This window comes from Muntiacus reevesi, chromosome 22 (assembly GCF_963930625.1).
Source record: "Muntiacus reevesi chromosome 22, mMunRee1.1, whole genome shotgun sequence".
Lineage (NCBI taxonomy): Eukaryota > Metazoa > Chordata > Mammalia > Artiodactyla > Cervidae > Muntiacus > Muntiacus reevesi.
The window spans coordinates 43,812,489-43,884,577 of record NC_089270.1 but is presented as its reverse complement, the minus strand read 5'-3'; the positions used below and the strand labels follow the sequence as shown (position 1 = coordinate 43,884,577).

Genomic DNA, 72,089 nt, shown 5'->3' with positions numbered 1-72,089 from the left:
TAAATAAATGTAGATGATCATCTAGCTGGGTTGCTTTTCACCATGTGCATATATGGAGAATCTACTCTTGGCAAACACCTACTGTAGAACATGGGTGGGTGTGTGTCTGTGTGTGTGTCTGTGTGTGTGTGTGTGTCTGTGTGTGTGCGTGCGCAATGACTGCCTAAACAATTAAAAGAAGGAAGGAAGCACATCCTCCCTGGCCTTTGGCCTCTCCCTTCCTCACCCTCTAGTAAATATAAATCTGTCCAAACCAGAAAGCTTTTCCTAACTCTAGTAGAAATAGTTGTCCTAGCATTATTATTCTCCACCCAACACAGCTTTTTAAGTTTTTTTTAAATATCTTTTCTCATGAAAGGATGCTCCTGGGGGTTTGTTGTGTCCTCGTGCCCTCAGTGGACACTCCAGAGCTCTGTTCCTCTCTCCAGTGAGGATCTGTTTGAACACTGAACAAGAATATCACACATACGGGGACGCAGGAACCATCGACCTGGGGAAGAACTCACACTGCAGAGAATCAAGTCGTACTTAAATTTTGTCTTCGGTGAAATCCACCACTCCTGGTCAGGGGTCACAAAGAGTCAAACACAACTAAGTGACTAACACGCACACACCACATAGAAAATAATGTACGAAAGAAGGAATTGAAAACAGAAGAAATGAATGCATAAAGCAGTAAACAAAAAGTTGATAATGTTATTAAATCTAAAAATAATACTGAGCAGATGCAAATGAGAAAAGGATACTTATGACTGGTTCTTATAGCCAAAGTCTGTTTATATAAAGTCCCAAGACAGGCAAACTAAAATTATATTGTTTTACAACATATACATACTTATTAAAACTGTAAAAAATGAGAAACTATTAAAAATAGTTTTTATTGGCACATAGTTGATTCACAATGTTGTGTTAGTTTCAACTGTACAGCAAAATAAATCAATTATATATATACATATGCCTACATTTTTTTAGATTCTTTTTCCATATAGGCCTTTACAGACTACTGAGTAGAGTTCTCTGTGCTATATAGTAGGTCCTTACTAGTTATCTATTTTGTATATAGTAGTATGTATTTATACTTCAACAGTACATGAACTGTGAACTTCCAGATGTTCAAGCTGGATTTAGAAAAGGCAGAGGAACCAGAGATCAAGTTGCCAACATCCACTGGACCATCAAAAAAGCAAGAGAGTTCCAGAAAAACATCTATTTCTGCTTTATTGACTACGCCAAAACCTTCGACTGTGTGGATCACAACAAACTGTGGAAAATTCTGAAAGAGATGGGAATACCAGACCACCTGTCCTGTCTCCTGAGAAATCTGTATGCAGGTCAAGAAGCAACAGTTAGAACTGGACATGGAACAACAGACTGGTTCCAAATCGGGAAAGGAGTATGTTAAGGCTGTATATTGTCACCCTGCTTATTTAACTTATATGCAGAGTACATCATGAGAAATGCTGGGCTGGAAGAAGCACAAGCTGAAATTAAGACTGCCAGGAGAAATATCAATAATCTCAGATATGCAGATGACATCACCCTTATGGCAGAAAGGGAAGAGGAACTAAAGACCCTCTTGATGAAAGTGAAAGAGGAGAGTGGAAAAGTTGGCTTAAAACTCAACATTCAGAAAACTAAGGATCATGGCATCTGGTCCCGTCACTTCATAGCAAATAGATGGAGAAACAATGGAAACAGGGACACACTTTATTCTTGGGGGCTCCAAAATCATTGCAGATGATGACTGTAGCCATGAAATTAAAAGAGGCTTACCCCTTGGAAGAAAATTTATGACCAACCTAGACAGCATATTAAAAAGCAGAGACATTACTTTGCTAACAAAGATCCGTCTAGTCAAAGCTATGATTTTTCCAGTAGTCATGTATGGATGTGAGAGTTAGACTATAAAGTAAGCTGAGTGCTAAAGAATTGATACTTCTGAGCTGTGATCTTGGAGAAGAATCGAGTCCCTTGGACTGCAAGGAGATCCAACCAGTCCATCCTAAAGGAGATCAGTCCTGAATATTCATTGGAAGGACTGATGCTGAAGCTGTAATTTCAATACTTTGGCCACCTGATGCAAAGAACTGACTCATTTGAAAAAACTCTGATGCTGGGAAAGATTGAAGGCGGGAGGAGAAGGGGAGGACAGAGGATGAGATGGTTGGATGGCATCACCGACTCAATGGACATGGGTTTGAGTAAGCTCTGGGAGTTGGTGATGCATAGGGAGGCCTGGCGTGCTGCGAATCATGGGGTCGCCAATAGAACAAGACTGAGGGACTGAACTGACTGATTGAGTGTCTATGTATCAATCTGAAGCTTCCAGTTTAACTCTCCTCACCCTTACATCCTGATAACAATAAATTTGTTTTCTGCGTCTGTAACTCTAAGAGATTTTTTTGTTACTGAAACTTAGATAGTGACTAATTCTGATGAGGGAGTAGGGGGACTTGATTTGGGAGGGTTGTGAAATGGTTTCTGGAACACTGGTTTAAAAATTCAATTTCTTGAATTAACTCATTGTTCTCAGAAGTGAATCTCTTTTGGAATTTGGTTATCAAGATGGATAGTGACATTATAATTATTATTTTAACTTTACATATAAATCTTTTGCACTATTCTGAACTATGATTTATCTCATGTTAAAAATACTAATTTTAGAGAATTTAAGTTCTAATTAATATGAAGATGGAAACTGGGACAGTATAAAATTAGTGCATTCTAAATTCCTGTGTTATTTAAGAAGAAACTAGAAATATGGATTAAGTTTTGCTTTGTTCAAAACAGGTAGATTTTCTTACAGAACACTGTTTTTAAATATATCTTTTACATTAAAAATATTTTAATGTTTTCTAATTTTAAAAATAATATTACCTTTTAAGCAGTGTACAATAAAGCTCAGGTAGGATATATAGCTTTCTCAATGCTTTAAAATCTGATGAGATTTTACATTTGTAAAATTAGTTTATTTTGCATATTTCATAATGTAATTTATATTATATTTTGGAAACTTTATTTCCCCCAAAAGAGATTAAATCATTAAGGGCTGAGTATTCATTATGAATAAAGTTTAATATTTTGAAAAAATAAGTGAATTGAAGTGTAATGGCTCAGTCATGTCCAACTCTGCAACCTCATGGACTGTAGCCCACCAGATTCCTCTGTCCATGGAATTCTTCTGGCAAGAAGACTGGAGTGGGTAGCCATTCCCTTCCCCAGTGGATCTTGTCAACCCAGGGATCGAACTCAGGTCTCCTGCATTGCAGGCAGATTCTTTTTTTATTTTTTTTATTAGTTGGAGGCTAACTACTTTACAATATGTAGTGGCCCCTGTCACACATCGACATGAATCAGCCATGGATTTACATGTATTCCTCATCCCGATCCCCCCTCCCACCTCCCTCTCTACCCGATCCCTCTGGGTCTTCCCAGTACACTAGGCCCGAGCACTTGTCTCATGCGTTGCAGGCAGATTCTTCACGCTATAAATTAAGCTTTTATAAGTCTCCTGCTATGGAACGGGAGTCAGAATACCCCAGCTTTCTGTGTGATCTTAAGGAAGTTACTTTAACTCTCTGGATGCTAGTTTCCCACGTGTGAAAAGGAAAAGATGATCTCCAGAACACTTCCAGTAATGTGTTTCTAAAGCATTTAGTTGTTTCCGAAAGTTTACTGTTACAAAGGAGGCTGCCAGTAACATTTTTGTGCAAATAACCTTCTACTTTTGTTTAGTTCAGATTAATTCCTCAGTATAAATCCCCAGGAACAGGATTAGTACATATAAATATGTTTAAAACTTTTGATACAACAGACCAGATACATTCTCTAAGTTGCTTTCCTAAGGCATTGTACCACTCATAGCAGTTGATAAATTGGCAGTAGTTAATAAAGGCTTTAAAAATGTTCTTAATCTTAAATCTACCACTCCACCTCTAGGAATAGATCTCTAAGAGAAAGAAAAGACAGTTATGTTTATTAAACTAATACTTATGATTTTAAAAACTTGAGAAAAAACGAAACTCAAGAACAGAATACTGAATTTTATACATTTAACAATGGAAGACTGTGACTATCAAAAATCAAGATTTAGAAGAGTATTTACTAACATGGGGAAATGTTCATAGTATATATTTAGTGAAAAAGCAGACTTACAAATGCCATGCATATTTTTATACAATTATATACTTACATATCTAGTGTAAGTATGACAATAAGTATGTCAATGTATGACATACATTGTTATCTAAAATATACACACACACATAAATATAAAATATGTTTTTGTGTTACTATTTGGTTTCTAATCATATATATTCTAAATATACACATATATGCTAAATATATATAACATATATTTAAAACGTGTTTGTATGTGTTTACTTGCTCAGTTGTGTGCAACACTGTGACCCCATGGACTGTAGGCCGCCAGGCTTCTCTGACCATGAGATTTTCCAGGCAAGAATACTGGAGTGGGTTGCCGTTTTCTTCTCCAGGGGATCTGCCCAACCCAGGGATTGAACTTGCATCTCCTGTGTCTCCTCACTGCCACCAGGGAAGCTCATATTTAAAACATATGATTAAAACCAAATTATAATAATGTTATTAGGTAGAGAGTAATGTGATTTTAATTTCCTGAATTTTAAAAATTTTGTATAGAAAACATATATTAGTTTTGTGACTTGAAGAAAAAAGAAAAGTAGTAAGAGACTTCATGTTGGCCCAGTGGTTAAGAATCTGCCTTCCAATGCAGGGGATGCAGGTTTGATTCCTGGTTGAGGAACTAAGATCTCACAAGCTGAAACAAAGACGCAGTGTAGCCAAATAAATAAATATTTTTTTAAAGCAGTAAGATGTAAAATGAAACCAAACAAGTCACTGCAGTTCACCTCATCATTCACAGTGAATGGTCTCCTTCATCCAGACTTTATTTTTCTTCATAACAGTTTATTCAGGCACATGGTCTTGTGCTTTATGGCAAAGCCATGGGTGTTGGCCATCTTACTTTTGGTTCCCAGGGCTTCCTGATAGATCTAAAGGAGAGCCCCAACCTCCTTGCCAGTGACTGACTCAGAAATGACTGACTCTGACAAATGAGCCATCAGGTGAAGTCCAAGGTGTGAGTAGGGATCATTTGCTTGCTTCTGAGAGAGAGCCCAAGGAGGAGATGGTTTTTCCTTTACTTCTCTCACTGTGGTCTAGACCAACCACAGCCATCTTGCAGATCTTTGCAACTTCGGCCAAAGATCAGAAACCAGAGAGATGGAAATAACCTGGGTGTCAGGTGGCAGCGCAGAGCTGCTGAAGCCAGTTCTACATCCAGGCTTGCTGTTACGTAAGCTAATACATTTTATTATTGTTTAAATCAGTGTTTCTTAATTTTCACTGTGTAACAGAATCTCTAGGGAGTTTAGAAACTACTGATCCCCAGGTTATTCCAAGGTTAAGTCAAGGTCTTCAGGGGCAAACCCATCTGAGTCAGGGTTTTCTATTCATTACACCTGAAAGCATTTTGATGGATGAAGACACCTCTGCAGACACCTCCACTGCTGTTTTCCTTAAACCTTCAAGTCAGGGATTTGCTTTGGTATTTTCTCACATCAGTTCCTCCTGGCTGGGCTGAGCTTTTTGCCTCTAAAGTGCCCCATGACTAACGTCTATTTCTTGCGGACCTACCAAACCCATCCAACGCCTGTTCCATGTGACTTTCCATATTTGTAACATGTTAAGGATCAAGGATGTAGATTAATCTACTCAGGCATTCCATAAAAGTGTTTATGTTTTCAAAAAATATTTTGTGAAGACTGGGCTTCCCATGTGGCACTAGTGGTAAAGAACCTGCCTGCCAAAGCAGCAGACGTAAAAGACACAGTTTTGATCCCTGGATGGAGAAGATCCCACGGAGAAGGGCATGGCAACCCACTCCAGTATTCTTGCCTGGAGAATCCCATGGACAGAGGAGCCTGGTGGGCCACAGCCTGTGGGGTCACAAACAGTCAGACATGACTGAAACAACAGCCCGCACACACCTTTAACACGGTAGTTACATGACATTTTACCAAATGTTGAGTTTAACTATCAAGTGAATATGATATTTGAATATCTTCTGTTTTGGTACATTGGTTGGTTCCACAATGGTTGGTACATTGTGGAAGGTATAGGATGCTAGAATCTTCATATATTCTATTTTTATAAATTGCCAGTAAGCCTCAAAAATACTTTTCATGCAAGTACATTCATAAAATCAATCTTAGCAAGAAAACTGTTATAAATAGTACCTGCTTAAACAAGGTCTTAAAGATGAAGTCTTTCAGAGCATCAATTCTCAATGCGGACCATCAAAAGCACCGTGTCTGAACAGTTGGTGGGTTCAATGGAGAGGGTATGTATCATGACATACATCGTGGAAAAAAAAAAAATCAGAGAGTCATAAATAAGAATGACAACTTTCAAACCGACCGACTAGGCAAACTCGTCTCAGGAGGGCCAACCCTGCACCTTTCAGGGACTAACACTTCATAGGGATGGCTGTACAGTCAACACAAGCTGTGGGCTGCCAATGGGCTTCCCAGGTGGTGCAGAGGTAACGACTCTGCCTGACAATGCAGAAGACGCGGGAGACGTGGGTTTCATTTCTGGTTTGGGAAGATCCCCTGGACTAGGAAATGGCCACCCACTCCAGTATTCTTGCCTGAAGGATTCCATGGACAGAGGAACGCGACAGACTGCAGTCCACGGGGTCGACGCGTCGGACACAACTGAGCATGCGCGGCTGCGCACGCACGGCTACGCACGGCTGCGCACGCACGGACGCCTGTGGGCTGCCAATAAAACATGGCACGCTTGCCCCACAAGATGGCGGGAGCCCTGTGGGGCCCAGGCCGACCCACCACGCTACTGATGGTTTTCATGCCGTTAAACAGCAAGGAAGTTAATAATTGTAGTGGGTTATCTCAACACTCCCTGCTGCTTTTAGTGCTTAACTCAAATGTGATGTTCATCAGCCTTTGCTAGTAGCAAGAGGCAAAGCTTTATCAGAAAATGTGAAGATCACTTTGCTATTATTATTTCGCCCTGGGGCAAGGCTACCCTAAATGCCCCCACATGGCTCCTGGTGGGATGTTATCTCCTGAAACCTCTGGAAATGAGTACGACGGCATTTAGATTTCCGTCCATGCCTGCTCCACTCCACCCCCACACACTCTTTTTAAAAAAATTAATACTGGGCTTACTGAAGTCACACAAATGGCAATTGATAAGATATGGAGTAGTAGTGTTTGTGTTTCCGCATAGCCTGGCTGACCTGGTCACTCCACTCCAGTCCCACCTGGTTCTTGCGGACCACAGAGCCACTTACTTTCTTGTCATCCTAAGTCTCTTGCACAAACTCCTGTCATCTGGTGCATTAAATGCTCAAAGCAGTCATACTGTCCTCCTCTGTGGACTTAGCATTTTACATACGGTGCAGAGTTTGAGGGAGACCATGGCTTAAGAACCCCAGCAGCTTGGGAAGGTCGGTCGTGAGTGGAGACTTTTAATTAAGTGCCTGGTGGGAGACTCTCTCGTCATTTAAGAGAGATTGACAAAGCTTCCACTTAGAGTGAATCAGTTTCTAGGAATCTGCCATCACAAGTTAGTGGACAGAAGATCCAGCCAGCATCTTAAAGAGAGCAGTGACATCAATAAGCCATCACATCACAACCTGCTTTACAGGGAATGCACATTGGATTCTCAGATCAGACATCATCAGTATTCAAATATTTCTGACTGGAAGCTGCATAGAGGAGACCAGAAGAGAAACAGAATGTCACTTCAGAAATTGTCATCTGCCACCCAGCCAACCCTTAAACATCTTATCCTGCCCAGGCACACAGACTCTGGAGAGCCTGACAGTTGGAGTGCTAGTTAGCTAATTCAAAGGAAAGAGGCTTTCCTAGATTCTGCTTAAATATCCAAAATCTTAACTTGCAATGATTTCCCCAGCATCCCACCTGAAAAACAGCTTATTTGCAAAAAAAAAAAAACCAAAAAAAAAAAAAAAACCCTGTAGCTATAAAATATGAAGCTACTCAAAGAAATAATTACCAGTGTTTTCACTGATTGCTTTGTTCTTACATCGTCTTAAAAAGTTCCCAAATAACATAAACTATGACTTTTTTTGAGCCCCAAATGAGTTTCTGAAGATCAGGCTAAATCAGGCTGACAAAGCAGGGAGTGGAGAAGAGGATACTGTTATGGGCTCCACAACATATTTTTTTTTAATTTATTTATTTTAATTGGAGGCTAATTACTTTACAATATTGTGGTGGTTTTTGCCATACATTCCGGAGAAGGCAGTGGCACCCCACTCCAGTACTCTTGCCTGGAAAATCCCATGGACGGAGGAGCCTGGTGGGCTGCAGTCCATGGGGTCGCTAAGAGTCGGACACGACTGAGCGACTTCACTTTCATTTTTCACTTTCATGCATTGGAGAAGGAAATGGCAACCCACTCCAGTGTTCTTGCCTGGAGAATCCCAGGGACAGGGGAGCCTGGTGGGCTGCCGTCTATGGGGTCGCACAGAGTCAGACACGACTGAAGCGACTTAGCAGCAGCAGCAGCAGTTGCCGTACATTCACATGAGTCAGCCATGGGTGTACACGTGTTCCCCATCCTGAACCCCCTCCCACCTCCCTTCCCATCCTATCCCTCAGGGTCATCCCAGTGCACCAGCCCCAAGCACCCTGTCTCATGTATGGAACCTGGACCGGCGATCTGTTTCATATATGATAATACACATGTTTCAATGCTATTCTCTCAAATCATCCCACCCTCGCCTTCTCCCACAGAGTCCAAAAGTCTGTTCTTTACATCTGTGTCTCTTTTGCTGTCTTGCATATAGGGTCATCGTTACCATCTTTCTAAATTCCATATATATGCGTTAGTATACTGTATTGGTGTTTTTCTTTCTGACTTACTTCACTCTGTATAATAGGCTCCAGTTTCATCCAAAAATATGGATTGCTTCATGAATTTGAATGTCATCCTTGTGCAGGGGCCATACTCATCTTCTCTGTATCCTTCCAATTTTAGTATATGTGTATATGTGCTGCTGAAGTGAGCACTCTACAACATATTTTTGTAATACATCTTATTTTGGGTTGGTCTTGATACCAACTGGAGTCTGAGGAATGGCAAATTTCTCCACAAGCCTAGTGGAAGATGTTTCTAATGTGTCCTAAAATATTTACTATGAGTTTCCACACTTGAATCAGCTTCTGAGATTAAAACCCAAACCCACTGTTTCTTCCTAACTGTACAGTTCTGTACAAATCTGTGAACCTGCCAAAACTTCTATTTCCTCATCTGTGAACTGGTGATAATAGGCTCATAGGCTTGTCATGAAAACTATATTTTTATAAACTGCTTTTTACCCAGCCTAGCACAAACTAAGTTCCTAATAATTTACTGATTAATATTGTTTCTGTTATTTCCATGAAATCAATGGAGGCCATGAGGAGGTGCCATTGGTATTTGAGGGGAGGGCCATTTAGTAGCTACTTGCCCAGAAATGAGACTTTGAATCTCCTTCCGACAGATGCAGCTTTATTTCTTTAGCAGAAGGGAATTTATTTTTTTTTAACATTTATTTTTGTTTATTTATTTGACTGTGGCAGGTCTTGGTTGTGATACATGAACCTTTAGTTACAGCGTGTGGGATCTAGTTCCCTGACCAGGGATGGACTCTGGGCCCCCTGCCTTGGGAGCATGGAGTCTTAGCCATTGGACCACCAAGAAGCGCCCAGATTCAGCTTTAATGGCCTTGCCAGGCATCCACAGCGGCCATGCTGGAGGGCACTCAAACTTCACCAAGATCACCTGGCAACCTCATGCCACAGTACCGAAGGCTGTGTTAGCGGGAGACGCTGAGTGAGCTGGCTGCCACACGGGACAGGGATGGGACTTCAAAGCCTCTCTCAAAGACTCTCACCCTGCCAATATTAGGGAAACAAATTGGTCCTTGGTGGCCGTGGCTTCCCAACATCCTTCCTCCTCAGGGGCTTTGTGGTTGCTGAAGCTGCGGAAACCTCGGCCTCTTGACCCATTATCTGTCACCATTCTAATGATCCCACAGGGAAAGATACCTGCCCTCAGTCCCCCGGGACAGACTCACATTCATTTATGAGCCAGCAGAGCACCCCTTCCTCACAACTTAATATGTTTAACAGCTAATTGCATCTGTGTAGATTTACACTTTATATTGTGCAGCTTTATGGAAACGAACCCCGGGCTTCCTCAGATTCCCCTAAACAGCTCCTTATCTTGGAGAGTGAGATCCTTATCAGGGCCATATGTTAGAGGGCCTGGGCTGCTTCCAAATGACCCCAAGAGAGTCTGGGGCCTCATCAGGCTCCAGAGGCCTGAACAGAGTTGCAACCTGAACCGGCTCAGAGCCCCAAGCCAAGCGAGGAGCTTCTTCCCTGCCTTCTGCCCCCCATAAACCTGTCGAAGGCCAGTCAGGGCCGGGGTGGCCCCCATCAGCTCCTCTCCGCAGGTGATTTCCTGTGTGAGCACCTCATGCGCAATCACAGTGAAGCCTCTGGCCGTCCCGGGGTGCTGTGGAAGCAGTAACACATGGCGTTTTAACTCACTCAGGAGCTAACCCCTCTAACCCGTGAGAAAACCAGGTAACACTAATGGCTTCCTTTTGCCAACATGGCAAGATGGGCTCCAGCTGGAGAACCGACTTGTTTCACACACAGTTATCACAAGTCTTGGGAGATTCCTGGCCTTGGCAGACACTAAAAACGCTCCTTCCCCTGGGTTATAACAATTCAGTGAGAGATCTCGTCTTAAGGAACTCCTGCGGGAGGGGGGTCGGCAGAGCGCAAAGAGCAGGAAATGTCTCCCAGTGAGAGGAGCCTGGAGCCAGAGAGGCCCTGCTGGAGTTTTCCAGCCTGTGACTCATGGGGCTGCTTCCCTACTTGACCTGGCCTGGACTCCTGCTCCTCGGCCACTGTGTCTCAGTGCCTCTTCCTGTCTCCATTCCGCCCAGGCCCTCGAACAAAGCAGAAGTCTGGAATCCACAGCAAGGACTGAAGTGTTGTGTATACAGTTGGGCGTCATCTGTGGAAGTAGCTCTTTTGAAAACAGAAAATAACTTCCCTACCCTGAGAAGAACTTACTGAGCTCTTAGAAGTGTCTACTTTAACAATTGGAGACTGAAACCTTGATTATCATCTCTTGAAAAAAGAAGACCTAGTACATTCTTTTTCATTGATTCATAGTAATAAGGAAGGCACTTGTCAAGTACTTAGGTGCCAGACACTGTACTAAATGCTTTACATCTATTACTTAATACTCACCACAACCTTTTGAGGTCTGTACTATTGTTATCTCCATTGCACAATTGAGGAAATGGAGGCTCAGAGAGCCTTGTACATGTACTTTGTACATGATCACTTAGCTGCTACATGGTGGAGCCGGGATCCAAACACGGGTCTGTCTTAATCAAGCACTCAGCTTCTTTGTCTCTAATATTCTGGGCAGAAAGGGAACTTGGGGACCAGCTGAGTCCACTGGAACTCTGATCTCAACTCTTGTAACTCCTTAACTGCTCTCCAACAACCTCACAGAACAGTCTCTACTTACTACAGGGACGGCAGACCCTGGGATGCACAAAGGAAAGAGCATTGGGCATCAGATGACCCAGGGTCTGCCTTTCTCGTGGTTTGTATCCATTGGTCTAATCACCATTTGGAAACACAGAAGAAAGTCAGAATATTCTCCATGGATACCTCTTCATGTATGAAAAGAGGGCCCTTGCTTAGTCCCTTACATCTTCCCCAGTCTAACTAGTTCCAGTTTGCCAACCATTCTGTGTGTAAGGCTGTAGCGGGCACCCTCCTCTGGGTATCAGGCAACCTGTTAACTCTTAAGTGTGGTTACAAGAATGGAGAGTTAGAATTAAGTTGGTCTAATCAGCTTGGAGACAGTGGGAACCCTCCCTTCTTTATCTCCCCACACTCACCTAGTTATACAACTTAAAATTTCCTCACCTCTTTGGAAACCCCAATATACCCTGAAAATGAAGTCAGCAAAAGTCCTTAAGGTGTTTTGCCCTTGCTGATGCCTAGGAAAGCGAGCTAAAATGCCAAAAGTCAATTTGCAGAGAGCCAGTTGACTAAAATTCTATGTACCAAATGATAGACTGTATCAGTGTATTCCACAGATACTGAGTACCTACCACTGTCTGGACATCTTTCTAAACACTGGAGAGGAAGCAATGAACAAAATAGAAATTCTTGTCTTGATGAAGCTAACATTTTTAATATAATGGAATTGCTCCAGCCACTTTTGAGTTCTTCTGATTGCTTTGAATGCCATTTCACAATGCCTCAATGGGCATATGAGCCTTCATCTAGTATTTCTAGCAGTCAGAAAGAAAAATTGAGCATTTCATATCAGTGTGATTAGTTTGGGTCCCTTTACAGAATTTACATATAAATGGCAAATAAATATTATAATTTTATGCTAAAATGGATGAATTTGAATGAATCATTGAAAATGATTAAATGTATTCATGGGAAATGTAAGCCTATGTCCATCAATTTCTGAAAAATTGAAGTTTCCATAAAATTCTCTTATGAAGACAGAGTGAAAACCAATCCATTACAACTTCACAGAAATTTTCAATGCAAATTAATGTAAACTTTATAGATAATTCTTTAAATTTTGAGGCTTATTGATCATTTCTTTTCACTTTTTTAAGATTTTATTTTTTAGAACAGCTTTAGATTTACAGAAACACTGCATAGAAAGAACAGAGTTCTTTAATACCCCATCCCCCAGTGCTGTTTCTTCCAGTATTTTTAAATAATTTTTTTACTTTTTAATTCAGTATAACTGATTAACAATGTTGTGATAGTTTCAAGTGAAGAGTGAAGGGACTCAGTCATACATATAGATAGAATTTGATGAGTTAATTATTAGGCAAACCAAGTATCTGACAAACTAATTCTTAGTAAATTGGTCACTGGCTAGCTGATTTGGGGCAAACTATTTGTAAACCAATGTAAATTTATTGCTAAACTATGGTGCCCCATCCCAAAATATGTGCAGAAAAATCAAATGAATTTATTTGAGTCTCTGACCAGTGAGTTTTTCTGAATTCTGACTCTGTCACACTTCGGTCTTCCCAGGCAGTTGTCATCCAGGAATTTGTTTCTCATGCTGAGTCCTTATGCCAGTCTTCAAATCCAGGGATGGCAGGAAATTCCACTGGAGGCTTCCATCCAGTTTGTCAATGGCAAGTTAATTAGTAATCTTTGAATCATTCAACACTCTATAAACTTAACTTCCCTATCCCCAGCATCATCATAGGAAAATAATTACCTTTATTGAATACTTTCCACTTATCAGTATGGTGGATGTTTTATGTACATACATCATTTAATCCTCATCAGGCTGAGGAAAGGAAGGCTCAAAGCAGTTAAGTAATTTGCACAAGACCACACAGCTAGGAGGTAACACACTTTCTTCCCTCTGGCAATCAGATATTTATGGTAACACTCAGCTTTTACGTTTAGTCAGAATGAATTTAATTTATAGATAAAGCTGCCTGAAAGATGGGAATCCTGAAGGCAACCATGTATTAACTAAGACAGTCTTCTCCTGGCGGCTCAGTGGTAACAAATCCGTCTGCCAACGCGGCAGACACAGGTCCAGTCCCTGGTCTAGGAAGACCCCGCATGCTGCGGGGTAACTAAGCCTGTGAGCCACCACCACTGAGCCATGAGCTGGGAAATGCACCTCCTGAGCCCAGGTGCTGCAGCCCCCGAAGCCCGCGGGCCCAGGAGCCTGTGCTCCGCGACAGGAGAAGCCCAAGCACCTCAACTAGAGAAAAGCTCGTGCAGCTGCAAAGACCCAACAGCCAAAGATAAACACAATTCTATTTAAAAAAACCAAGACACTTAAAGGCACCAGACTACCTTCACGTGCATCTTTTCTTTGGTTTTGATTTATCAGAAGACAAATCAGTGCACTGCCTTCCATCAGGAGAAAGGATTCCATCCTGATTCCCATCCCAAATATGAGCATGTCCTCAAGATATAAGTAGACAAGATCTAATCCTGGCATGACCTTGCCTCCTGGGGCTTCAAATTTTAACTGCCAGTCTTCACTTGTAACCTGGTGATGGTCGCACCTCACACAAGGGCCATAACAAGGATTTAATGAGGTAGCATAAGTGGAATGAATAGGTCAATGCTTGGCATATGGTAGACAGTCAATGATCAAGGTTATTTCTCTTTCAGGCTACTCGGGTCTGAATGACTGCAGAGCTAATTGAAATGTTCATCACCATGAAACAGAGAAACATAATGAAAGTGGAATCTATAGTATGTGTTTATCTAAAAACTCTATTAAACTTGCTCTAATATATATGTCATCTGAAATTAATACTTATTGGTACTTCCTTTTTAAGTGAACATTGCTAATTCTGTAAGTCTGACTCAGGAATGGTTTCTGGCATGACATCTTCTTGTCTTGTTCATCAGTCAGAGAAGCAATAAGCTCTCCTGCAGTGCAGAAGACTACAAGAGTGAAAGCTGGGCTGAACGATGAAATTTACTGATAAATGCGGTGATAAGTGAAGAATGAGGATCTTTCTCTCTGTCTTCATGACAGGTCCTCAAGGCAATTTGCCAACCATATTAGACAGCAGAGTGGGGGAAATGGTACAGAAATGTATCATGATCTATTCACAGTGACTGAACTAAAAGAAAATTCTATTTTTATTGACTTCAAGTATATGCAGCTTAAAAGATTCTCAAGCTGGTTTATACAGGAGCACACTTTGATTTGTAAAACAGATATATTTATGAAATGTTGCACCTTACCTGATAGTATTTTGAAATACCCAAGAGGAAGTCATTATATACAGCAATCTCTACTGAAGAATTCCTAGTAAAACTAATGGCAATGATGGAATTTACTCTTTCTGTACTTTGAATGTTCACCAACTGGAAAAGTTTAAAGTGTGGAAGAGTAGTATAAAGGTCAAACAATGTTACTTATAACAAAACAAAAGATTCCTTTTGTGTTGCCATACAATGCCTGCCAACATGGAATTCTTCTGAATGCATTATCAGAATCTCCTCTTGCTATATAAGTGAAATGCAAATTTTTCAACTTGAGGTGAACCAGACCAAGAAAAGCCTCACTCCCTCACCCTGCTGTCAAAGGGCTTCTTATCTGATTTTTGCCATGAGCATTCTGACTCTAAAGTCAGGTTAAGTACCCCCACAGTAGAATCCATGTATTATAAAACCTAGAAATGTCCTTGAACTCAGATCTTTGTTCAAAAATGACTGAAAGAAGAATGAGCCAATAATGAGAAATATGCTTAATTGGTTAAAGGGATACCCTAAGAATATGTAGAGAATTCTGGGATAAGATTGAAATTCCTTCTTTTCAGGGTTCTGCTAATAACTTTTAACTCAAGCAACTAAGAAGATAGTTCTGACCACTAACTGTTAAGGTGCCTGGCACACAGTAAATGCCTAACAAATATTTGTAGAAACCATCAATGAGCTCCTTTAATGTCTCCTGCATGGGCTTGCCGCCCGATCTACACTGTGATGCTTATATCTTGCTTTAGAATCTCTATTAATTAAATCGGTTAATATTAATAAACTCTTTTCAACAGAGTGTCTGGCACAATATAGCATTTTTAAAGCACAGTTAAATACAAACAAACAAATATTACTTGCTTACAATTGAGTATTAAGGGCTGAGTCTTTGGTCCTGATTTCTCTGGAAGGCCTGCTTTGCCACTACAGGCTGCCACTTTTCTTGTTAGCTTAGGCAAAGAATGTGGAATGCTGTTGCCCACTCTGCATCCAGCCTGAATTCTCAACATTGGGTCCAGGCTTTCAGAAGTCCATTTCTGCTCTTTCTGTGACAATGAACGGAATGTTTTTAATCCCCTTTGTCATGATAAGTCATTTTGGCTTAAGGAGATTCCCTATGCAAAGCACCAGGCTCCCTTGAAATCTCTCTCCCTGACAATGGCTCAGAGGGTTCTTGATGAGTCATTTCTTACCCCACATCCTGTGAAAGGTACAGGGGATCAGAGTCAGTCGGTGCTACTATCCTTCCCACTGAAGAACTCAATCCCCTTTCCAGGATTTATTCCCCCCCAAACATTACTCCTTGAAGAAAGGAAAGGACAAAGAGCAAAGAATGGGACAGAACTGGAGCAGAGGTCAGCTTCTCATTCCCTGCCTTTTTCTTTTTGGAGTGCATCTAAAAGTCGAGACCTTCAAACAATTCAAGTATGGGGGTATGCTGTCACCAGTTACTAGCAAGTATGCTGTCATAGGTTCTAAAGTATTTAGTATATACAAAACGTGAGACTAACATAAAAAAAATCAAACCATATGGTTTCATTCTTTTATTTTTAAACCAAAAACTATGAGTGAAACTACTGAATGTAATGCTGTTCTACAGGTGTCAAGGAATTACAGAAAGGTCATATGCTGTGTTGTAAAAAAAAAAATCTAAGATACAATTTGATGTCTTCTCATTAACATTCACTCGTCACATATCTGTCACAGTTTACTGTAACCCTCGTCTTATCAATAGTCTTCCTTAGAATAAGTCTTTCCTAATTCAGAGCTCTTTCTTGTCTCTGAGTCAGACCTCAGCTGAATCTGTTATATTCTACCACTTTAGCTCCAGAACTTCAGGCTAACTTGACTGCTATTTTTCTCTCCAAGTTGCTACTTCAGATTTCTCTTCTTCTTTCCATTCTGATCAAAACCAGAGTAAATGTCTTTAGTTTACCTTTTTAATCTCTATTACGTAGGAGCATTCTGTAACTTTCCCCCCAAAACATCAGGCTTTAAATTACTTTCACAAAGACTGCCCAGATTTTCACTTATGTCTAAACCCTTTTGTGGGAGAGACTCATGTAGAAAACACAATTTTATAAAAAACAGATTGGAAGCCCCTTTAATCTATGCTCGCTCCTTACCTGAAAGCCTGGGCATGATATGCCTACTGCCCCTACGGGACAAGGGCACACAAATGTGAAAAGTTGTATATTAAGAGCTACTCTCTGATTATATGCCAATTAAAAAAAAATAGAGAAATTTGTTTTTAAAAAGGAGCTACTCCCTGAAAGGCATTAGCTTTCTGGGTTTGCTACATTTTACAATCAGGGTGATAAATATCTGAGTGGGACTTCTAAGACATACTAGGAGAGACAAGAAAACTGGACTAACTACAAAGTGGTGGGTTATAGATTTTTACTTTTCTTCTTTCATTGAAACAAAGGAATATGCATTGATAAGAAAAGCTACTCTATGGGTAATGAACTTAAACCTCCCACCACTCTCCTCTCTCCTGTGGTGTGTTTGGGGAGAAAGGCTGCTGGTGGTGGGGGAGGTGGGAAGGTTGAGAGGAGAGGAAGTTTAGCGGGAAGAGAGAAGCAGAAGGCAAAAGGACAGGGGGTTTGAGAGGAGGGAGCAGAACAAAGCAAGTCAAGGGGGAAAACGAGAGCGGCCAGGAGCCAAGAGGAGACAGTGTGGCCTCACCTAAAACACACCAAGTGTCTCCAGTGAAAATTTAGAAAATGAGGCCATGCAGGAAGCACTCTTAAAAGCTACAAGGTTCTTTTCAATACAGGGGCAAATGAGTAGAGAAAAGGAGCTAAGATCAAGGGGCATGGGAGACAGAAGAAAGAAGGGGAGGGCTAACCCCTCCCCTCTGAATTATTCTGTCTGAGGTGCTGAAAGCATTTTTTTATAAAGTGCGAAGTTTCAACTGAATCCAAACCCCAATTGCTAACATTGGAAACAATGCCAGGGGCCGCTTATGAGAAACAAAATCTTTTTCTTAAAATGAAGAAAATTCTGTTTTTTTGTGAGGTCTTCTCCATCTTGAATAGCCTAGACTCTCCTTCCATTCATTTACCGGACAACATTGTAACAATGGGAAAGACAAGACCAGATCTGACCTACAGTTTAGCATCTCTCAGAAGACCCTGCCTCACTAACTCCAGCCAATGGTTCAATCTCTGAGTGCAGTGCCCAGGAGCCACACAAACCTGGAACTGCCCTCCTTTCCATCATAAAGTTGTACAGAACATCTGAGTGAAATGATAGGGTATGAAAAATGGTACAGTCTGTATTTCCCCAACCACAGGGGAAAAGAGGTATATTTAATAAACGACGCTGCTACAACTGCTTGAAGAACACAAAGCTAGATCCCTACCTTGGTCCATCTTTGTTGCTGTTCAGTAGCTAAGTCAGGTCCAACTCTTTGCGACCCCAAGGATGGCAGCATGCCAGGCTCCCCTGTCCTTCAAGTCTCCTGGGGCTTGCTCAAATTCATGTCCATGGAGTCAATGATGCTACCTAACCATCCCATCCTCAATCCCAAATCCCCAAAGGATTTCAATGTAATAAAAGAAAAAAGACAATTTAGAATTTTGCATTATTTTAGCATTGGGAAGACCTTCCTCAATATGATTTTAAAAACTTAGAAGACATTTAAAAATATACATAGGCATATCTTTTGACTATATAATCATTTTTAAATCTTTTATGAAAAAAACCCCACAAAGAATAGGACTACCCTTCAGTGTCAATAATCTTTAGATAATTCTACTCACTGAATTCAAGCAAAAGTAATCACTCAAAATGGCAATGTTGGAGCAGAGGTTCTGACGCTCTAAGGATGGGGTGTGTGAGTCGCTCAGTCGTGTCTGACTCTGCAACCCCACGGACTGTAGCCCACCAGTCTCCTCTGTTCGTAGAGTTTCCAGGCAAGAATACTGGAGAGGGCTGCCCTTCCCTCCTCCAGGGGATCTTCCCGACCCAGGGATCAAACCCGTGTCTCCTGCACTGCAGGCAGATTTTTACTGTCTGCGCCACCAGAGAAGCCCCGAAAGGACAGAGTAAAGCGTATTGAAAACTATAAATATGCTCCATACTTCCCGGCACTGCTGGATCTGGTCACCTGTCTCAGATATCTTGATCCCTGATTTTCACGGTTGGCTGTTCTGAGAGGCACGGGGGTTACTAGAGAGCCAGAAATTCTGTTAGAGTACTTATCACATATCTCTCAGTCCATGTTTTAAGAATCTCAAAAGTGCTCAGAATTTAACAAGAGTATGTGTGTGTGTGAATTATTTGTGCTATGAAGAAGAGGGGGAGAAGCAATTATACCTCAAGCCAGAAATATTCACCCTCAAGACAGCTGTGAGAGTATTATACCATTGTATTTTTTTAAACTAAGAATACATTTGTTTATAAAGTATATAAGCATTTTATGAAAACATTCTTTATAAGAAGAGTAAGAGAACAAGCAAAAATAAAAAGCAGCCACAGGAAATGCTGTCCGAATGTCCCGCCTCCATTTCAGAAGTGAGAGAAATGATGGGTATAGTGATGCAACCCTGCAAAGGATTCCTTCAAGTTTTTCACTTTTTTTTTTAATAAAATGGCATCAATTGCTAAAAGCATTATGACCTTTGTTATGCTACATAATACTGATACGAAATGTGAATAGTACAAAGTTCATTATATATAAGGTTTTAATATATTACATTTGTTTCTACATAAACAGACTATAAATATATGTGCCATAGCATGTTTTATAGTCATTGCTCCCAGCCTCTCATACTATGGTACCAAACAGAAAATACATCTTTTTTTAAAAAGAAAAGAACAAGGGCAGAACCAGTAGAAAGAGCTTTACATGTTAAAAGTCTAAATAATACAATAGGTATTGTTATAACTTGGGCTACAAGGTAATTTTGAAATCTGGCTAAGAATTACTCAGAGTGAACAAACCAAATCATATTTTACTAGGGCGTACAGGTCAAATGACAAGAATGCTGACTGGCTGGGAGCGGGGCGGTGGGGAAGGGACAGTCAGGAAAATACTGAAGGGAAGGGGGAACACACGGACAGGGGAGAAGGAATGAGAGTAAAATCCTTCCTGAAGCTTTGACACCACAGCTCCACATCAAATCTACTGCATTTAGGCTCAGACAGAGGTGTGGGTGTCCATCCAGAAGAAACCAGAAGCTGGTTCACACAGTCAGAAATCCTTAACATGACAGGGAGCCTCCATCTGAGTGTCCTTTTCTGTGGCATCCTGAGTAAAGGATCAGTCTCGAGACAAGAAGCCAGAGCTGCATCATTTCCTTCCTGGGGCTTGGCCAGGAGACACGTAAGAGAACGGAAGGAACTCTCATTAGGAGTCGGAAACAGCACAAGGAACTCTCATTTAGCCCAAATGGGAAGAGCACGCAACCTTCTAAAACCAGTCACCTTGTCTGAAGCCTTTACATTTCCCCACAAACCCTATGTCCACCTCCTCCACCAGAGCCAACACAACACATGCGCAGGTTCCAGGGCGCTCCCAAAGCAAGTCAGCATCTTCCTTTCCATCAGTCCAAACCCCACAGGTAAGACGTGGCTTCAACAAGCAAAGCTTCCTAGATGGATTTAGCTCTAAAGGTCTTTCCCGTCTTTAACACCCAAAGCACTTCCATTGCCCAGTTTCTCTCCTACTTTTAGGAGATGTCCGCTCCCCAGGCACCGCTGCTTCTCTGAGGGTGAAGTCATTTCTTGAACTTCTTTTGCTGCAACCCCTGGGGCAACCCAGGGTAGGGCACATCCACCGTGCTTTTTAAATGAATGAAAAAAAGAATAAAGTCAACACGGGAAGAAGACACAAACACATTCTTGGGTCACAAGCATCTCAGGAAATGCCTAGGGGACTGGCTCCCTGCAGTCTGAGGTCCTTTTTTTGAAATGAAAATCAAACGTGGCTACTTCCTGGTGGTGGAGAGAACAACACTTGAAAATCAGAGCAGCACCTCTCGTGTGATTTCCAGGACTGGGGGACGCGGGTGTCTCCTTTTAAACCAGAGGAGAGCTCAGTGTGGTCCCAGAGTCAGGCTGGAGAATCGGAGCTGCACTGCTGACCTGCGGCCCAATCTCCATCAGCTTTAAAAGTTCAGCCTCCTCGCTGGAGTACACAGTGGTGTCTGTGTCGTCAGAATGGTACCCCGACTGGTAGCCGCTCGTCTGGTTTGAGCCTTCGGATGCCACAGACTCCTTGCTTTTGCTGGGCATCAGTCCACTGCGGAAGAGATGGCATCCAAATAAGTTGGCAGAGAGAAGGCAGTTCTTGTGCATCCTATCCTAACCCCATCCCCTACCCGCTGTGGGCTGTCAGTTTCCTGGAGACACGGCCCATCCCTCCCACTTGTTAATCAACATAGTAGGCTTACTCAGACAATGTCTATTTTCAGGTACCAAGATGAAATCTGAGTTTCAGATAAATCCTCTTATTGGGGTCCAAGTCTTTCAAGCCTGAGATGAGATGAAAGGCCGTTCTCTTGGATTATGCAAAGGCTCCAACCAGTGGAACCTTTTTATGGCCTTGCAGACTGACAAGTTTGTGTACAAGAAAAGGAGCCAAAGGGACTCTTTCATGATGTGGGAGGAAACTGGGATGTTCTGAAAGTCCAGTGGTACTTGTCATACACTGCCAAGTAGGGGATCACAAGGCCCGTGCATGGTGTTAATAAAATTCTTGAGCAACTTTAAACTTTAGTAAGCTGAAGCGTGTGTGTACAATCAAGCTAGACATGTCAAAAACTGCTTTTTACTCATCAAAACCACATTCTTTGGAAGCATGGAGGACGGGATCACTCGGCAGCAACGAGAGAATGTTTTCAATGGTGTGGAATTGTGACCGACGGTAATCATGTCAAAGCTTAGAGAAAAGCTTAAAAAGGCCTTTTGTAGCTGGGTGTAGGCTGTGTGGAGCTTAAGTCATTCTGAAGTACAGTGATTTTTCCCCCTCACTAGGTGTTTTACCAATCTATGCATGTTACAAACCAAAAGAAAAAAAGAATTTTATTAACTTTATGTTCATATATGGTTTAAAAGTTATTTCAAATAACTAGAAATGTATCTTTTCTTTCAATCCAACCTCAACAAAATGGACTTAGTGTCTCAGACAATGGAATGGTACATAGTCATTGCTAAACAAATAAAATACTTTGAATCAGTGAATAAAACATATAATTGACTCTCACAATTTCTCATCATGGGCCTAAGGCAAATGAGAAAGCTGCACAATGGCACATTTTAATTTTTGTTTTTCTTAACATGAGCATCACTCAATAATGCAAGGGGGCTCCCATTTTACCCAACAGTTAGATTGTAAGTAGATCAAAATCTTCTCAATTAATACCTAGAGTGAAACTGTCAGCAAATAAATAACCATTCTGCATCCTACTATTCTTATAAATATAGAGATTCTTATTTATTTCTTAAGTTAAAAGTAGGTGCTGGTGGTGTAGTCGTTAAGTCATGTCCAACTCTTGCAACCCCAAAGACTATAGCCTGCCAGCCTCTTCTGTCCGTGAGATTTTCTAGGCAAGAATACTGGAGTGGGTTACCATTTCCTTCTCCAGGGTATCTTCCAGACCCAGGGATCGAACCCAGGTCTCCTGCACTGTAAGCAGATTCTTTACTGATTGAATTACCAGGGAAGCTAAAGGACGCCAACTGTAAAAGCTAGTACGTCTATTCAAAGCAACTACAAACTCCTATAGAACCATGTGGAAGACATCATATTCAAAATCAAATTCACTGTTTTCCCCACAATTAAATACTCAATAATTCAGCCAACAGTATTTAAATATCCTAAGCAAGTAGACAGTGGTTTACTTATATATCATACTTCTTAAGGACTGGTGCACCCATTTCTGTTCAGGTTTGAAAATTCTTCACTATAGAGTCCACAAAGATTTTAACTATCTCAAGAGTTTTATTAAAGATCAAGCCAATGACCTCTTTGTCACTTAGCCAATATCACACAAACCACTGACCACAGCAAATATGCTCATAAATTCCTTAGTATACATAAAATCTGGTTAAAAAAAAAACACAACCAAATCCTCTTATTTCATATTCTTTTTAGACTTGCCAGGTAATGTGTTTGTTTCTGTTCTTTATTACTTAGGTTGATGCAAATTTGCCTAACAGATAAAGATCCAAAAAAAGGAAAACTCTGCCCTTATGCTCAAAGTCCTAAGTTCCTTCCAAAAATTCCCCTTGAAATTTGTCTTTTCTATTTGGCTGAACCTTACCTAAAAGGTGGGGCTAACTTGGTTCTGTCTTCCAGGGTTTTCAGCTCTTCAGATGCAAGAACCATCCCACTGTCCGTCTGGCTGTCCTTTTTAAGAGACAATGAGATGGCACAGTTGATTGAGTGTATATACTGACCAATCACTTAATCAAACTGATTTCCTAACCCATCTCTGAGACAGCATTTCCATGTTCTTCAGGGAGAGGTAAAGGTATTATAGCCAGAAACTGTACTGGCTCTGAGAGGACGCAATTGCTTCCACAAGAGACCCAGGCCTGGAAGAAGAGAGGAATTTAGAAAGAAGCTAAGGAGACCCATTTCTATCCCTCTTTCCCCAGTAATATCATTTACACTTCAGTGGAACTGGGCATGAAGCTCAGTTGTCTTGAACCTTAACCAGGGGCTTCACTTATGGAAAAAACAAGGCGGCCCAATAAGTTCCATTGCTATAATGACCCCAAGACACATACCCACAAGGGCAGCTTCATAATGAGGCTCCAAGACTCTAATGCTTAGGCTAATATTTGTCTAGCTTATGTTTCATCTTTGGTATTATTTCTAAGACTATTTTTAAAAGATGTACTTACATCTGGGATGATTTTTACTTCTGGTTCTTCCAACGGGATATCTTCAAATGTTTTTACACTGACGGGCCGGCTCTTTCGCTTACTGTTCTGTAGATACTGACTGCAAAAGAACAAATATTTATATTTTAGTGGTGGTATAGTTGACTGCAGATTCCACAAGTGATACCTAAGTTCATTATCTCTGAACCACAAGTTTAATAGCGACCTTCAAAACATCCTCTGGAAAAAGAAAAACAAAACAAAAATCTTTCTCTGCTAGCACACACCAAAGGCTTAATTTCCTGTGAAAGTCCATTTAAAAGTATAATATAATGGAGGGGCCTAGATGAGCCCCCTTTCCTTTGAATCTTACTTCTGAGGTCCAGGGCTGGACTGAAGACAATAATAGCAGACTCAGTGGTCAGCTGCCTACTACTTGACTTCCTGATTGCCTGCGATTCCTCCACTAAGTTCTTAGCATATCGCTGAGTGTTTCACATCTTTCTGGCCATCTCCTAGGCAAGTTATCTAGACAACGTCCACAGAGCAACCATTCCATTAAAGATGGGCAGAGGAAACACTCCCAGATTTCACTGGGTTCAGTAAAAGATGCTGAACCCAACAGACTCTGGAAACCACCTTCTCCTGCTATATGTAATACAGGCTTAATAGGTAGAGGTGGGCTGAATCTCATGATCTCTTATTTTTGGTCCACAGAGTTGGGGCTGTAGTTTGAGAATCATGAGATATTCCGTCTATTTCCAAGTTTACCATGGACTGCACAGACTTGGGAAAGCCACGAATATATTTCTATGTTCCTGTTTCCCCATCTTTAAGATGTACAGGCCAAAGCTTTCCTTCCCTCACTCGCAAAGATATCTGGAGGATGAATGAGGTGGTCAGTGGTGGGTGGTAAAGATCTTAGAAAGAGTGATGATCCACCAACCAAAGCTTGTTTTTCTCCTTTGAATTCCAAAGACTACCAGTTTCTTTCAAGAGTCCAGAGGACAGCACCTGTCAGACAGCACATCACATGTCCCTTAGGGATGCTTCTTCCCCTACCATGTGACTTTGGGTGAGTCTGAGTGATTTTGTGAAAATCAACCCAAGTGGAGAGACGCAGTCTTTTTCATAGGAAGGGACAGCAAACTCAGTCTTCACTTGAACCCCACTGTACTTCCCACCCTAGCAGCCTTCTAGATATATTGCATATTCCTTGTGTTTTCTGTGACCAAGTGGAGAGAGGACTCAATTGGGCAAAGGAGGATAATGGAAACCAAGTCTTCCCCGCCCCGTCCAAGGAGGCTGGTTCTTCCTCTACAAAGAGAGAATGAGGTTCACCAGTGACAGCCTCACTCAGGGAACCCCACGGGAAAGAGGACACAATGTATTAAAAATAAGGAGACTGAAAAGCCTACTTCTAAATCCAGTCCTGAAAAGTGGTAGTTCTACCAAATTACTGGTACCATAGTCAATCATTCATTCATTCACTCATTCAGGAATCCTCTATTGAGACGCCCATGTGCCAGGCGCTGTGTCAAATGATCCTCAACCACTGTCTCATGGCATCTCCATGGTACCTCTCTAGGTGGGTATCATTAGCCCAACTTCAGATGTGGAACTAAGACATAGAAAGATTAAGGAACTTGTCCAAAATCACATAACTAGACTACCTGGATTATCATCCTGAGGGCAATGAGCAGCCACTGAAGAATTTTAAGCATTAGATTGACAAAGTCAGATACACCCTTTAGAAAGATGACTCTGGGTTCAGGAAAGTAAGACCAGAAATCATGAGATCAATTAGGGATCTGTTCCACTTATCTAGGAGAAGGAAGGGCAGCTTGACCAAAAGGTGATGCCCACAGGTCTGGAGAAGTAGACAGATTCCAGAGGTATTTGGGTTGTAGCATCAAGTAGAGTTGGTGAGCTTGGGCAGTAATGCAGCTGCCTTAGAAAGGCCACTTTCTTGATTTCTCAGCCCAATAATTCCAAACATTGCTCAGCCAGCTCCAGTTGACAAGGCATTTTCATATACATTGTTGCATCTGTTCTTAACAAATCTACACAGCAGGTTTTTCTTACTTCTTATTTGGAAAAGAGGAAGTGATGGCTTAGGGAGGAAACAACTAGAACTGGAGCTCAAACTTAGGTTTCTAGAGCCCATGCAGGGTTGTTTTTGTTTGTTTTGACCTCACTCCACATTGATACCCTTGCAACAGCATTAGGAAGGAGAAGGGAGAAGAGGGCAGTGGATATGACTGTTCAGTTCTTCATTAAGCACTTGACATGCATGCAGTCCTGCTCACTTCCATGTGTGCATTGAGCGTGCAGTGATGTGGGGTGGAGGAGGGGGAATGTGGACTGTGAGACAGACAAAAGGTGAAGAAAGGACAGGTTCATTTCAAGCAGTCTAGTATCAGAGCCAATTTCAGGAACATTTAGCCAGCAGGCTGTCCCTGGCATCAATCTACTAGGAGCATTTATATCATCACTAGCAATTAACCAAAATGAGAGAAAAAAAAGTATGTGCCAGAACCTTTCTCTGGGAGAGAACTGAAAAGAAATCTTTGCTAAGCCGCTTGGAGTGGGAGGTGAAACTCCCCGGGGGAAACAGTGGAGCAACCGCAGATGGTCCCCAAACTACCCTGTAAGGAAGATGAGCCCAATTAAGATGTGTTTTCTTGCAGGAAGCATGCAAACTGGGGACCGGAGCTGATCCATAGGGAAATTAGAGAAAGCAGAGTCTAGACACTAGTGGTCCTTCCTCCTCACCCTTCCCCCACATACCTCTCAGCCTCTTCTCTAAATAAATGCTGAACCAATATTTTTTAAAATAGTTAATGGGGCAAAAAATCAGGAGGTCGACTCCCACAGGGATGTCTCTGTCCTGCTCTATTTATAACACAATGAAATTGAAAATTATAAGCAGGAAGCAAGTGAGAAAGACACCTTGGCTCTCCTCCTTGACTGGCAACATGAAGATAAGAGAGCAAGTCCCCTGAGAGGCACCCCATCCTCTCCTCTTGCTCCCCAGGGAAGCAGAACCACAAGCGAGCATCGAAATGAAGTGTGCTGCATGTAGACGCCTGGACTCTGACTCGCTTTTAACCTAAATGATTAGAATGTGACCGTGGTGTCTTATTTTTAGAAAAGGGAAAAAGGTGGAGGGGGTTGAGTGGGGATGCAGACAAGAGATTCCAATTTCCATTTTATTTTTCAAATTATGGCTGGATAAAAGAGAAACTGGACTGCAAAGACCAATTCAAAAGGCACAGACAGCAAATAGCAGCCAGGCCTGAGCTGGGAGTGTGGTGTCACATTTGTCCACGCTTCTGGGGATAAATGTTAGCAGCCCTGCTTTAGATCCAGCATCGCATTTGGCACTTCCATCACACATACATGACTTCATCAACCCTCGGCACCATATGCAAAGTGCCCGAGTGAGCCAAGAGGCTGCTGGCTGGGTCCTCACCCCACCTGGTCACAGAAAACCCAAGGAACACAGCTCATGATCAAATGGCTTTCTGATCAAGCAGAAGGCAACAGTGTTGCAGGAATAATTACCACACCAGAAGGCCAGTTAAACTTGAACTAGGACTTTTTAAACACGGGAGTGGAACTATGGATTTTCAGATCTTCATTTCATTCCTCCTTCTATTTGAGGCCCCCTCCTTGGTATGGGAGAAAACAGCCCTGAGTTAGATGTCAGAGGAATGGGATTCATCCCCACAATGTGTTTTAAGCAGCTCACATAATAGCTATTACTTTTTGGGTATTCTCCAGGTACCAGGCACTTAGGAACTCATTATGCCATGTAATTCTCAAAGTCATCATTTTTGTACACCACCAGTGTCCCAGCCTGGGTCACACTGAAAATTTGCCCCACATCAGAGCTGCAAAGAGCAGACTTGGGAATCCAACCCAGTTATGAAAGTCAAAGTGTTAGTCACTCAGTCATGTCCGACTCTTTGCGACCCCCTGGACTGTAGCCCTCCAGACTCTTCTGTCCATGGGATTCTCCAGGCAAGAATACTGGAGTGGGTTGCCATGCCCTCCTCCAGGGAATCTTCCCAACCCAGGCCTCCTGCATTGTAGGCAGATTCTTTATCATCTGAGCCACCAGGGAAGCCCAATCCTGTCTGACTCTAAAATCTGGATCTTTAACCACAATATTGTAATCTTCCAGGTAATTGCTCTGAGTCTCATATTCAACATTTACATCAAAAGATAATAGTATCTACTTTGTCTAACTCTGGCAAAACCTGGTAAGAAAAAGTTCTTTCAAAAATGCCAGAAGCTCTTGACACAGATGGAATGGACAGGTTACTAGCTGGCTCCCACCCACTCTGAGCTTTCCTCTCTCCCACGGCAGCACCCCTGCTGCCCGCACCCCCGTGGAAGTCTACAAGGCCCACTGACCAGGGTGATTCCCCACCTGCCGTCTAGCGCCCTGGCCACAGGCTAGAGCTCCATTCCCCCCCATCCTGAGCTTTGAGGCCCCCCCTGCAGCCTGCACACGCTCAAGCGGGCAGGCTGGGCCTTCGTGGTCAGGGGTGCAGTTATAGCAGGAAAACACCCAAAGGGGTGGGAACGAGAACAAAGTGAAGTGAAGTAGTCCCAGGCTTATGAAAAGGCAATTTTAATATCATATTGTAGAAACCATATCAACTCTTTCCTCATGCACAGGTGCTGGGAGAGAATAAAAAGAAAGCTGCCTTTGGAACCCTTCTACAAATCAGGAAAATACTGCAGCGCATGTGTTTTAAATAAGCCCAGAAGTCCCATTATGCAAATAAAATGCTGAAAATCAGACTTGGGAGGGGCTTCTGAAGATGTGCTGTCCAGTCTAATTCAGGACGCATCCCCAACGGCAACTGTATCCCAGCCAGAGAGGCAAAAGTGTGCTTTCATAAACGCATAGAACTCTTCCTTCCTGAAGCTTTCCTAAGCTGTTTAATTCACATTAATAAAAGAGTACATGGGGATAATTTAAATACAGATGGCTTTGTAAAATCGGTCTCTTTTTCTGGAGATTAACGAACTATGGCATTCCAGCTATTTGCAGCTGCAGGGCTTAGGATTCTGAAAGGAAGAGCTTCGGCCGCAATGTGGACCACAGATGGGAAGAGGTTCACCTACCCAGACGCCCTTCAAGGGGGACCTCTCAGAGCCAAGGGTGAACACGCAAGTGAGATGCAGCAACTTCATACAACCTCCTTCCTCCACCCGCCTCCCCAGGATGACCTTGAAGCCCCTTCCCCAAAGGGGATGTTGACCTTAGACCATACCTGATTCCTGCTGTGTTGTCATAATGGAATTTGGGGTCACATACTTCCTCTTCCTCCATACAGGAAACAGGTGAGGTAGGCAGAGAGAGTCCCGAATCCTCTTCCATGCTCAAAGTCTCTGATATGGGAAGAACAATGTAGTCTTTGCCATCCTGAAACAACAAACACACAGGGCTATTGTTATGGCTTCAGTCCTTCAAGAGCCTTTACAAGAAAAACAAAGCCCACGGGGGCTTCTTGTTTATGGGGCTTTCATATCTGAAGGCAGAACTTTAAGACAACTTTAAAAATGGCTTGTCAAAAACACAAGGGCACTTGAAAGGGATGTGTATATGAGAGTATACTTAAGGAACTAACAAAACACGAGATGGGCAAGGGGGCAACAGAGAAGTCCAGCTACAATGAAGACGAAGCAGGCTGTGGTTACAGATGCAGCAACGGAACAGGCAGAGCTCCACAGGGCTGAGAAATCACTTCTTCACAAAGTCCCATCTGCACCAGCAAGGTCCTTTAAAGGGCATGTCATCCAATTTTAGCCTCTACACTTCAAGGCAACGGAAAAACTGGTGACAGTCTAAAGAAAAGCAATATACGTGCAGGAAAATGGGTCTTCTGAGAAAAGGTTACACAGCTTAACATTATTTCATCGAGAGAAAGAAATAAAGGGCAATTTGATACTTCTCAATGTTTGGGAGGTTTATTGATAAAGACAGATTTGACCCATTGTCCCCCAGCTGTTCAGAAGAAAAGTAGGAGGAAATTGGCTTCCATTCATTGCGGTAAGAGGTGTTGACTGGAGAGTAAATAACTTTCTAAGGGTAAATACTACAATAAAATCCTCCAATGGAAGTTATGGGGGCCTGGGATTTCATGGAGGGGAAAAAAAACAAAACATTTATTTTGCAGGATTCAGATGTGTTTTTGCCTGAAGAATGTATTTAAAATTCCTTGAAATTCTGTCCACTGTGGATATTCACCCACTGTTGATATTCACTTAATCAAAGAGGTTTTGTTTTTTTCAATTTTGGGGTTTTGTTTGTTGTCTTTGTTTGCTTTTTTTACTTTGTAAGAGCACCCGAAGACACCAAAATATACATCAGTAAAAATAAAAGTCATCAGCTGCCAGGTTATGAATTAGGATCTCATCTGCTTAAAGGGGCAATTTTTTTTTTTTTTTTTTTTTTTAAAGGGGCAATTAAGACTTTTAGAAAAGCACTGTTGCTCGGATCTGGAACGTGGCTCCTTATTCAGCAGCTGAGAGGACCGCGTGGAGGCCATGCGAAGGCAGCAAAAGGGCCCTGGACACCTAAGTCCTCTCTGCAGAAGCTTCTTGCATGGAGGTCACAGACCTGTTGAGCATTAGCTTGTAGCAGATTTCCCAGGTGCTCCACCAGCTCTGAAAACGTGGGTCTCTGATTGGGATCCCCATGCCAGCAGTCAAGCATGGTCTGGTACCTAGGGAAGCAAAACACTGATGTCATCAACTGTCTCTTTCCTCCTGATCTGATGCTGAAAATAAGCACTTGAATGAGTAAACATTTATAGAGAGTCCACCATGAGCCAAGATGCTAAATAGGGAGATGAAACTATGTAAGACATAGAGCCCTAGCCTTGGAGAATGAAGTGTGTATGGAAAAGGAAACATCATAAATCAACATGTAGTAAAAACTGACTGGTTCGTACAGATAAACTGCTGTCATTTCAAGAAGGATGACTCTGTGCTTGAGATGATCAAGGAAGACTTCAAGGGAGAAGACAGACACACACTGGGCCACAAAGGTACACAGGATGGAAAGTCTTCTAGGCAGGGAGAATTTTTGTGAGTAAAGAAGGAGGATAGAGAAATATGTGTGAAATCTTACATTTCTGGTGTGGTGTAATCAGGGGCTCTCATTCTAGTTCCTTCTTTCAGTCGCCTACAAAATTCCTCATCAATCTTTACTCCAGGATATGGAGAAGCACCTGAAAGAAAACAGGAATGGGACACAATTGATTAGATTTTCTCTTGCAGAAATCCCTGAGTCTAATTCACATATATATGAGCCTGACTCACACCTTCACATGTATATCTTTTTTCCCTCTTTCTTTCTCTCTCTTTTTTTAAAAGATTTTTATAACCCAAAGCTTCCAAGTAAGTTCATCCAATGAAGGTGAGATATGGGAGTAACTGACTTTTATCATTTTCTTTGCAGTATGGATGGAGGAACAAGGAGAAGGAACTTACCTAAGGAAAATATCTCCCAGAGCAGGACTCCGAAAGACCACACGTCACTCTGAATTGTGTACACTCGGTCAAAAATCGTTTCTGGGGCCATCCACTTCAAAGGGAGGCGAGCCTATAGGGGTAGAAGACAAAGAATGAGAACCCAACTCAGCAAAAACCTGAAGAAAAAACTTCCACTATCCCTGCACACAGCTTCTCAGGCTGGCCCAGAAGAGTTTGGATTCTGCGACTTAATAGATCACGGGGTGCATCTTTGGAACTTACATCTCCTTTTCTGACATAATCTGGGTCTTTGTAAATATCCCGGGCCAAGCCAAAGTCACAGATTTTAACCACGTTCTTTTCTGACAAGAGGATGTTCCGTGCTGCCAGGTCCCTGTGGATACACTGCAAAAAGAATTGTGTGCGTTACAGTTCAGCCTCGCTGATCTCTTCTACATCTGTTCTGACCTCATGCTTCAAAAAAAAACCACATCAGAAAACCAACTGATTAACAAGCACTGGGTTAACATCTTTTATCAACACTTCGGGGAAAAAAAGTCTGAGTTTCACTGAGACACACATCTGCTTATTCCATAAACAGCCTCGGACCCTGGAACTAACTAATTAAGTTATAGCATGCTGACGGAGTCATAAATAGACTTCTCTTGGACACAGTTAAGAATGTGTTTCTGGTCACATCCACACATCCCTTTGGCCTGGCACCATATACGGTTAAAAGGCGTTATTCTGAGGAGGCCCTAGAATGAATGACTGCACGGAAATCAGAGACAAGGGGCTCTCCTTGGTTTGGGGCCCTTTGTTGGTTTCCCCATTTCATATGTAACCAAAGCTGGACCGGCTCTGAGAAGCAATTCTGAGTGGGGCTCACCCTGATTTCAAAGTGCTGGCTTATCACAGAGGCCAAGGAAGGCACTCCCAGCCTCTCGCCCATCAAGGAGATTCTCTGACGCACACAAAAGGAAAAGCCAATTCTCCTTGGCTTTCCTTCTACTCTTTTCTGTCCCTCAGTTTCTCTCTTCTCCGCATCTCCTAACTTCATCTAACTTCCTACACTAAGCAGTTCTATCACTACTGGACAGATTTGTGACGGAACAAGAGCCTCGGGGAACATTTAGAAATGAATGAAAGGCTCAGATGAGAAACTCTTAGGTCCGTGGAACAGTGATGTGTGAGCCAAGCATGAAGGACCCCACACCCTGCATCTCTATAGCACTTTTCCTCTGAACAAGCAAGGCACAGGGATATATTGTATAACATGGGGAATATAGCCGGTATTTTGGAAAACTGTAAATGGAGAAAAAAATTCTATAAAAATTTCAAAAAAGTTTTTTTACAAAGCACAGTGTATAGTATGATTAAGGAAGCTAGGAGACTCCAAAAAACACAGGCCTTCCCACTTCCTCCCCCACGACCTACCAAAGAGCTTCCTTTTTTGAAGCAACCAGGTGTTATTCAAGAATCAGCTGGTAGATGCAGGGAAAAATGAAAGGATTCTCTCCTCCAACCCCCATTCCCTTCCCTGTGAAAGGAGCCCTGACTAAATGGCAGGCTCTGGCCTTTAAAACATAATAAAATAAAATCATCAAGAAGGGCAGAAAGCCTTTCTCTTTGCGAAAATCCTCTAAGATTCCACTTCTCTCCCTTCTTCTTGGGAGCGAGAAGACAAGAGTTTCCAGGCAGAAACCTCTGGGACCCTGAGGCTCTGAAAGCTGTGACAAGCTTTAAACCCCAGAAAAAGACACAGCTGAGGGATTTCACTCTAATTTAGAAACAAATAACAAAATAAAAATGTTAAGTCCTTCTTCTCCAAGTAGGCTGCAGCAAATGCATTCTGTCAAGTGATCATTCTTCCTGAAACTTGATTTGAACTTGTCTTGTTTCATGTAAAACCAGCCACTTTACCCTTTCCAGAGTGGTGACTTCAACCTCACCACCTCCACGATGTTTACAACCTTTGGAATGCTTGTGACTTGTCACGTACCCACCTCAGCCTTTGTTCAGCCTACTTTTCTAATTTTAGCTCTTTCAATTGCTCTCTCTAAAGTCTGTCCTTCCTGGTTTCTAATTATACTAACAAATACTTCTTGATGGATGGTGATGAACATAAAAGAAATGAAAAATAGACTCTCTTATGCCAAGATATCTGCAAGGCTCAGCCCCTCACCTCTTCCAGGCCACTGCTCAAATTCCATGTTTCCCTCAAGCCATGCCCACTTAGTTTAAAATCAGTGTACAGAGAGAAGCAGATGTACATAACACACGTCTCCTACAGACTCTATAACTCTTGCTTATTTTTCTACACAGTACCCACTCCCATCTAAACCACTAGGTATTTCACTTGTTTCTGTGGTCTGCTCCACCCACTGGAACATAACCTCCACACAGGTAGACAGTCTGCTTTCTTGCCCACACAGCGTCCTTAGTGCTTAGAACAGGGGTCCCCAAACCTCCTGGCACCAGGGACCAGTTTCAGGGAAGACAATTTTTCCATGGACTGGGAGTGGGGGGATGGTTTGGGGATGATTCAAGTGCATTACATTTATTGTGCACTTTATTTCTATTACATCAGCTCCACCTCAGATCATTAGGCATTAGATCCCAGAGGGTGGGGACCCCTGGCCTAGAAGACTGCTGGCACTTGGAAGCTATTTATCACATGAATTAATTTCATGAGCTCCTAGTTTCTCTTTAATGAGCAGAAATGGAACCTCCCCAATAGACTCTCTTAACAGTCTCGGGAGTGGTGAATGAATTACAGTTCCAGACAAACACGAATGGCTGGCATTGGACATCTCATTTCCAAATCTGTGACGTAAAGAGATACTTTGTCTCACCTTCCGTGATGCCAAAAACTCCATGCCCTTAGCCACTTGGAAGCTGTAACAGATGAGATGCTCCAAGGTCAGGAAGTCCTTGTACAGATCTTCAGAAACTGTCAGAAGATACAGGAGCACAGAGATTGGTATTTCAGTCAGAAAGTATTTGTTTCTAAGCTTGATAGAGTAATCTTCATTTTAAAAATCGGGAGTTAAATTTCAGGAAATAGAAGCAGGGAGAAAATGTTTCTTTTTTCTGTACGTATGCTGAATCATGGTATATTAATAGCCTTCATCAAACCCTTTAGCAAAATATTGGTTCTTTTCCATTTTAGTCAAATTGGGAGAACAAATCCAGGAGGCAAAATGGAGGTGAAACTGGTATAGATAACAGAGGTAAAAGAGGGCTTTTACAAATTTGCTGTTTTAAAATTGTTTTTTTCATGTACCCAGAGGGATAAACAATAGTTTCATATCAAGAACTCTAAAAATAAAACAACAATCTCCGGGGTCATTGAATCTTTTCTCTCCAAGCTTTGTCCTAGGATAAAGGCTAAAGGTCAAATTATAATCTACAACGGATAACTAAAAATACCAAAAATATATTTATTTCTCTCACTTTCAAGCTGAGAAAATGCTGTAAACACAGTAAATCAGGCCTGTGAGGATGCTTTTTTTCCTTCAAGGATATGAACCAGAGATGACAGGAACATCGAAAGAAAGATAAAGTTATGTAAACTCATGGTATTTACTTCCGGGCAAGTGGTACAAATAAACACTAAGACATTACTGGGTGTTTCAACATGATCTCTTAACTTTGGTCAGATAAGATAAGACATGGCTTCTCTCCTGGAGACAAATACCAGAGTGAATGAAAACTCAGATGTAATACTAACCTTGTAAGTATTAAAAACACTTGAACCTTTTTCTCAGTGACTTGCTATGTTTAGGGCTAGAGGCCTCTCCATGAATAATGAGTGAAACCTCTTCCTTTTCCAAAAAAATGAAGGCAAAATTCCAGGCCAACACCCCCTCTACTCCAGTGATTCCCTCAAGCTCTTGGGTCTCCCGCGTACCGGCCACCATCTCGTGAGAGAGAAGACGGGGCAGAGACTGCCCCACTCGTGTGCGCTGGGTCACATGAGTTCTAGACCACCTCGCCAGACTTTTCTAGACCACATTCTACCTCACACTGCCTGCGTGGCTTCTATGGGAAAGAGGTTAGTTTTATGCTCTGTGGCCTCATGTCAAAGGGAACAGAAGTGGGTTTCTTCCACTATTTCATAACAGAACTCTTCTATGCTCACATCTCAAGAAGAGCCAGATGTCAAGAAGCCCCATCTCTTCCTCCATGGGGCTGTCTCTGGTCCTTCTGAGGGAAGCAGATATACAGGGTATCCTGAAGCTGGAAGAGGTTCTGGAAGTTAGGCTGGGAGCACAGCTCCACTCATAAAGAGCACTGAAATATCACTGGAAGCATAAGTGGATAAAGAAACAGGTATTTGCCAAGACTCCTCTGAAGAAGCATGGAAGACTTGATAATCCACTTGGGATGGGGTAGAAACAACAGATGCCTACACTGCCTTGGAAACGGTTGGGTGTGATTAACTGAAGGACTTGTATTGTGCTGCTGAAGCAAACACAGTGGGGCTGAACCCCTGTGGACAATGGGGAGGCTGGTCAACCACCGTTGTGGTTGTCTCCTTTGCACCGAGCCGCTCCTGTTGACACATGTTGAACCAACTCTTGAGGAGCACTGACTTGACTGTTGCCAACTGCTTAGCTCTCCCGGAAGACCGAGATTTCTCAGGCTAGCCGTGCTCCACTCACAACCTAGCCCACTGCTTCTCTAGACCTTCCGCCCTTCCCTTTTGGAGAAACTGAATGGAAGCCTTCTAGAAATTCAGGTCTCTTCCAAATATTAGGTAAGGCTTTTCCAGGACAAAATTCTTTGCCACATCCCGTCACCTGGTCTGTTCCCACAAGAGCATGTATCCGGCATGGAGGAGCAATGGCAGGTACCTTCCTCCTCCTCCACGTCACTGAGGGACTTCTCCTCAACAAACCCAGAGCTGGCTGAGCTCTGGCTGCTGGTGATGCTGTCTAAGCGGCGTTTAGGATCCATGGTGATCTCCCCAACGTATTCTTTGCCTTGCCGGAACTGTGCCCCTTTGGTCTATAAAGAAACAGATGAACAAACTCCTTGAATATCAGGAAATCTCTAAAATATAAACTACAGAGGCAATTGTAACTATTAGAAGATGAGGGACATCAATTTCAGGATCATGAAATCTCTGGGCTGAAATTTTGGGCAGATGTGCTACATAAAACATTTTCTTCCATAAAGCCTGGTTCCGTTTTAATTTAGAGATAAAGGCTTTGCTTCCAGTTTCCCTCAGACACACTTCCAACATTAGGGCACTTTGACAGTGAGATTGATACTCGATAGGGTCAAATATGGCCAAGGAAGACAGAATAATCCTGAGCTGTCCTCCCCTTCTCATTCTTTTTCCTTAATCATCCGTATTTCCCTACTCAGCATCACCTATAATGGGTCAGTAGATTACATTCACAAAAACAAAACACAAGATGTATCCTCCAGAAGGTAAAAGAGAAAAATACAACAGCCAAGAAAGTAAAACAAAAAGATTCCTCACAAGTTCCTCGCAGAGTTTTACCAAAACAATTCATCTGTATCACTTGAGTTTTCCTCTGCTTTACAATGCAGCCACAGTTGAGGTAGAAAATGACATACCTTGTAGGGGACGAATTCATTTCTCTTGCCTCTTAAGTAAGTCGACAGGTTTCCAAACTTGCAGAATTCCACAATCACCATGAGTGGCCCTGCAGACAGCACAGCATGCCAAGAAGGAAAAATGTGTTTTCACTCATGTTTCTCACCAAGTGTTTAATACATCAATGAGTCAGAAAACATCATTGACAAGGTTACAACCTTTCACTGGAAGCAGGATCATAGAAATCAGCTGCTTGTCATTCCCTTACATTGTAATTTTTTTTCTTTTTCTAACAGGCAATTCCATAGAGGATTAGTCAAAATTTCAGAAGAAAATCCACCCACTTGCTTTTCAACACAGTCACCTGAGCTGATTTCATTTTAGGGGGAACTACTCTTCAATTCCTTTGCTCTCAAATTTGGGAAAAAGTTTACTTCTGTCCTCTGAACACCTTTTACATAGGAAGCAAACTGGATTATAGGGATATGGCACTTTTTAATTCATAGGAAGTTCTAGAATAATCCGTGATTCCCATTAAATCTCCATGGAATACATTTATATCTAGGAATCTGCCAAACTTAAGGAAACCAAGGCCATGGAAGTTGGGTGGTTCCCCCCAATGCCAGCAGGAAAGTATATGCTGAAATCCCACAACCAGAGCCATCCACAGACACTCACCCCCTGGCTTGGTACAGGCACCGAGAAGGTTGACCACGTTGAGATGGTGACCGATGTGAATGAGGATCTTGAGTTCGGACATGAGGGCTCGGTGTTCACTATGTGTTGCTCCTTCTGCAGATACAGAACAAAGAAGGCAACCAAACATGCGGGCCTTACCTTAGGAGGGTGAATGTCACACTGCGTGCATCTGTGCACCTCTCCCTCCAGGGATAACATAACTATGAGCCAATTTACAGACTAGCTACATTAAAAGACAAATATAAGTTATATTTTATAATTTTAGATCAGATTCTTTAAATGCACCCACAATGCTTGATATTTGAAGGAAGCCATTGTGGGCCTTCTTGCAAAGTGGAGAAATACATCTGCAAAGGAAATCATGCCCAGGTTTTCTCCTTTTACAAAAGTGGATTTTCACATATCAGGTTTACCAAGCTTTTTAGGGCCTGATTATTTCAGTGCTTCCTCATAAGGAAGCAACATCATGTATTAAATATCCTCATGTGTTATGGGCTCTGTTGAAGTTCTCATCAATCTGTGCCGAGCAGGAAACTTAACAAGGGCCAGCTGGCAAAGCCAGTTGGCACATGAGGCTGCTGAGGCTAAGACTGTGCGTTTGATCCTGTCCAGACGGGTACACTTCACTGTGATTCACAGACGTGGTCCACACCTCAGACCCTGATGAGCCACCGCATCAGGTGGATGATTACACACCCGCCTTGTCCACAAGGGAGAAGAGGCAAAAGGAGAGAGATGGCTTCAAAATGCACAAGCCCTATTGGCAAAGGATCAGCAGCACTGTCTCCATCGGGGAAAGCACATCGCAATTCTAGCACAGAGCTTTGTAGGCATGACCTCCCCAGATTAAAATGGGAAGACCAGAATACCATTACTATCAGGCTTAACAATTGTTTGCTGTTATTGTTTAGTTGCTAAGTTATGTCCAACTCTTTTGCCCGCCAGGTTCTTCTGTCCATGGGATTTCCCAGGCAAGAATACTGGAGTGGATTCCCATTTCCTTCTCCAGGGGATCTTCCTGACCCAGGAATCAAACCCGTGTCTCCTGCATAGCAGGTGGATCCTTTACCTCTAAGCTACCAGGGAAGCCCCTAACAATTGCTTATGAAACTTTTAATTCTTAAACGGTCACCCATAATCCTTTTTTCCCCAGCACAGCCATTCTTTTGCATATTATCGTTTATATATTCCAATTCTAGGGAACATGGCTACTATTTTTACTTCTTAGATCAAATTTCTTTTTTTTGCTTCTTCACTGTCTATAGTTATCTTGCTAATGCACCACAGTACACTAAGAAGCAATTTTGAAGTAACCTAGCTTTTATTTTCCTATGGCCCAGCAACTAAATACATGTAGAGAGAGAGTTGTAAAAGCTGTTTCTTGTATGAGGGCTCTCAGGCAAGATGGGGCAGTAGGGTAGCTGAAATCTATCCCAACTTTGCCTGCCAGGCCATGGACTCTGGCATGAGAGGAACTTTTTATCCAGGTTGCCCAAAGGCATTAAATAGTCTGGCTCCAAGTTTGTCTAGTGGGGCCATCTAGCCACAAAGCCACTGATAACAAGCCTTCATCACATTTAAAGGATGGGATGAAACAGATAGACGGACATATCGCCACATAGTTTTGCTTTTACCTTTCAACATTTTGACAGCCACTGTCTTGCAGGTTGCTGTCTTGTCAATTCCAAAGGCATCTGCTTCAATCACTTGTCCAAAGGCACCACGACCAAGAGGCTTACCTAGAGTCAACAACAAACAAACGTGGACTGTATCACTACCACAGGCAGAAATTCTGACTTGACGGGATGGCCATACATGGACGGTCTTGTTAACCCCCTTGTCCTGGCTTAGTGATTTAATACCTCCCTCTTGCCTGGTGGTTCTGATGGTAAAGAATCTGCCTGCAATGCAGAAGACCTGGGTTCGATCCCTGGGTTGGGAAGTTCCCCTGGAGAAGCAAATGGATACCCACTCCAGTATTCTGGCCTGGAGAATTCCATGGACAAAGTTGCTTAGCAGGCTATAGTCCATGTGGGGGGGCAAAGAGTCAGACACAACTGAGAGACCTTCACTTCATTGGGCTTCTCCCAGGTCCTCATCATCTTCACTCTCCAAATGTCCTGCTCTGAGCAATTATACAAGGAGCCTACTTCTCAGTGACTAAATGGATGATTACTCAAATTCAAGAGATGAAATGAATTTTCTAAACCAGAATCTAACATTTGAATAGACTAGATCTGTCATCAGCCTAAAGGAGGATGAGATGGCCTGATAAACCCAATATCAAATCAGTATCAATTGAAAACACACCTAGTTTCAGCCGGTCTCTGGGGAATTCCCATTTGCTGGCATCATAAGGCAGGCGTTCACAGTGCTCATCCAAGGGGAGTTCGTCTGGATCCATGACGATGGATAAGTAGCCCGTCTTCAGTTCCCCTCCATTGGCCTGGAAAGCATTACTCTTTCCAGTCACACACACTCTGTTGTTTGGCTGTTGTTTTGTGAGCTTGTTATTGTTGTTTTATAGAAGCCCTGTTCTTGGTGTCTCATTTTCTAAATGGTTCATGGAGTGTGAGGGTTGTCCTAGTATAATTCTGTTCCCAGTGTCCCCTCAACCCCCAAATGAGCTCAGAGTTTAATTCTCAAATCTTAATTACACTAGACAGTCCAAGCCCATTTCTTCTCTAGTTGCTTCTATCAATTAAACCCCAGTAGCCCAGCCAAAAGTAAGTGGGTAAGAACGTTATTGTATAGAAATAAAATTGTGCCTATTGAGCCAATAACAATGGAAAGAATCAACTCAAAGAACTCCAGTCAGCTTTCATTAATCATGAAAACCAATGTGAATGGGACAGAAGGAAAATTATTCTGTTACCCGCTTAACGGTCCGTAGAACGATGACAAGAAGTAGCCAGAAGAACATGGCAATCACTGCAGTGCCTACTAGAATAATGACTTCCAAGTTTGTCTTTTCCTGGGCACCTGGCAATACACAAATGAATGAACGTCAACAACTGGAAACTCATACTTTTTGACATAAAATAATAAAGTTCAATCACTAAAGCAAAATTTCAATCTTATGAACTCAGAAAAATCCTAGGCACTAATAGTCACAACCTCTAACTTGGATGGAGCTTATAATATTCTTAATGGATAATTTAAAATTTGCAAAATATTGCTCATGAAAACTTCCAACAATAAAATTCTAAAGTAATAAAGGAGAGAAATATTAATATCTTAAAAGGCAAACAAAGTGTTTGTAAGAAGAGCAGACTTTGATGGAAAGAAAACAGATCATGTTCTGTAGAGAAGAAAAGTATTATGTTTGGAGAAAATAAATGTCTGATTTTGTGCTGACAGTCTATATTTTCATCTGTATGGAGTTTGAGGAGGACTGTTTAAGAAAACAAGTAGGGAAATAAATGTATTCCTTTGGTCAGAGAACCACTGGTGACCACGCACCTACTAGGTGCCCATCACTGTAAATATGTCATGCCACTGAAGTCTTCTCAATAACCCTCAGTTTTCAGATGAAGACGCTCAGAGAGAATTAAGGTATTTCATCAAGGGCACGCAACAAGTTGCTGGAACGGTCAAGAGTTAAACAAGGTCTGTCTGACACCGGCTAACATTACATTACTCCATCCTCATGTGGTAGTAGCCTCAGTGTGGAAAGAGAGAGAACTGAGGTGAGTGCTTGAGTGCACAATCACTCATGAAAGGACAGAGAAGAGAAAAAGCTGAAGGTCAGCAAGGAAGCTGCAGATGCTCAGGACTCCAGAGGACCGCTCTGAGGGGGGAACATTAAGCCCAGAGGAGGCTTTCAACCAAGAGTGATTAGCAAAGTGGTGATAAGGAAGCAATTATCACTTAGGGTCACCCGCCTATTGGAGGAGTGCAATGTGAATCAAACTGGGCCACAAGCTGTGAGCGTGGCTGAGCAGCCTCAAGAAGACAGGAAGACAAGTAATTAATTAGTTAGGAAAATAAGAGCTACAGTTGAGAGACAAGCATCAAGTCTGCTTGCAAGCAAGCAGATTTTGTTTCTCTGCTGGTCTTATTGAAGGATTTCCCTACTTATACATAGAGATTGAAACGTCTGTTTGTTCAGAGTAGGAAGTGCAAAGATACAACTGTCTATATAAGTTGGTGCATTAATATTCCCATGTGAACATTTGGGAAACTAGCAGGAGCATTAAATACGTACCTCATCCTTTCTTAATGTTCTCTCCTGGTGAAAAGTAAACATAATCTCAGTGCCATTGTTACCTAGTTAGGCCTCCTTGAAACCAACTGCAGAAAGCTAACAGAGCTGAGGCAGGGCATGGGAGAGAACTGGAAATCTCCCTTAGGATTTGCCCTAAAGCATAAAGCAGTTTGAATGTGACCAACTGCCATGTCACTTGAAATCTATTTGCAGGTTATAAAATGACAATAAACCTACAGATTCGAAAAGAACTCAAAGTATTGAGATGTAATACTTGGCAACACAGATTAGACAGATTAAAGGGACTAAAATATAGACCTTGAGAGACAAATTAGGATGCATTCATAGAAATCTGTCAATTCCTCCATCTATCACCATTCCTCTCCTTTCCCCCTGCATACCACTCCTTCACCCACCTAATACAGTTTCATTGTCTCACTCACGGGTTATTTTTTTTAAAGATAGGAATACACTTTTGAAGATAAAATATTCTGTCACAAATTACCTTTCCCATCTGAGAAAAATGCTAGATTTCACATCATTCCTGCATATTCATTTAGATAAGAATCCCAAATTTTCCATTTCAGAGAAGCAATGGTCCATTGTTCACAATTGAATCTTAATTATCTCCAGTCCAATAAAAACTATGAACCTTTGTGACTATCTAGATAGCACTGATTTTCATGACTAGGCAATAATTCTACCCAATAAATATAGGGGTTTAATTTTCATAACTAGTTAGTTGAGCCAGTCATATGAAGAAAGAATCAAGGAAAGAAAGACATTCCACCTGCCAGGCTAAGAATTTTTCTACAATGAGAACTGCAGGGATAGAAATGTGATGCAAGCAGAATTAAAATAACATTAATTATGTTTTCTGGTTAAAATAGTATATAGTTATAGTAGAAAACTTACAAAGTACAAAGAATATTAAAAACCATCCATAACCCTCCCACCCAAAGTACTTGAGTACAGGTGCAAGCTAATTTTTAAAAGCGATCTGATTGTCTATGAATCCCCACTGACCTTCTACTATGAAAAAGGCCTCCACTTTCGCACACCCGAGGACACTGCATGCCTGGCACGTGTACAGGCCTTCGTCCTCCTTCCTCACCCTGCGGATAGTCAGGTTCCGGTTCCCATCTTTCAGCACAATGCCTGAGAAAGGGGGAAAATGCAGTTTGGGTTTTATTTTTAAATTTTTATTGGAATATAGTTGCTTTATGATGCTGTTAGTTTCTACCGTACAGCCAAGTGAATCATGTGCATGCATATATCTGCTCCTTTTTTGGATTTCTTTCGCATTGAAGTCACCACTGAGCATTGCGTAGAGCTCCCTGTGCTGGACAACTGTTGTTTAGATGCTGAGGTGTGCCCGAATCTTTTGCAGCCCCATGGACTGTAGCCAGCCAGGCTCCTCTGTCCATGGGATTTCCCAGGCAAGAATTACTGGAGTGAATCGTCATTTCCTTCTCCAGGGGATCTTTCCAACCCAGGGTTCGAACCCACGTCTCCTAAATTGATAGACGGATTCTTTACCACTGAGTCATCTGGGAAGCCGTGCTCTACAGTAGGGTTTTTATTTTATGATGTGGTCTGATGGAGCTTTCCAGGAAAAAAAAATTAATATACATGTTTCCCTTTATCTTAGGCTAGTGTCTGACTCCAAAGTGTCACGGTCAACTGCTATCTCAGCACCAGTGGCTTCCATGAAAATTCAGCAGCCTCTGGATACTTGGGCTCTGAGTCTACAAAATGAGTCAGACCATGGACACTAATACTGCTTTTTGTTCTGCCTAAAACAAATCAAGAAACAACATGGATGTTATACTGTATGACCCTTCTATGTGGAATCTAAAAAATAAAACAAGCTAGTGAATATAACAAATAAGAAGCAGACTCATACAGAGAACAAACCAGTGATGACCAGTGGGGCGAGGGGAGCGGGTGGGGGAAGATACCAAAGGGTAGGGGATTAAGAGGAACAAACTACTATGTATAAAATAGATAAGCTACGGGAATATATTGCATAGCACAGGGAATATAGCCCATATTATGCAATAATGATAAACGGAGTAATAATTTTGAAAAGTTGAGAATCACTATGTTGTCCACCTGAAAATTAAATAATATTGTACATCAACTATACCTTAAAAAAAATAAATGAGTAAGTAAATAATTTTTTTAAAAGATATAATATGGACTTTAGTCAATATCTCTAGGAAAATTATACAGCCAAAGTGAGATAGACATGTTCTGTTCACCTGAGTCCTCCACAAGCGTCTCATTGTCTTTAAACCACGTAATCTGTGGAGAGGGATTCCCAGATGCTGTGCAGGAAACTTCAATGGTTTCACCAATACTTGTCGTCTGATTCTCCAGGTTTCCTGTGATCATGGGTGCCATGCGTTCTATGTACACACACACACACACACACACACACACACACACACAAAAATCACAGGACATTTAGTTATGACTTTTGAAGCAGTTTTCATATCAGTAAACTATTAAACCATTTAGCAAACTATTAATTTACTAGGCTGAAAATACACAGAGGTGGACAACAGGAGTGTTGGTCACTGAGCAAAGTTAAATGAAACAAGTCAGTTCAGACAGATTACTGCATCTCTGAACATTCATACTAGTGATTCGACCTGGTAATCAACACAAAATTAAAGTTGTCTTTCTTATGGACTTCCCTCCTATCAGATAGATATATAGATAAATTCTAGCCACTGATACCCAAGAATTCTGCCATGTTTCTCTTGGAAAGTATATAACTTCAGTGCAATTCAACAAAGAACAACTTATATTTATTTGGTATTTTTTACAAAACTCACTTGTCCTACTTCTGTTGCTCACTGTCAACTCTATGATGGGAGTAACAGTCTTATTTTGAAGATGAAATGGGTTAAACAACTTGTCCAAGTCCCTGTAACTAAGTTAACAGCTGAATTCAGAATCTAGTTAGCCTAAAAGGTTAGTTCAATACTATTTCCAGTAAAGCATAGATAAAATAATAATACTCTAACAGAAGTCAAAGATTTAAAAAAAAAAAAATGAGACCCACGGGTACTTGTTTAAATGTACAGGACAACTTTAGATTTAACCTTTCCTACAAATCAGCAAAATGTTATGGAAATAACTTGTCCAAACCAACTGAATATCGAAAGGAATTTTGCTGAAAGAATCCACTTCAGCATTTGGCAAAACGACAGTACCTCAACAGTGAACTGCACTGGGGCTTAAGCAAATAGACTCTGGTCTATTTCCAAGAATAATTTTTGGAAAACAACCTGGGAGTTCGTAGGGAAGCAAACCAGCCCACTGTGAGCAAGTGTTTCCTGGGCATGGCAAGCTGGGAGCCTCCTTTACATCTCTTTCTTAAGTTTTTCATTAGCTTGAAACCAGACCAGTCACCAAGATGAACAGAAAAACCATGCTCATATATGGACTGTGATCTGAAGAGCCTTGGGATGACTACACTCAAAAAATCTCTTCTTTTGACACCAGAGTCTTAACACCAGCAAAATCTATCCTAGTCCCTGCCTGAAAATATGTCAAGGCCTTTGAAATATTATTCGTCTGAAACTGCAGTATAAATTAGCTTATCTGGGCAGTTCTCCTTAACAAAACAGAACATATGCATCCTAGAAACTAGGAAGGGACACTAAGGAGATGAGAAAATGAGGAGAGAGGGTACAAAGAGAAACTGTCTAAATTTGCCTGATTTCCCCAGAGACAGAGACACGGCTGCACAGATTTTGCGCAAGGTGAAATGTTAGAGGAGGTGCAGAGAGTGGCTTCATGTGGCACTGACAAAGCCTTTTGCTCATTAGAATGATCAACTCATTGACCTTGAGCTGTGCCCCAGAGGCACACACACAGGGCCTCACAGGGGCTCTCACAGGTCTTAAACAACCCCATCACCACACTCGCCAGGCAGCAAATGTCTTATCAAGCAATATGTGCCACTGTGTTCTATGTCTGGAGCTCAGCAAGGAGTAAAGCAGAAAACAAGCCCGGTCTTCATGGACACAGAGCATTCACTGGACTACGACAGGTTGTCTGTGTTCTCATCCTACCCACCTAGCCTCCACTGTGACCTTCCAGCACCCTCCAAGCTCACGGTGGGCATTCACACATACATGTCTATTAAAATAGATGAATGCCCAAGAATGAGGCAGAAATGTCCCTGGTCTAGGGTAATCCCCTGAAGATAGCAGTGAGCGACCCCACCATCAGGGTTGGAAAGAATAGGATTATTTTCTCTTTTTAATACACCACTTCAGCATGATTAGCTTCCTTCTGCCTTGAGGACTTTCAGTGAGTCAGATATGAGCTCATCTGTCTAATGTATAAGCACAGAGAGGACAATCTTCTCATGGGCCCTGAAAGCATTACATTGAAGGCATCCCAACTGCCTCTGGATGGTCCAGAGTGATCGCCCTACCTAGGACTGTGAGCTGCCTGGCCACGCAATGTCTTTTCTTAGTCTTCCTGTCCTGAGCAAAGCAGACATAGTCTCCTTGGTCCTGCAAGGATGCATTCTGCAGCTCCATGATCAAGACGTCATTTGTGCTGTTAGAGATCATGGTGGCATTCATTTTCCAAAGAGCATCCAAGTTCTTGCAGACAGGTGTGGGTAAATCGCCCACGTGGATGGGCAGGGCCTGTGGGCCGAGTTTGTACCACGTGAGGTTCTCAAACATAGTTCTGTCCGCGGAGCACCAGAGAGACACACTCTCCTGCTCGGTGGGCTGGGTGTCGGGTTGCAACGTGATTTCAGGCCCCCCTGAAATGTAAAACCCATGGTTAGAAGATAGTGATTTACCTTGGGCTTTCTGCTACTGCTTTCACATTGCCTGCAGTCTGCAACGAAGCACCAAAAAAAGTGAAGCCCTGGCATTCCCAGACAGCAGAATACAAGGACACAACCAAACTGGGCAAGGTGGTTTCAAAACGTATTGTTTTGCTAAAACACATTATCTGGAAATGTAAATGAATCCCTCAGATATTTATAAAATCTCCACTTGGAGTCTAAGTATAGTTTTAAGATTAAAAAATTCAAATTGAAAGAGGATAATTATAATATGAGATTTACAAACTTAATTCTTCATTGATATGTAACACTCACTGACAGGAAAGCTATATTTATTACCATGAATTGGCCCAGACTGAAATATTTTATCTCAGTCAGCTAAAGCCAAACCGTAAATTAAGATGAACAGACAAAATCGGCAGCATCAGGGCGGCACCACTCCCATGTCATCACAACTGTCTCCCCAAAACCTAACTTTGTCAGCTCTTCAACAGCAAGCCCACAAATACTGAGTGAATCTCGCTAAGCCAAGCGCTGTGCTAAGACTCTGATGACAGAGACAAAAAACACGGCGCAGGACTTGACGGTCAAAATCAATTGTTCTCTCCCCTGTGAAGTCAAACGCACTGACTTCACATGAGTCCAGGAGCTACCTGAGGAGTTCTCATCTACGAACAAAAGCGTCAATTATCCACCCAAGTTCCCTTCCTAAAGCCATTGCCGCTCATGGGAATAGTCATGACATGGGGTATCTATCAGCCAGCCCAGCCCCTGGAGATTATCCACCCAAGTTCCCTTCCTAAAGCCATTGGCGCTCATGGGAATAGCCAGGACGACAGAGTATCTGTCAGCCAGCCCAGCCCCTGGAGAGCACTTACTGGTCACATGGAAGGAGATAACCCTCTCTCCTCTTCCAGCTTTGTTCACTGCTTCACATTTATACAAAGCGGACACGTTGGCCGCTTGGATAACAAGAGTACTTACAGTCTGTGAAAAAAACAAATCCCAGGCCATAAACAACGGAGCCTATGTTTATGCACATGCACTCAGACTAAAACTCAGCGCCCCCCCACTGCTGCGACCTGCCTACTCCATTCATCCTCCAGCACCGACTGCACTCAAATCCATGCAATTAGAACTATGCTGATGCTACTCATACATCATACAAAATGAGCTTTGGAACCAAAAAATTAAAAATGTCGTAACACAACACTGCATACCTTTTCTCACTTTCATGTTTATAAAATCAGAATTACCATACAACTGATGTACAGAGTTAAAGGCATATGTATTTTATGTTTCTCTGATTCAGTAATAGCAAGTCATAGTGCTTTTAAAAGTCAAAGGTGTTTTCAAACTGACTTAACATGCTAGTATTTTATCATTCCCTTTATCTGACAGTCAATCTCCAATCTTCCTCACCTATTATTTTACCCTGCTTTCAGTCCATCCTTCCATAAAAGAGAGACAGATTTTCAAATTCAAAAACTTAAAACTCACTTTGTTTCTTCCTTCAATTAGGGCAATCTGATTTTTGTTGACTTCGATTTTGTTTCCCCCCTGGAAGTCCTCCACGTTTCTCCATTCCTTACAAGTGTATGGGTTTGTCGTTAAGGCAGCGAGGCTGTAAGACAGAGGTAAGAGATGATGTCATGACTTAATTTTCCTTTAATTCAAATCAATATCAAGGAAAGGAGTCAGACTTTGGTTATTACATTCTTAGAAATAACTTCGAATGCACTCCACCAAGTTACAAGACTTGGCGCCAATTAAAAATAGGCCTCCGCAATGGAGGAAAAGGTTCTAGGTAGATTCATTCAGGATACAGGAGGGAAGCAGCTATTCTGGGAACAAACCTCCATTCATAAATTGGATCGACAAGACAATTCAAGCTAATTTAGTTCAAAGGAAGGCAAGGAAACTAAGAAGCCATTGGGCTTCTTAAAGTAATTTCCCTGGGACTGTATCCTTGTGTAGGAAACGGTCAGCATCTGAGGAAGAAACTAGAGAGGCCATCTCAAAAACAACAACAGGAAGTGCACTGCTTAGGGTGGTGGTGGGTGACTTGTTGTTGCTGTTTTTCCTAAGGATGTCTGGACTTGTGTGTTAGGACCTGATAAGCCGGACCTGAGACTCTGAGGTCTATCACTCCCTCGCAAACATCAGTACTTCCTCTGAGATGGACCTTCTCACAGATAAGGAGATTGGGGTATTCACTGGCTGACTGGCATAGGAAGAAAAACCAAAGACTGCCAATTAACAAAGTGGCAAAGAAACTGCATTCAGGGAGGCAGACATAAGGGCTAACTAGAGAGAGCTAATCTCAAAGCAGGATACCCCAAGGAATGCTATCTCCTAAGGGCATAGCACAGAGAAAGATGGAAGGAGATGAAGAGTACTGCTTGAGGAATAACCTTAGAGATAGCCTTCTTGGCTTAGAATAGAATCGTATTGTAGCATGGCTATGTCTGCCAACAGGGGAGTGGATAAGGAAGTTGTGCTACATATTTGCAACAGAGTACTACTCTGCCATATAAAAGAATGAAATAGTGCCATTTCCAGCAACACAGGTGGACCCAGAGATTATCAGAGTAAGTGAGGTAAGCCAGACAAAAACAAACACTGTCTGTTATCACTTACACATGGACTCTAAAGAATAAAACAAATAAATAATTATTTTTTTTAGGTGCAAAAAAGTAGGGGCAAAGGGCATGGTCCTACTCACGCGGGCGGGTAGGTGCACTCTGTCTCCAGCTGCCAGTACCAGCGAATGTGACTTGGCGGGGGGACGGCATAGACCGTGCATGTCAGCGTTTGGGAGGTGCCGTACTGGTAAGAGTCCACGGGAGACAGCAGCGACTTCTCACCAATCTGAGGTGGAACTGGAGATGAGAAAGACAACTTCTGAACTGTCAATCAGCTTTGAGGATGGAAAGACACAGTTTTCACCAACCAAAGCCTGTGTTTTTCCAAGCATAGGGTTTTTGCCCCCATTTGCTTTTTCAAAGACCATTTAGACTTGGAAGCAGGACACCTGACTTCTAGTGATGCTCACGATAATGACAATAAACTAGTAAGCCGGGTGGCTTTGTGGAGTCTCACTGCCCCATGACTCGCTTTTCTCATCCACATCCGCGGGAGAGCTCTCCTCGCCCTTCCAATTGCACAAGACTGAGCAAGCCTCCAGAAAATACACTGCAGTTGTGAATAATAGAGTAAGCAGATACATTATGTGCTGAACATTGTTCTAAGTGCTTTACACCAATTTATTCACTTAATCCTCACAGCCACTATTATTGTTCTCCACTTCACACATGAGAAAAATTTAAAAGTGAAATGACTTGACAAGGTCACCACCCTGCCTCCTTCTCCATCTCTCCCTCCTTCATCACCTTCCTGCCTTCCTTCCTCTCTCCTATCCTTTCTTATCTTCTTGCCTCCCTCCCTCCATTCCTTCCCTGCCTGACCTCCTTCTTTCCCATTTTTCTGTTTTTGGCTCCAAAGTCATTAATGTGAAACTATCTTGTCATCACTACCAACTTAAGGCCCAAGATTATGCGTTCAAAACTTGACTCCTTTTTAATGCTTGTTTTAGAGAGGAGGGTAAACGCTAGGGTGAATCAAATGTGGAGTGACTTCCAGGATGAATGAGGTGGTTATTCACCATCCATTCTTACATCTTTATTTCTTATTCATTTCCTTCTTCCCATCCTTCCTACCAGCTTCTCAGCTTCTTTCTGCTCCCAAACCCCTATATCCAACTGGCTCCTAAATGACATTTCTGGAACCTATTATCTTTAAAATACTCCTTGAAGCTGATGTGCCAGCAAAGAAATGAAGTCAAGCTCAGTAGACATACAGAGCATGGATACATATAGGCAGGATATATAAGGAAGCACATGAGAAGGTTTAATATCACATGAGAAGGTTCTGAAGTTTTAATCTGCTATGCCAGTAGAGAGCATAAAGAATTACAGCAGACAGGTATTTCCCAACCTGTGTCTGGAGCAAGATATTAACGGATGTATGGCGGAGGGGTACACTAGTCACATGTTTGTTAAATCTCAGCTACTCTGTCTTCCTGCCCTTTCCCACTGGAAGATGGCAATATACGATGTCCATCAACTTAGCATCTCTTGCATTTGCTTGACCATGATGACCTTCTTCTCCCACCCAGAAGACTCATTATAAATAAGCATCTTTCAGGTTGGAAAAATAAAGTTCAAATTATCCTTAAATCTAAAATTTAATATGTCCCCTTTACAGCCTCAGAGTTAGGTCCCAGACATCTGTTGAAAAAAAGATTAGAACACTTCCAAGCAATGTCCACCTAGAAAAGCCTTCTGCATTGGAGCCTACCTGTGCATCACTGATACATTAACCCCAAATCAAACTAGAAAGTTCCCACAAAATTCAAGGAGAATCTTAAACATTTGCATGCCAGAAGCACAATTCAAAGGTACTGCAGCTGAGCCTGATTATGGTCCCTGCTGGCACTTTCATCCCACAGTACTTAGCCGTCTACTTCACTCTCACATTTGACCAAGGTTTGATCACCTGGCCTCGTAAGCAAAGTGTCCAAAGCACACTGCTGCCTCCTCGTCTCAAGCCACACTGTTCTGGATCATTTTTATACACAGGAGCCTACTCGTGATGCCAGTGAGGCACAGGTGCCCAGCTGCTCCGGAGGGCATCATCAAATTATTTATAACAGAACTGGGGCAGAGAAGGAAAACTGAACAGACTCACCATTCACCACCAGAGATACCATGTGGCTCTGTTTCTCCTTTGAAATGGGGTTGGTAAGAATGACAGTGTAATTCCCTGTATCTCTTTCACTCACTTCCATAATAGTCAGCACATGCCCCACTTTAATTGTGTGATTGGACTCAATGGGTCTTCCATTTTTATACCTATGGGGGAAAAAATTCCAGGAATTAGTCCAATCTGAGGATCTGCTTTCTGTGGCACAAGGCTCTGCATTATTTCCAGTCGTTACCATTTTATTTCTGGAGGAGGGTAACCAAGGTACTTGACAGGGACTCTGACACGCTCCCCCACGGTGGCTTCCACCAAGGATTCCATGCCACTACCGAAAGCAACAAAAGGCTTTTCTGGAAGAAAATAAAGACAATTTTTTCTCATAGAGGGCAACTTCTTAGACAAGGCCATTTCTAAGAAGAGTTTCAAGTGAAGAGTCAAAAGCTGTGGGTCTGAGTCGCTGCGGTTCCCACACTCCCACAGGTCCCATTCCGGCTTCTCTCTCACCCCAGGTCTCCAATGTCTGTCTGTCCCCCAGTCCGCTCAGCAAGTCCACTGAGCACGCCAGTCTCACTCAGTCCAAGCACCTGCTTCTCTGGGAAGCTTTCTCTGGGTCCCCCAGGAGCCCTTGGGCGCTCCTTCTCCTCGGTCCCTTCACACCCTACACATAACCCCATGCACACTCAGTCCTCAGACCTCTTCTCTGTCGACACCTCCTCTCGTCCATTACCTTCCTCCTAAACTTACATCTCCTGCCCCAACTTCTCTGGGATCTAGGTTAATATCTTCAAGTTTCCACTTGGGTGTTTAACAGGCATCTCCAAATGAAGCCACCAAACCCTGGGTCCCCAAATCTTACTCCCCTCCTTACCTTCCTTATCTCGGTTAAGAAAACTACCATTCACTCAGTTGCTCACACTAAAAACTCAGAGGTCATCTTCTATTTCTTTTCTCTACATCCCACAGGCAGGGAATCAACAGGCAGATGCTACTGGCTCTATCTTCAAAGTTATATCCAGAATCAGTTCACTTCTCACCACCTCCACTTCCACCAACCTTGTCCAGGCCACCATCCATCTCTCAGCTGGATGACTGCAATTAGCCTTCTAACCAGCCTCTCGACTTCTGCCCTTACTCCCCCAAAGTATTTCACATCAGAAAAAAAAAAAAAAACTTATATATATAGTGATCCTATAAAGACACAAGCCAGAGCGCGTCTCTCTCTGCTCAAAACCCGTCTTACATCCCCATATTATAAAATCCAAACTCTTACAAAGGCCTGTAAGTTAGATGCCATACAAATTATCATCTAAACTGAGACATTTATGTGAGTGAAAGAGAATAAATGGGAAATCAAGTTGTTTTCTCAAAGCCCCACAGAAACTAACTAAATATAGCTTTCACCAATTGTAAGGCTTATGCTTGCAATTCAAGGAAGCCTCTCAGCCTTGTAATTGAACAAAACTTGCAAAATGATCTTAGATAAAAACCCTCTGCTTGTTATAGTGATAATAAGAATAGCAGCAACAAGTAATATTTAGCGAGTACTTACTGCATCAGCTCATTTCATCTCTAAAGCTGGGCTCTGAACCCAAGCTATGTTCTTGACCCTGAGGTCCCAGCAAGAGTTCAAAAACATCTTCTGAATGAACAAAATAGGATTCACTAGCTTAACTTAACTTAACTAGCTTAAACTTATTTGAATTACCTCCCTTTTCAAGGCAGAGCATAATTCCCAAGGCAATCTTGGCTTACCATGTACCCGGACAAACGTACTGTTCTTCTTGGTCATCAGCCCACTGGAAGCTGCACAGATATACCACCCCTGGTCACTCCGGGTTACACCATCTATAGTCAAGGTGCTCAAGAACTTCTTCATTTCCGTCCCAGACTGGGTTTTTAGGTCCCGGTTTATAAGTTTTTTATGCTGATGCTGAAAAAGAGGTTACTGAACTTCCAATGGCCAGCATGACATTCCCCAATAGCTTCTAGATACCCACAAAAGTCTTGGCCCTTGGTGAACACTATTTAATGCTAATAATAGAGACTTCTGAACTTTTAACATTATGCAGATGACAATTAAATTTGGTTTTAGGAGAAATAAATAGAATCAACTGAATTAGGAATTTTAAAACCTCACATAACAGGAATGAGAGAAATATAAACTGCAGAAACAGAAGGAAATATGACCACAGTCTAAGGAGAAGAATGTCTCATGCCACTTCTTGCAAAAGATTTCCTTAAAGGGAAAATAGATCAAGGACTTTGGAGAACAGAGGAATAATGCAAACTGGAAAGACACAATCATCAAAAGAAAACTAATCTTCACAGCTTGGACAGAGTTCTTGATTTTGCCTCTTTCTTTCTATGGGAGATGTATGTCCTGTAGTTCTTTTAAAAGGTATGTGTGTGTGTGTTAGTGTGAGCTAAGGCCCTTCAACTTTATCTGGCCAAAGAGGTCCCTGTCTCTCTCAAGCAAACTTCGGTGGAGCTTATTATCAAAGTATTTGGAGGTCTGGCTTTGAGCTGTTAGTGTTACCTTCAAAGAAGGGTATTCCCAGTGGAAGTCGATCCCCACATTTAGCTCAGTTCGTGCCGTACAATTTAAGATGAGCTTCTCTCCAACAGACAGCTCGACTCCATGAGGGGGGCTCAGAACCACATCATAAATTTTGTACCCTGGAGCAAGTAAATTGGAAAAAGGGAAAGTGAGAGGGAAACCAAATCTATAACTTGGCTCACATTTTTTCAGAAAAGATGCAACTTCAAAATGAATCACATCATTTCCCGAGGGCCTCCCCAAACCTTGGTAACTCCCAGGAAAAATGGTCTACAGAGATTCACAAAGAAGCTCTAAACAGATTTTCAATGTGTTATAGCCCAGTGGATAGAAAAGCAGTAAAATCTGAGAAATCAATAGTCACTGGGTCCAGCTTTAGAAAGTTACTGAACTTTCCATAAAATAGGTATACTTAAAAAGAACTGATGCCAAGCAATGCTCGGAACATTGAATTTTTCATAAAATATGCTCCTATAATAGAACTCTTATTCATCCTTGCTCCTGATAAGAAAGGAGGAAAACCTCAATTGCACATAGGTTTATTGGATAGAGAAAGAGGGGATGTAATGAACTGCTTAACACTAAATCTTGAATTAATATATTTCTCAATATCTTCTGTCTTCTAGGATCTTAACATAAGAAGCTATTTTTTATTATCTAATATTAAAGATTAAAAAGGAATTGTCCTCTTACCTATAACCACAATTATGTACATAATAGACTGGTAGCTTTCATCATTGATTTTTGCTTCACAGAAGACGACGCCAGCATAACTGATCATATAGCTGGGAATACTGAAGCCTTTCTTGCTGTCCCAGAAAATTCTGTTACCATCAGGAACAAATCTTTTTTCTGGATACCTCTGGGTAGAAAAAGCAGCATCAAATATTTAATTGTATTATCCAAAAGTGAAAACCATGAACACTAAAGAATTAATCTTATTTTAAGATTACAAATTGGTTTTATTTATTGTCATATTGACCCTTCCTAAAGTTTCCTTTAAAATTCATTGTTGATTTTAATATTATATAATATATACTATATATAATATATATAATTACAATATAAACAGGCTAATCATCTTAATATTAGCTAAAAATTAAAGGTAAGAGATGATGGAGGAAGATGTAACTTACTGCACAAAGTGACACATTGAGGTTTGAAACAGTCCCCAAACATGGAATCACCACAGTTTTGTTTTTGTTCTCAGTGATGTATACAACTTCATGTTGGTCGCTAACAGAAGCAATAAATGGAGACCTGTAATCTAGATAAGAATGTAATTTCATTCGTTAATGGCATTTACTAGAAAAGCTGGTCATCTTTCAGGTTCATAAACCCTAACCAGAGAAATGAATGACTGGGAAAGACATTTCTCACTAGGCAAGGGAATCTGGAGGTAGGTCGTCTGGTAGAAACCTGGCAAGTTGATCACTACAGTTCTTTCAAAGTGAAAGAGCGCATGTCTTTATTTTCATGAACATTTTCATATACATTATACATCTCTCATATACATAAATTTTAAAGTAAATTTAAAGTTAAATCTGTATAGTTTGCCTATCAAGTTTTATTAATATTTAAAAAATTCATGTTCTTTCTCTTTAAGCAAATAATATGTCATGAAAGCAGATTAATGGCTCCCAAAGGATCTTTAAAATAAAGAAATAACTGACCATTTTTTTTTTTTTTTTTTTTTTTTTTTGACCATTTTTAATTCAGGAGAAAGCTTATGTATTTTAAAATTGTGAAGAGTAAATATAAGATCCTGTATAAGGTAATGTTTAATAGTTATTGCATTTAGTTTAAGATTCAGTAGTCATTAATATTTTCAGTGACCAAAACACGAAAGACCATCATGGCAAAGACTGAGAAAAAAACAAAGAGACTTCAATGCTGTTCAAACATTGATCATATGATGTTAGTATGCTGCTGGGAAACCACTCCTTTCCCCAGGGACAGAGCTGGGGTAAACTCATGCTTGAAATCTCTGAGAGATAATGGGTCATACCAATACCCCCAACACACCTGACCAGGCATTTTCAGAGCTCTTCAGGGTCGCTGGTCCAAGTGGAGAAAGAGTTAATTAAACCAAAGGGGGATAAGCAGCTAATTCCCTGCAACAGCAGAAGTTTGATTTCCTTCCCAGCTGGAAAACACAGAAAGGCAGCCAATCCAGGCCACCACATGCCACAGCCATTATCTTACGAGGCCAAGACCCACTTCCTGGCTCCATCATTGCTGGAGGGAATGGGGTCAGAAGACTAAGGAAGTAAGGTGGGGACCAGAGGGGATATTAAAGGACTATCCATAGGGAATACTTCAGTGTTTTCTTTTCCATTGTTAAACTTCATGACCTAAATCTTGGACAACTCACCTCCTACAACACTAGGCTTAGAAAGGAAGTAGAATTTGATGGTATTCTCAAAGACAGGCAGTGGACAAATAAACAGTGCTGGAGATGGCTACTTCTTAATATTACCTATCTTTCAGCTACGTGCTATGAAATATTACATAGCTTGCTTATACAGCAAGTCTTTGAAAGCTAAATTAACCCCTTGACGTAAGACTAAAGCTATTCAGTAAATCAATTCTATTTCAGTACCCCCCCAAAAGGAAATAAACAAAAGAAACCCAAACAACCACCCATCCTCTCAAAATAAAATATTTACTGGAACTCATGAAATGAATTTTCGCATGTCTCCAGGTTTCCTGACTTGAGGAGAAGGAAATAACGAGATATTATGGGAGAGGTTCATCTAGTAGTATTTCCAGACAGCCTGAAAGCAGGAAATCCTTGCAATCTTCTGAGAAAGCCTGATCTCCCAAGACTGCCAGATCAAAAGGAGCCAGAAATTCTCAAAGATCTGAGCCTTGTCTCTTTCAGCTTCTGCAGAAGGGAGGAGGACACAGAATCTATCCTGGATTGTGCTTACCCGGCACAAAATTAATTCTCAAATATTGTGCAGTCCAGGAGTGACATACATTATTTGATGGTTCTCCACTGCACTGACCATATTGCACTACTGAAATGGAAATGGAAATATGCAAGTGTGCTTCCCAAAGCTGATGAAATCCCTGTTCTGTAAAAGATGCTTCTGGAAAAAAGCCTAAGCCATCTTCACCTGCTTTAGATTCTCTGGGATGTACAGAGGTATACAAATGTATAAATAAAATTTAGCTCATCTTTACTGAAAAGAAAAATATTTAGTATATCTAAGCAAAGTACTATACTATACAATTAACACTCACCAAAGTTACATGATTGGTATCTCACTAGTTAAGTCAGTTTTCCCAGGAAAATTAAGTTAATATATGATTTTTGAAACACAAAGGAAAGAATAATTCAGATTATAAATACTAAATACTCGTGACATGTCTTTTACCCTACATGGATGGTAAGCTGGCTTCCACAGTGTAAATTCCAAATTGCAAACTCTAGGATAACAGGGCACGTCATCCAAGATCTCAGACCACCAAGCAAAGGAAAGAAATCCTGTCTTCAAAAGGCTCTTTGAGTCAGTGTCTTCATATGCGTGAGTGTATGGAAACTTGTTTTTTATAAAGTGTAAGAAAGGGGGAAAAAGTTCTTATGAACAAAAAGCTCCAGAGCCCTTGGCTGATTCCCTGTGCATTCTTGGGGAAATCTCTGAATCTGCTGTAGATAACCTATCTCTTCACAGAAACTGCTCCATAATTCATCCCTGAATCTTCCTTTTCAAGGATTTCAGGGTTTTTTCCCTCAAACATCAGAAGGCTTCTTATAAATCTCCACTGCCAGTTGTGAACACAGATCTCCCTTAGAAACAAAGATCAGAACTGAACTAATTGGGTAAAAGAGGTGTAACAGGGCCCAAGCTGCAGAACAAATCACTGAATCCTGTCCTCAGAGGAGGCCTTGGGAGAGAGGAATTCTATGGACTCCTGTTGGCCGACAGCCTTCAGAGCGAGCTGTTGTTGTCCTCAATCCTGTGCACCTATTGTGCTTTGTAACTGGTAACTCACTTTGAGAAGTGAGCATTTAACCACTTACCTTGAACATACACATAAACAACGGAGGCCATGTCAGTGTCCCGGTAGAAGCACTTGTAGGCTCCAGTATCATTTCCAATCACTTCTGGAATTGTGAGCATCTTACAGAAGAAGCTGTCACTGCAATCTGTGACCTCCACTCTTTTCTCAGAGCCACTCTGATTGTTGGGCCAGAGCCAGTCCAACTCCCTCTGACCCCTGAAAAATTCATTTCAAGCAAGTATTTAAGTGAAATGCCTATCAGGCTGTTTCTAAGAAAATAGAAGGTTTAGTTCTCCAACTTATACAAACTCCTCAACAAACAGATTCACAGCCTTTTACCTGTGACGACAGGATGTAATGGACAAAATCACAAAAAGGCAGAGCCTTAATTTCAGAAATTAACTCATTCATTCATTCAACAAATATTTATTAAGCATGTGTTAAGTGCCAAACATTGGTAAAGACTGAGAATACAGCAGTGAAGAAACCAAACTAAAATCAGTGCCTTCATGGAACCTCAATCTAACTGAAAGACACTGGCAAAAAAAAAAAAGTAAATAAACTTCAATAAAGCTAAAACGTTCAAAAAGCGAATAAAATATATTATATAAAATGTAGTGATAAGTACTATGAGGAAAATTTAGAAGATGCAAAGAAACAAGTGAAGAGTTAGTTCTGGAGGGAGGCAACTTGGTGAAGAGGGCCGTAGGTACATTGAGGGGGACAGAGTTTCAGGCAAAGGGAACAGCAATGTCAAGGCCCTGGGGTGGATTCCTACTGGAGTGTTAGGAGAATGGCAAGGAGCCCAGTGTAGCTACAGAAGAGTGGGCAGTCAGGAGAGTAAGAGGTGAGGCTAGGATGGAAGGGAACGCAACTGTCTAAGGGCCTCACAGGATGTTGAAAGGACAGCATTAAAGCACAGACTACTTTCATTGCATAATTTCTCTGCAAAGCCCCAAAGAAGGCGGTCAACGTGAAGACAAATGTAATATTGCTGATCCTTCTTTAGCAAACTTGACATCAAGTTGCAGCGACATTAATGAAGTTACTTTTAACATACTCCATTATTTTTTTCACGACATAAAGGGAGTACAGAATCTCAGGGGTTTTAAATAACCTTTCTTGTCAAGGGTGGTTAAGAGGAAAATCTATGGAGAAATGCATCTTGAAATAGCAAAGCTAGGCCAATAGCACCTCTTCCTATGTTTTTTCCCCAAAGGCTGGGCATTGGTGACCTACCCTTGGTAAGGGAACTAGAGTATCCTTTACACTCGGCAAGCTAGAGTAGATCGGTGTCACCGTGCTGAACACTTCACATTCATCACGGAGAAACAATGGCAAGAAGCGCCCCAAGGTTCTTTGTGGACCCTCAGCACTCTTCTCAGAGGACAAGGTCGCCTCCACCCATCATTTCTGCCAAAGCCACCCTGGTCCCGAGAAGCCTCTGGGTCTGACAAGCATAATCACTACATCAAACCCTAAGGTCTCTTACTTTTCTTCCTGCAGTAGGGGCTGGAAGGCAAAATTTAAAAGCCTCTTTTTCTTGTCAAGAAGACCTATTTTCCCAGCGAGTAAGTATCAAGAGCATGACTTCTTGCTAGCTGGTGAGTGACAGACATGTCAGAACCTCAAGCCAGAGCATGAGATTCACTCAGTAATATTAATGACCAAATATTAAATTGCTACTACAGTCAGAATTTATCATAAAATAAAGTTCTTGAAAAATGTTAAACAGATGTCCAAGAGCCTTGCTGAGAATAACAAATACATCCCAAAACTTCTTTAACTCTAAGGGTACCTCCTTGGTATAACATACCACATGCCATGTGCTATCAATAATGGTTAGTAGGGTGTGTGTGCCTTGGTAGAGGATAGTAGGGGAAAAAAATATCAGTAAAATTGCACAGAATTTTGGGGAGAAAACCTTTCTCATGTTTTCTTTACTACATCAGTTCTTAGAAACCTCACTACTTATAAACAATTACAACAACTCTATTACAATTCTGCTGTACGAAAATTATTTTTTCTTTAATAAACAATGAGATATTTGACACAGGAAATCTGAATCTAAAAGGCATCCTTACCTGCAAGTGATCTGAAGCGTTGTGTTAGCCATAATTGTAAGTATGTCTTTTTGGATGCTGAGCCTGGGTGGATCAAGGGAAACACTAGAAAAACCTAGAAACAAATTAAATAAATGAATGTAATTGCCACTGAGTCAGGGCCAATAGGAAACACCTTCCATAAACAATGCACACACTATACTTTAAAAGGCTTCTTCAGCAGTTCATTGTGCAAAACTTGTGAATTTACTTTTCACCATTCCCAGTAAAAGTTCACAAGCTGTGTCATAACAGGAAGAATGGGCAGATGGTCATAAACCAAGACAACAGCTCTGCAATTCATGGAGCGAGGGTGGAGTTCCTGTTTTCCTGCACTGCCAACTTCAAGGTCTTAGAAAAGGATATGGGACATTGAAGCCAAATGAACCTTCATCGGATGACCTCACTCCTTTGGGAAAGGACCCACGGACATTTTTTTATAAAACATAGGATGCACACATTTGACCAAACTGCTGATTAATGAGTACTACATAGAGCGAGTTCTGCCTAGTCCATCGATGTACTTCGGTGGGGGCACAGATGTCCATGACCTTGTCTTATTCGCCTTTATTGATTTTCTAATGCACTTACTCTGGTAACTGAACTGCCAAGGTTGAACAATCGTACATTAAAACTAGGTGAGAGGAATTGAGAAAAGAAACATTTTCCAATGTCATATAATATGCATGTACTTTTCCTCAGGGAATAGGACTTTAAAAAGGATAATGCTAATGAACTGCAACTGGGGAATCTCAACTTATTGATCAAAGTGTTGAGCTTGTCCTGACACCAAGCTTGGAACACAGGAAAAGTATCTACCTAAATACACCACAGAGTTTCCTTGCCATGGGTCACTCCACAGCAAGAAAATTGAGTTCTCTGCCAACTAAATGCAAAGAGTTACCAGGTGTTAAAAAAGCATCAGAAAAAGAAAAACTGTCCACCATGCTAGGGTCTTAATTGGTATCCAGGTTTTCAAAACATCACCTTAAAAAGTAATTGATGCTAGGTAAGCACCCAAGCTTCATATGACCTTTAACTCACATTCACTAAGAACAATGACTCTATAGGCCTACACTGGGATTCAAATTGTTGAGCAAATAAAAGAGTATTAGCAAATATGAAAAACTATGAATAAACAAGAATGAACAAATATTTAGTGTAAATGTGCAGAGCACTAACTCTGTGGACCCCTGCGTGAACAGCTGCAGGCAAAACGAGTTGATCACACTGTTCTCATGCACTCATTCAGATGTGCAAAATACGTTGTTAGTAGATTTGTTGCTCAATATCAAAATTTATTTTAAAAACTGGAAATTGTTATATCAATAAATCTCAGAGGCTAATAGGCATTGGACCTGACATGTTTCAGGGCAACTGTCTTAAAAGTTGAGCATGTATCAGAATATGACTAGGCCTACAAATCTGCCTTTTAACAAGCATTTCAGGTGAGGCAGGCATACATGGTCGATGGGCCGCTCTTGGATACCTGTGGTCGGGCGGGGGGTGGGGGGTGTCACAATCAGTTAATCAGCAGAGCACTTTTCAACATGAAGGAAATAACCACCCCCAAAGAAGGCAAACAGTAAAGCAAAATGTTTAAAAGCAAAAGAAAAGTCTTCCAATAATTGAGCCCTGCTGCATCTAAGAAAAGGAAAATGAAAACAATTCATTTGGATGAGCACAGACATCAAGTGTGACTGAGAAACACTCAGTTGAGAATCGTGTCAAAAACAGTAACTTAATACAATTCAGATGATGACCCAAATGAGAAACAATCAATTATTTGTGCACATTCACAAGAGAAAAAAATGGTAAAGACTAAACTTTAAATAAGCTATGCTCTCACCATCACCAAAATAAAACATTCCTGAAAATCTCTTGTAAATCGCCTCCACAGATTATCACACACTCTGGACACACTTTCCTATGTCAAAAAAAAAAAAAAAAAGTTCTCCATTCATAGGGAATCAAAACAACATCATACTATTCTAGAGACATATCTCCAACAAAAATCTATTCTACAAGGCTATCAATAATGATAACTTCAAATTCATACATGTAGACCAACGCTCAATTTCTTTTTGCTCCGATAAGCTTCATTCATTTTCATTGGCAGGTTTGAGTTCTGCTTTTCAGAAAGTTCTAAAGAAATAACTCTAAGAAGTATGTACACTGCTACTCAATAAAAAGCTCTTCTATGTTCAAATCCCATAACCAAAATTAATTCATTTGTGCACTATTACCCTTCCAGCTCAAAGACAGGAAGGAAAAACAACAGTGCCTCTGTCTCTAAAATTTGATGGCATCAATTATAGCCCAATCCAATTAAGCATGTCACACACTCCAAAAGGGCAACCTCATCATTATATTCAGGACAACCAGATTACAGTTCCTACTGCTGTGCTATGGGACACCCTGGGCTTAAAAGCAACTCACATCTTTGGGGAATGCAGAACAAACCACAAGTTCCAGAACTTCACTCTCTCCCCCTAAAGGGAGACAGAGAGAGGTCCTGTCAGGGACAAATGAGTGTCCCTGGTAGAGCTGGCATGTATGAACCGAGTCATTATTAAGAAAATTCAGTAACTAGAGACAGATGATCCTGTTACTGTATATGCATGTGAGTGTCCTAAAAAAAAAAAAAAAGACAGGTGATACTTTAATTTATAAGGAATTTTAATTTTGTAAGACTTTTCCCCTGAATTATGCTTTTTTTTTTTTTTTTGCTTTTTCACCCTTTTCCTTCTGGCCCTCCGAAGAGTGAAAATCTGGAAACCAGCAAACTGGCTACAGAGAGATGAGAGAGAAAGGCGGGGTAGGGGAAAAGGGGGAGAAAGGATGGAGAGAGAAAGGAAATTTATTGCAGCAAGGGCATGTGTGTTCTTAACCTTGAAGGAGAGAAATTTTAGACGGCAAGGAGTAGCAAGTGGCACCCAATCTAAGTACCAAATAGCTCAGAGAGGTTTCAGAACGTGAACTTCTGACCATGTGCTTACCCAAAAGACCAAAGCGCTCTGAAAGATGTTAAACTGTTTTACAATAAGAAGGTGTCTATTACTTGGAGACACCTTGGGGAGCTGTCACAGCCCCGGGTCCAGGGCCCCATTCCCCTTTCTCTCCGCGAGGAGAGTGGCGTCCTGCACCAGGAAGAAGGAAAAGTTTCGCTCTCCCCTGGACCCCACCTCATACAATGTGTGTGCACAGATGAGCTCGAAGCAAAAAGGAACATCCGACGATCAGACCGGGGTCCCGGTTCGACTCCTACAGAGGCAGAGCTGAGCGCAGGGTGCCCTCCGGCCAAGCTGGCTCCTGGCTCCCAGACGACTTCCTTCCCCGCGCTCGGGCGAGGATGGTGCGCGCAACCGGACAAGGTTTCACCGCCTGTTCCCGCCTGTTCCCGCCTGCGGGAGCACCTCCTGCCTGCCAGCCCGGGGCGCCTTCCCACTCCCGCCCCCCAAGAGCCCGAGGGTGTATCGGCTTCTGCAGGACACTCTCCAGCCCGGGTCCCTGTCGGAAAACAGAGTCGTGGAGATGGAACTGGGCTCAAGAGACTACCAACTTTCTGGGTAAACTTGGGTCAGTCACTGAGCTTCAGTTTCCTCTTTGGTAAATGAAAGAACACAGTGTCAAGTCACTTTCACCCCTCCAGCTCTATCAGTCCCGATGAGGTCCTGCTTCCTCATCCCTATCTCTCCGCCCGCACCCGATCTCTCCGTTTTCTCTAGGAAGTGGGCTCCTTACCCACAGAGGCAGCCCGAGTCTCCACGCAGAGCCACAGAGCAAGGGCCAGCAGCGCCTTGCTCTCCATCCCGCACCTCGCGCCGGGCGCAATGCCCAGGAATCAGGCGCCCGTTCTCTTTCTGGTTCTGCTCCGCGAAAAAGGCGCGGAGATGGAACGTGCGCAGCCGCGCAGGGCTTCGGGGCGCTCAGGACGAGGGTGCCCCAGCTCCCGCCGCGGCTGCAGGAGCGTCTGCGGTGCCAGTCGGAGCGGATGATCCCGGCTGCCGGACAGCTCCTGGCTTTCCGTGGCGCGCAAGTGATGCCTCGCGCGGGCAGAGGAAACGCTACCATACACCTCCGGCTTTCTCGGAGTCCCAGGACTCAGTGCTGGGTGGGAGCCAGAGCCGAAACTCTAGAGCGCGGGGGCGGGGCTAAGCAGGGCGGGGCTTCCCTTCGAGACCAGCGCCGCCCCTCAGCCGGGTTCGGTGCGTGGATCGCTGCTTTCCCACGCCCACTCCATCTCTGCATCTCCCCCACTTGCCCAAAACTGCGTCTGGCCCAGAGTGGCCCAAGGGAGAACGTCTCGGGTGCAACAGCCCCATATCTGGCAGAAAGAAAATGTAGCCCGCAGCGGGTTCTGAGGCACTCCAAGATTTGGTTGGCCACTGCCTCCGCCAGAACCCCGAGATATTGGGGAGCAACACCGGGAGCGCGGCGAGGGGACACTGCGCCGTCAGGAGGCGCGCCAAAGTTTGGCACAGTCTTGGCTCCGCGCGCGCCCGAAGTGGCTGGGGGACGGGCCGAGGCTCAGCGGCAGGTTGAAGCAACCCGGGAGAATCGGATACTGAGCCGAGGCGAACGCAGGATCGCAACCTGGTGGTGACTCCAGCCAGACTCCAGAGTGTTTTGCTTGGCCAGCACGGTTGTAAACATCTGAATCTGCATACCTCTAGTCCGAATATTCAATTGCCCAGTTCTCCAAAGTTCCCACTATTTCCTCTTACCTGATGGCTTCGAGTGTTCTTAAGTTACCCGTCTCGCCCCCTAAAGCATTTAAATCTGAGACCCTCCCCCAGTACCTACGTGTCCCAAAAACCTACCTCGGGCCTCCCGGGAGCTGGGGGTACCCAGGGCTCTGGCTTACCTTGAGTGTGTGTGAGTGTCTCCTTGAAAAGGAGCTTTTGGCCACCGTGTGGCCTGACCAGGAGTCCCTAGCGTGACGCTTCCCCGGCCTTCTCAAGAGCACAGCTTCGAGACAGGATCCCCTTAGGCGGAGGGGAAGGAGGCCGGCAGCGGCGGGCTTCACTGCAGGGGCAATGAAGCAAAGCTCCCGATCCTGGGCACCCGGAACGGTCTGTGCCAAACCTCTCGACCCTCTGGGCAGGAGTAGACTCCTCGTGGCTCTGTTAGAAGAGAACTCGGATTCCTTTCTAACCACATATATTCTTTTCTCTCCATTTCTCCCCAAACCTGGGAAGTGACAGCACATGTCCTCTAATTTCATTAAATAGGATCTTCTAGATCCCTCCATCTCTTACTTTCCGGGAGCTTTTTCCTTTTTCCTATTTTCTCTAATTTAAAAAAAAAAATTTTTTTTAAATATTTTCTAATTAAAAAAATTTTTTTACAATATTGTGTTGGTTTCTGCCATACAACAATGCAAATCAGTCGTAATCATACACACATTCCCTCCATCCCTCGCCTCCCTCCCTCCCCCCATCACATCCCTCCAGGTCATCACAGAGCTAGGCTGGGCCCCCACTGCTACTAAGCAACTTCTCACTTCCCTGGTGCTTTTATTATTTTTTTTTTCCATTTATTTTTATTAGTTGGAGGCTAATTACTTTACAATATTGTAGCGGTTTTTACCATACATTGACATGAATCAGCCATGGATTTACATGTGTTCCCCATCCTGATCCCTCCTCCCGCCTCCCTCTCCATCCCATCCTTCTGGGTCTTCCCAGTGCACCACACACAACTTAAAGGGCCATCTTTCAGGAAGATGGAGAGGTAGACATGTTTCATTTCTACATCTAATCCAAGCTTCTCCTCCTGAAATACACAGTTAATGTAAAGTCCTCCTTTTCTCCTATTTTTTTTTTATGCTTACTATATCTGTGCTCAGTCATGTCCCACTCTCTGCGACTCCAGGGACTGTAGCCCACCGGGCTCCTCTGTCCCTGGGGATTCTCCAGGCAAGAATACTGGAGTGGGTTGCCATGCCCTCCTCCAGGGGATCTTCCCAACCCAGGGATCCAACTGTCTTAACCACCAGGGAAGCCCTTACTGTATCTACTCTTCTACTTTGCCAGGTTGACCACTGAAATACTTTAACTTTGAAATGTCATGCATGTATATGGTTAAAATTATTTTTCATATGGGAAGTTTTAGAATGAAGAGTCTTTCCTTCAGCAGAGGCAAGCATATTTTTTAAATTTTTATTTATTTATTTTTGGCAGCACTGGGTCTTGGTTGCTGAGTGTGGGCTTCCTCTAGTTGCGGTGAGCGGGGGGTAGAAAGACTGCTCTCGAGTTGCAGTGTGCAGGTTCCTCATTGCCGTGGCTTCTCTTGTTGCAGAGCACAGACTCTAGGCACAAAGGTTGCAGTAGTTGTGGCACACAGGCTTAGTTGCTCCAGGCGTGTGGGATCTTCTTGGCCCAAGGATTGAACCCCTGTCTCCTGCATTGGTAGGCGGATTCTTTACCACAGAGCCACCGGGAAGTCCCAGAGGCAAGCATTTTTACCTTTCCTATTTTTCCAAGCAAATAAAGGTATATCATGATCCTCCTTCCAAAGGGTAGCCTTGGTATAAATACCATTTGAGTATTGACTTTTTTCACTTAAAAAAAAAACTTGGAGATCATTGTACATCAAGTCTTAGGGCTTCATCTTGTTCTTTTACATAGTGGCATGGTGTTGCACTATATAAATACACTAATATTTAATCTAGGAGCTATTTGTCAGGGCCAGGGGTATACTTAAAAGAAATTCTTCTCTTCCTGAAAGTAAACTTAGCAAGGAAAACAGGATGCGCTCTGGCAAAGTTGGATAAGGGGGAGGGAGATGGAACCTGGTTTGGAGCAGGCAATTTTTCTCCATCTCCAAACAATTCTTCTCTCTCAACTTTATTTACAATTCGTGACACTTCCTCTTCCACGTCTCACTTTAGAAGATAGTGTCTCCTCTGAATGCAAACCAGAACCTGCAGGCCCACGGTAATAGCCCCCTTAGAAGTCTTAGAGGAAATGATGCGTCTTTGATGGCCACAAGACCAGAATTTGGCAGGGTCTCAATGAAATCAGTCTACCACATTCCCTCCCACACAGCACAAAGAAGTGCCTTGTGTTCATGAAAAATGACAAAGTCTGTTTTTTTCTTTTTTAAGTCTGTTCCACGTGCAATACCCTCCCATTATCTGGCACTGCTGCAAAGGAGTGGTTTGTGAGTTAATCAGGCAGAAAGGTAAGATCACTACCTTTCGAAGTATGCAAGTGTGTTCAGCTTCCCATAAATGGTGTTCAAACATCTTTAGGAACCAAGAGTGGTGCTAAGGACACATGGGCTGCTGGATGCCTTACCTCCCAGGTCTACCTCTCACTATTCACATGATCTTGACCAACTCACTGGTTGCATATCTAAGAAACTAAAAGATGATAATAGTACCTTTTGCCAAGGGTCTTTGCAGGAATGGAATGAGTTACTGTAATAAAGCATGACTTAACACCTAGTAAGTACAAGCACCTAGCACATAATAAGCACCCAATGTCCATTAGAAAGCATTCTGCAAAGATTAATTACACTACAATGCCCAGTCTCTTTCATGTTGCTAAGATCTGAGTGGTAAATCAGGCTTACTTCTTCAACAACAATTTCTCATCACCTACTATGTGCTAGATACTACATGAGGAACTAGGGTACAGAAGGTAAAGATATAGACAACATGAGCAGAAGTGAGCAGTCCACACTAGCTCCACTCAGGGCAAATTTAACTTAATCACAGTGTGCTCTGCATCTCCAGCTGTTTCATCGGGCTTTGTGCACGAAGAATATAAATGGTTCACAGCACCAAAGCATAATGCATCAGTTACACTCCATGGGGCCAACTTTGGTTCCATCACCACCAGTACTTTGGACTTTATGTCTTAGAAAGTATGAAGGCTAGCAAAAGATTAATAACTGGAAGCTGGATGATGAGTAAGAAAGGGTTCATTTTACTATTCTCTCTACATTTACACATTTAAAATCTTCCATTAATAAAAAAAATCTGTTTCAAGCAACTATAATCAAAGTACTGCCTGGTCATGTGTAATACCACTGACTCTTCCACAGTCAGTTATCTTGACATTACCTCTGGGAAAAGGTTGGAGAAGAGAAGCAGATGGATGGAAACTTGCACTTTTTAATTCATATATTTCTACAACATTCTGTCAAAATGAGAAAGTATGACTTGTACAAACAAAATATATAAATCAAGATCTCTCTTCTAGCAGCTGTTGAATTTTTCAGCTATCGCCGTTTGTTGATCACATATTTGCATGTCACTTGCCCCTGTTTACTTCACTTAATTTGTTTCCAACATTTGCTTTTGCTCTAACCTACCAGAGCCCTGACTACCTTGCCAGATGTTGGCTGGACTTCACAGCCCATTGTACTCATGACACTCAAGCACTGGGAGATCACGAGCGCCCTTTATCTCTCCTTATCCGTCTTCCTTACACACCCATGTGTATTTTACTCTCTATGTGACTTATTTTTAACTTAAATTTAAAACCTATTTATATGTTCAAGGAAAAGAAGATGTTTACCACAAAGCCAGGTTTGCCTTGGATAGTTCTATCAGTGTTTGGTTTCATTCATAAAGTCTTACATTTCAATAAATATATTGCAAACTCCCCATCCTTTTGGGGAGTTTGCAATATATTTATGAAACAGACTTCACTACTTGCCACCTGCATAGGAAAAATCTCAACTACTATAAATATGCACGCCTATGTGCCTTCCCCAAGCTCACCCATATAGTTTCTTGTTAATCAATATAACAATTTTAAAAAGTGGAAAGCATGCAGAGAATTTAAATAATCAACTGAAAATCCACATGGCACCGGAGAAGGATGTTAGAAGATAATAATGGCAGTCAGCAGTCACTGTGTACAGTCTGTGAGCAGGCGCTGCTGCGGGTGTTTCACTGCGTCGCTCATGTCATTGCTGCAACATCCCATGAAGGCAGCAAGCACTGTCAGCAATCCGCAGTGAAGAAGAGTGACGAGAAATCACCATCCTTAAATCAATGTTCCTTTGCCTTCCTCAGAGTCTTCCAAGACAGAGCAGAAGTTGTTTCATCTCTCGGCAAACAATCCACACATAGTTTTCTTACAATTAGTTAATGATTGGCTAAAAGCCAAGAGACTCATTGCTTTTTAAAAATAAAAATAATAACAATAATAATAAGCCAACTTTTGGAGCACTTTATATGTGCCAGGTATTTTCCTTGAATTATCTTGTTGTAATGTTTACAATAACTCAGTGGAGAAGATACTACAATTATTTTCATATGGGAGTGAGGGCAAGAGATTTGCATGTTTAAGAAATTTTCCAAAGTCTTACAACTATAAGCGGTTGAATCAGGACTTGAAAGCAGAGAGGCAGTAAGTATACAAGAAGCACTCTTCCAAATACCTACAGTTTCTTGAAGGACTTGTCTCCTTCAGGGGATGAGGCTGAGTCAGTAGGTGTCATTAGCTTCCTCAGCCTCTCCATGATGATGGCTTCCATTTTGCTGGGTGGATAGAAGGCCAAGGGTGACTAGGAGAATCACTCTGGGTGAACAATCAAGGCAGAATTAAGGACACATCACTAGATCTCTCCATCTCCCACTCCAGAAACCCCATCCCAACTGGATCTTCACTTTACCCTTCAAAGAAAAGCAGGTACTCCTGTATACATAATTACTTGCCCATTTGGAGCATTTGCTTTCTACCATGTTTTTTGGGGGATTCTTTAGTTTCCAGGACTTCTATTTGTCCTTCAATACCCAGTTCAAATGACCTTCCCAAGTAATGGTTTTGTTTTTTATTCAATTGCCTTCTTCAACTGAGATCTTACCCAAAGAAATAGGCAGAGGTTAAATCTTACCTGAGCTGGTAGCTGAGTTTAGCAGGATGGTTATTAAGGTATAATAAGAATGATGAAATGCATGATGTTGATGCTTATTTAATAAAATGCACCCTGAACATTACATACTTATCATGTTATGTCTGATTAAATACAGCTATTGTCAAAAATACTGTGGGGTTCAAATTATATGTGCTAGCTATATGAAATGTACCTTACAAATCATTCTTAAATTCACACATATAATGGTCATATAAAAACATAAATATATCCAAAGCTATGCTGAATTTATACTTTACCCTAGAACAAGTTAGTTTGTACTATTTTGTTATGCACAGAGCTAAGAAATTACAATTACTTTCTTTTTCTTATATACACAAAGCACTTACATAGTATATGATAATATGACTATGTTTGTGTGAATGTTTCTCCCTCAAAAGTAGGAATCAAGTCAAATCTATTTTGCATTTTCAACACCTAGCACAATCTCTGTGTATCCTTCCTTAATACACTGATGAAGCTCAAACTAATTTTATTATTTTGTTTTCTGTTCTTCTTTGTTTCTTCACTTTTTTCCCTCCTCAGAACATGTGTCTCTTGGGTATCCTTCACCATGACCTTTACAGAAAGCAACTTACTGGAATAAGTAGAACTAAACAACATTAACAGACACAGAGTGAAAAAGTTCTTAATTTATTAATCAGTGAATATTGGAGTTTTGTTTTTTATTTTGAGTAACAAAAAAAGCATTATAAGATTTGCATGTGCTATACAAAAAAATGTGTAACCCAAATTTCATATCTGTGCCCTTTGCAGATTGTAATCATTTTCCAGTGAATTAATGCCATCTCCCCTCTTAATAGCTTATCAAGCTTTCAAAGAACTAAATAGTGCAAAAACAAATGCTTTGTCTCCTAGAGAATAATTATAAGTCACTCATCCCTCACAGGAAGAATATACCCACTTCCAGATTAGTTATATTAGTTTTCAGTGCTTTTCACGTTTCTACAGAATAAAGACAGCATTTCCCAGTAATGTTGCTTCACCAGCAATGAGAGCTAATCAATAAAAGCAGAAAAGTTTTATGTTCTTTGTATATAAATTTAGTTTCCAGAGTTTCCAAAACACTGGTGAGGAATCCCTTGAGGCACAAATAACAATTTTCTTTCCGTGTGTTTCTGAACATTCATTTCTCACACGTCACTGTTTGGTGTACGTAATAAAACCAAGTGGAACAACTCAACAAGGAACACCTCACACAGAGGGAAAGTTTTAAATAAAATAAAAAGTACAACTTCAGATCTAACTGATAATCATCCCCAAATTGGTCAGGCTGGTTATAGGCAGATGAAAGGCCATAAGGGAGTCATTTCACGCATCTGACCACATAATATAAATAGAAGTTCCAGATGTGCAGAAAATGAGTCTAGTAACAAAGCAACACATCGAAAATATTAGACAAAATGATCTTTGGATTGTACACAAAAACACTTACATTTCCTTATCCTAAGGACCTTGACCTTGAGTCTCCCTAAGGCTACTTGGTTGTTGGTTACTTTTACCTTTCCTCATCTAAAAGTTCTGGAAAGAGAAAGGCCACCCCTCATCTTCCCTTCTCAAACACAGTAGCTTCTTCTCAGACTTGGCTCTGCCCAGCACCTTGACCATGTCTATCCATTGTCAAGCCCATCTTGAAGCTCTGTGTTGGCTTGAGTCTCATGACACTGTGCGTGCCTACCTCTCCAGCCGATGCCTTTCATCAGTTTAAGCTCCCTTGCTCAACTCTGAAGTGAAGTGTTAGTCGCTCAGTCATGCCCAACTCTTTGCAACCCCATGGACTGCAGCCCAGCTGGTTCCTTTGTCCATGGGATTTTCCAGGCAAGGTTACTGAAGTGGGTTGCCATTTCCTTCTCCAGGGGATCTTCCCAACCCAGGGATTGAACCTAGGTCTCCTGCACTGCTGGCAGATTCTTTACCAACTGAGCTACGAGGGAAGCCCTTGCTCAACTCTAGACATAGAGAATTCCCAAATAATTCTGGGTGACCATCCCTTTTCTTCTCCCATGAATTTCTCAGGAATCTCATTTTCCCTTGCACCTTCACCTCTCTTTATGGGGATAGCATGCAAAGCTGTGCTTTCCAGCTCTGACATCTACTCTAGCTCCAGACTCTAATTCCAGTCTGTCCTGGATATATCCATGTGTATGTCCCACCAATCTTTTAAATTCAAAATGTATGAAACTGAACACTTGTCTCTGCACTCCTGCACTGCCTCATGCAGGCTTCTCA

General features: G+C 42.0%; 1 protein-coding gene and 1 pseudogene across 3 annotated transcripts; both read right to left on the bottom strand.

Annotated features, from left to right (window-relative positions):
• Window positions 1-8,989: 8,989 nt before the first annotated feature.
• Window positions 8,990-9,104, bottom strand: LOC136153111 (U6 spliceosomal RNA; annotated as a pseudogene).
• A 7,386-nt stretch (window positions 9,105-16,490) lies between these two features.
• Window positions 16,491-64,057, bottom strand: KDR (kinase insert domain receptor). 3 transcript variants are annotated; one of them, XM_065914033.1, is made up of 31 exons: window positions 63,708-64,057; window positions 59,946-60,039; window positions 57,881-58,077; window positions 54,987-55,117; window positions 54,544-54,712; window positions 53,830-53,969; window positions 53,046-53,223; window positions 51,529-51,643; window positions 51,279-51,442; window positions 49,255-49,411; window positions 48,030-48,153; window positions 47,408-47,516; window positions 46,161-46,502; window positions 43,969-44,115; window positions 42,731-42,862; window positions 40,373-40,479; window positions 39,808-39,943; window positions 39,132-39,236; window positions 37,477-37,590; window positions 36,819-36,907; window positions 36,086-36,239; window positions 34,082-34,179; window positions 31,509-31,631; window positions 31,245-31,356; window positions 30,883-30,982; window positions 30,370-30,475; window positions 29,021-29,172; window positions 23,751-23,850; window positions 23,165-23,250; window positions 20,876-21,141; window positions 16,491-20,681 (listed from the first exon to the last, which is right to left on the bottom strand). In XM_065914033.1, the coding sequence occupies exons 1-30, from the start codon at window positions 63,772-63,774 to the stop codon at window positions 20,919-20,921; spliced, it is 4,071 nt and encodes a 1,356-aa protein (XP_065770105.1). In that variant the 5' UTR covers window positions 63,775-64,057; the 3' UTR covers window positions 16,491-20,681; window positions 20,876-20,918. The 3 variants fall into 3 exon arrangements, with proteins under 3 accessions (XP_065770105.1, XP_065770104.1, XP_065770106.1); XM_065914032.1 differs by having other exon boundaries at window positions 16,493-21,141; XM_065914034.1 differs by lacking the exons at window positions 16,491-20,681; window positions 23,165-23,250 and having other exon boundaries at window positions 20,909-21,141.
• Between the last annotated feature and the right edge of the window lie 8,032 nt (window positions 64,058-72,089).

What these genes read in the sequence shown, in the direction of transcription:
- KDR (XM_065914033.1), bottom strand. Translation starts at nt 63,774, where the DNA reads ATGGAGAGCAAGGCGCTGCTGGCCCTTGCTCTGTGGCTCTGCGTGGAG. An exon ending in CTGGGAGATATTTTCCTTAG is followed by an intron (nt 30,983 to 31,244) that starts GTAAGTTCCTTC and finishes GTTTTCTTTCAG; the next exon opens with GTGCTTCTCCATATCCTGGA. An exon ending in GACAACACAGCAGGAATCAG is followed by an intron (nt 23,851 to 29,020) that starts GTATGGTCTAAG and finishes GTTCTTTTGCAG; the next exon opens with TCAGTATCTACAGAACAGTA.